Consider the following 62,906-nt stretch of genomic DNA (forward strand, 5'->3'; position numbering starts at 1 on the left):
AGACATCGTCTTTTGAAACAAAAGCATTAAGAGTTATCCTAAACTTCCTTTTGATCAGTCGATCACTGCTTCAAAAGGCGAAACGTACCTGTTGTAAAAAAGTCTGATTGAATTACTAACCATAAGACTCGTACCACGTTTGATTGTTCCTTATTGTGTCGATTCCCCGACCAGAACTGCTGCATCGTTTGTCTATTCACAATTAATGTGTTGAAAAACACTTTTCACTTATTTAATTATCTTTGGGATGTTTATAATGGCGGAAAAGTAGTCATTATATTCCTCACTCCAATTCAATGTTTAGGTTAGAGATGAACAGATGATTCGTTACAAAATTATTAGAAGGATGGAATGTAGCTGTAAATTCTCAAAATCATTTTTATTTTAACTCATACCTATAGTTAACTAAAATTATTCTATAACTAAATACATTGTTCAAAAAATTCTACTATACCAAGCGTATTTGCATGGCTATGGCAAATTCAACTTAAACAAAGCCGAATCCATCTTAAACACCTTATCCCGACTCTTTAATGCCAACTTATAGAGACCTATTTGGCCCACAAAACACCCCACCTGATACTCCATTATAAATAGAAAAAACTGTATAATATCGTGACATCCATTCCTTAACACACATAATGTATCCAAAATCTCGCAACTGCTACGACATCGGGGCATACTTATTGGCAAGTTTCTATCAAATGATGAGAGTTTTGGGTGAAAAATTTCAAAAGAACATTATTCTAAATTTAATTAATTAGATAGAAAAACTATAATAAAACAGTTTTATATATTATCAAACACCAGGATCCATAAAATTATTAGCGTGGTGGTAACAACAAATGCATATGTCTATAATAATAAATAGAGATTATTGATGGTATGGCCCATTTGCAAAAATTCTGCCCACTCCCCGATAGTTATGGGTCTTTACCGTTACAGAAAGTCTTTAAATCGAGAGGATAGTTTATACTAGGGCAGGTATAGGTAGGTGTCTCTACGTAGGGTAAGTAACAAATGCACAATACAAAGCAAACATGTCATGAAAACATTATGGTTGAGGAGCCGAGAAACTTTATCAATAAACAATGTGATTTAGTCGGCTTATGATTCCAACTATAAATCTCTCCGCCTCTGATTGAAGATGAGGACCTAAGCAGGAAACTAACTCATCATGATGAATTAGCCGGATACTACGTAGTCAGTAGGGCCAGATGTCACATCCAATATCAAGCCAATTAGCATCAAACGTAATAATTGGAGACTCACACGAGCTGCTCCAACTACAAGGCACTTTCTAAGTCCCTTAAACATAAACCATTTAATGTAAGAATTAGCTTTGGAGTGGGTGCAAACATACATAGCTAACTCGATAGCCCGGAGAGCCATATAATTTCTCCGCCCTTAATAAAAAGAAATGAGGGACTGTAAAGCGAAAGCTCTACCCATCTGATGATTTATAGCGTGGGTCATGCAGTCAGTAGGGGCTATAGTCCATCTGCAAGCATCAACCATGTACATAAACGTAACAGTATTAGACTGGAAGCATAATCTTACACTAATTAAATATTGATTTTAACGTTAATCGTGTAACAAACATTGAATCATGGGGTCCTTGTATTTGAGAACGTGTTCTAAATTCAATGTAGCAAATAACTTAACGATAATCATGCATGACATAATAAAGTTACACAAGAACATATAAGAGGAGTGTAATATTAGTGATCATGAAGTATATTATTCTTATTATTTTACTTTTATGATTTGAAATGAGTAGACAATTTGTTTATGAGTTATGGGAGAATTTAGTGGGCCATCACTTCAAAGCACCTTACCACGAAGCATTTTCTACTTTTAACCTCTACAGAGACATTTCCCTCACTCATACTTATTTTTCTCAACTACGATTACTTTCTGTTACCTCAGAGAGCATTCTGTTTTGAGCCAATGTGGATCATAAATCTTCAACAAAGGTCCTATTTGATAGTGTTTATCAAGCTCTTCTCAGTGTGACAAAATCATCCTACAGGTGGCTTCTTTTAAAATTACTATAGGGTGTTTTAAGGGAGATCCTGCTACAATAAGACAGCCTAATTTGGCTTAACATTGTACCCTTACGTCATGCATTCTTTGTTTGGTAAGTTCAATTTAGGAGGCTTTTCTCTCATGTATAATCTATAGAGCATCCCCGTTGGCCCAAATGTCAACGCGATGAGAGTTCCATGCTTCTGTCCAAATCTCGCCTCTATTCTTATTCTTTAATCTAGCGTCTACGTCGCATTACTTTCATCGCTGGTTTTGCTGCTCGCGTGACTCTCCTCCCGTTTCGCTGTTTGCCATGGTAGGGCCCTCCTGCTCTCGCGCTCTCTAGTGCTGGTTGGTCAAAATCTCGTTTGAGATTCTCATACTCGCTCCACTTGTCCTCCGCGCCTCTCCCTCCTTCACTTCTCTCTTTACTGTCTCGCTCTCTCCAATTTTTTCTCCGTCCTCACCATCCTTCCGCTAAGTCTTTCCCACCGACTTGGTTACCTCACTCGGTTTGTGGATTCCAACTTCTCTCTTTTTAAACTCTTTTCTCAAAAATTTTTAAGAAGTATATGGGCATTAATTTTCACTCTCAATTTCTCCAATTGAGCAGTGCCACCATAAGAGAACATCCTTATCCCTCCACTCCGCACCGTCCTGTCCTCCAAGAATTACGTACGCCATGCCACAACTTCTAAAAATCATAATTCCCCCTCATTCTGCTCACATTCCTTCATACTCTCACTATTTTTGAATGATATTAATTTCCGATATTTTTCCCCTTCAATCATCAATTATACACACGATTTTTTTAATTAAATTTATATATTTATTCATTCTAATTATATATTTATTGTGTTTTTCCTGCAATTCTAATTCTAGGGTTTCACGGCTCACTATACATTTTACCACTCCTTCTAAATAAAATTTCGCTCCCTACCATTCAACATCTCTGAGACATTCTAAATTCCTATCCGCTACCTGTCAGCGTAATCAACATTCTGGGTTCCGTTACCACGCTAGCATTCACTCATTATACACATGAAATATTATACCAATGCATAAATCAGCAATTTGTCCCATAATGCTAGCTTGTAAACCATTCTCAGACATCAATCTAAACATTCATTGGAGTGGTCCGCCGTACGTTGTGGGAGAGACGAGGCCTGAAATGCTGGTAGCGGCCGTCCCAAACGGCGTGTTATACTCAACACACAAGAAACCATAACTCGAGATTTTCTACACATATCATAACTGACAGGCTGAGCAGCACGTGGGCCAACCTAAGTACCATCATAATTAGTTAGAGAGTACATATTTCGCATCTCTAGATACCAATTCTCAATTATGGTACGTGCAGTAATTAGAGCCTAATCTATGATAACCTTCTTCATTATGTTCCTTCGGTATCACCATTGCGCCAGAATACCTTCTCAAAATTCCATTCAGTATCAAATTCGGCCCCAGGGTCTTCTCAACTGATCCTTCCGCCGGCCTAATTGGTTCAGATTAACCTTTTCAACGTCCTTCAGTATCAAAATGTGTATTTTGTAATACCCACAATTAGGTTCCATTGCCTAGTTATCTTACACAAAATAAGTGTTCATCCTCGCCACTCATTTACAACAAAACTCCTTCTCTCATAGTCTTCCTCTCAGGACACCATATTAATCCAAAAAAATCAAAAAAACAGCTTTTGTACATTGGTTACAATCACACAACCTCACTCACTCACTCACACACACTACGCTGTTACACACATACAAGTCGGCGACACAATGCCATTAAGCTTATTCCTCACCATTTGTTGCTTGAGAAATTTAAAGTACATCATTAATGCTCAATCTCCCGTGCTCTTAACATTGATACATATATTGCAATTGAGTATTAGATAATCTTTAAGTTTACTACAGTTCGACTCACTGCTTCGTACAGCTCTTATCCTGGCTTTATACGCTTCCTCCTAGCGCTCTTCTTGGCCGTGAAAAGAGTATTAGTTCCGGTCGATTAAACTACCTTAAGAATTACCTAGTTAAAATCATCTCAGAATACATCTCATTTATTAAAAGCACTTCCATCAATACAAACGACAACTACTGGCGAGATCCCCCTGAGTGAGGCTTAGTGCGTACCCCCTGAAGTGAGTCTAGGCGAGATCCCCTTGAAGGATGCTAGCGGATGATTACCCCCCGACACGTGATGCACGGATGCATGGACACTACGTATCCTAAAAAGGAGATCAAGCTTTTCCTGTCGAAATTCCTTAGCGATACTCACTCAATATTCTAAGCGAGATTTTCCCCTAGAGCGAGATCCTCCCTTACAAAATCAGCGAGCAATCTCTCCTTTATAAACGAGATTCTCTATGCCAATTCTCGCTATACAGTTCCTCCCTCGGCATGAACTGCTTTGCTCGTTCAATATACAGCTTGTCGTGCTTAAACGCACCAATTCCCTGTTATTACACTTCAAAAATCATAAAGTCTCTAAAATCCAGAGCCTCCTTTCAAGAAAACTTCCTTCTACAAGCTTGTTTAGATTTAAGTTCCCTTACCTTAAAACTCCAGCCTAGAATTTCTTATAGTTTGACCTGGAACTTCCAAACTTCACCTCGGCCCCTGATTAATCTGTGGGTCTGCCTCTTCTGCAAATTCTCACACTTTTGTTTCTCTTCTCTTGCAATCTTTCTCCAGCAGAACAACCTTGAAAACTAGATTCTCCAGCTTTTAAAATGGCACCGAATTCGCTAAATTTACTTTTGTCAATTGCCAAAACATGTTGTTGAAGTTTCACTCCCTTTTTAATCTTCCTGCCGCTTCCTAAGTTCAAGGAATTAATTGCCACGTCACTCCACACTTAGTGCTCCAGCAGACTAATGATTGGGTTTCTTCATTTGATATATTTTTTTTCCTTCCTTCATTAATTCCTATAAATAACATGAATTTTATTTAATAAATTATAATATAACATTCCTTTGGCTAAACATGCTTATCTAGGGAACCTTAGTTCGAGGGCTTACAATCTATGTCCTCTAGTGCCACCTACTAGTGGAACAATAAGAAATTGCTCTAGTCCTCATGGGACACATACATACATGCAAAACTGGTTTCTATCCTACTGTAGTTAAGTATGCCCACTACCTCTGGTGAATCCCAAAGGAAATACAATATCTGCTGAATCCCGAAGGAAATACAATATTTGGTGAATCCCGAAGAAAACACAATTTGGTGAATCCCGAAGGAAACACGATATCTGGTGAATCCCGAAGGAAACACAATACCTAGTGGGCATCTAACTAATCAGTAAAGACACTATCACAGTCTCAACATCACAATTATCACATTATGGTTTTATAACATACATATATACCTCAAAATCATGGCTATACAACATGCATATATGCCTCTATATCCTCATATCAAATACACCCTCAGTGAATCAAGTATCATTTCTTACTAACATGCAAGTCTCTACGTGCACAAATAAATCTTTCATATTCTCATACAAGAATATATATCGGTCATACTATACTATCCATCTATCATGTTATCGTTCTGTCATAATATTCATCTATCATGCTGACATATATCTAGTGTCTGGCCCGTGGACAGTTCCAGTAGTAAGGTTACTTATTTTGATATTAGGTTGAACCAAAAAGCAATTGAATCTTTGGGAAATTCTTGAATCCTTAATCAAGCCAAATATTTGACCAACTAACCCCTTCTAATCTCCACAATCTTTGAATTAAATCCTAGTACATAAACCAAAATAAAATTTAACCTTTAGGTTCATGCCTAAGCATTTAAGCACACCAAAATCAACAACAAAACTTAATAACTTAATTCGCATAAATTACATTCGAACTGAACAAGTCACAAAGCTCCAAATCTTACCAAAATTCTTGCCGAAATCACCTTGACAGCACGCTAACGAACTTTTAAACTCCTTCAAACTTTCAAATTCAACCTCCAAAATCATGATTGAAATGATAATTAAACAGTTTTTTATTGGGTATTCAAGATCCTCAACAAAACCATGAAAATCATTTAGATCTTATCCCAAAACTACGAACCTCACAACGGTGTTCGACAAAGGACAATGACTGAAAAAGAGGAGGACCAACGACGAGCAGATCCGGCGACATGAAGGTCGGAGCGCCGCGGTTGCAACTTGACGGAGAAAAGGAAGTGGGCGTCGGCGGAGCGGCAGCCGAAGTTCATCTAAACCAGAGAGAAAATGAGAAAGTGGGGGTTTGAAAATTCCATATTTCTTTTCTTTTTAATTCTCCACCACACAAATACATAGATAATATATATATATATATATATATATATATATATATATATATATATATATATTTCCTTTCCTTAATAAATATGTCATATCAAACTCAAATCTTTCACCTCTTCTCCAATTAATTAAATAAACCTAAAAATAAATTCACCAATTTTAAATCACTTCTTTCCAAATTAACTTGAATCCAAATTTACAAATCTTTTTAAGTACTTGATTTAATTACTTCCAAATAAACCAATTATCTTTTTCCTAATTCATTACTTAAATTTTAGATCCAAGTTCCAAAACTAAAGAGGGTAAAATCTTTAAAACCACAATTTCCTCTTTTCCCTTTCAAATTTCACAAAAACTCAAAATTTCTTATACAAATAATTCAATTATCCCTTCCAATTAATTTAAAGCTCATACCCAAAGAATCCACATTAACCAATATAACTTCTTCAACTGTAACAATTTGTTTCCAAATTCCAAAGATTAAGAAACTAAAACTCAGCAACTTGAGATAATTAACTTTAATTTTCCTAAAAAAAATCGGGATGTTACAATAAGATTATTCCTATCTCTAGGAACACTGCTTACTTTACTTAGTGAGTTCCACTCCTTACGCTTTCAGGCAGTGGTTATAGCTACTCAACTCATAGATAAGCATTGCGATAGCCTCGCACTAAGCAAAGAGGATTGACTTGTTATACTCATAAAACGTACACCTCTCGATGGGTTACTACATGCATCATATCTTTATGCCGAATGATTGAGTATGCGATAACTCTTGCAATCTACACTTAATTCTCTGCAAAGGAAGTAAAATATGATCAAGAAGAAGATGGTGATGAAGACAATGTTGAAGGAACTAAAGAAATGCATTGGTTACAAAATGTATTAATGTCTTAAGCCAAAATGTAATACAATACAAAGATAAGAAGGAAGATGGAGGGCTAGATGTAGGCAATCTCTTATTTCCATCAAATGTTCGTCAAGGATGCTGGTGGTGCCATGGAAGGGTGGTGGAGTAGTCTCCCGCGAGCTCTATCTCTGGCGAAACTCCGGTCGTCACTCGGAATAGGCTGTTGAGGTGAAGAATCCTCAAAGAAAATCTTTCTCATGCTCTCATCTGTGATCACAAGGATCTTCCTTAGGGCAGAAGTTCGGATGCCTTGAATTTAGGCTCTAAAACTTTATTTATAGAGCTTAAACGTTGATAGCATTGGTGGTCCCGCTCTGAATCACTGCCATTTTTTATGCGGTAGGTGAAATGTCAACATCATCTTATCCTTTTGATACTCCCAAGGTATATGTTCATGCTTGTTTTTCCGAAGTACCAACGCATTCTACCCACCTTGCGATCATTCTTCTATCATGATTATTACCCTATAGCTGCAACATCCATGCGATGAACGCATGCGATCAACCTTGCGATGGTCTGGGATTCAAACCAACATGCGATCGATTCCTGCGATAGCTACGAAAATATACATTTTGACGCAGAATAACGCATAATATTAGGTTAGCAGAGATTTTCAGTGCTGATCGACGCAAGCACACTTTTCACATGAATTCTTAGTATTATCAACGCATATTCTACTCGTTAGCCCTCATAATTCTAAATAAAAGGCTACAATAGCTTGTATTTCTGCCAGCTATCAGGCCCCACCCTCTCATTGACCCGAGAGGGATTTGGTTGGTTGATCAGATCACAAATCAATTGTTCATTAGAGGAAACTTAAGAAACAAGAGGTAATCTCGAGGGTAAAACAACCATTTGACCCAGTCGTTATTATGAACAACCTGTGAAGGGTTAACTTACTAATCATGATTATAACGAGTGGACATAATATATCTACAGTGAGGGGGTGCAACTCTAGGTTTTAGTGGAGTGACCCAACAATTCACGAATGGGGGTTAATTTGGTGTAAAGAGTTTAGCCAATTAATCCAAAATCATTGGAGCCCATGATCTGTAGGTCCACGAGGTCCCCCTACTAACTCATAAATGGATTAACCTTAGAGTAGCGTGATAAGTTCATTTGAAATGTTCAAATTAGAATTAAGGGAATTAGTAATATGTGATATAATTACACGTTTAATTTTGGAATTAAACAGAATTGGAGAATCAATTAATATTTAAATATGATTTAAATATTAAATTCATGAATAGGGATTCATGATGGTGAAATTTGTGTTAAATTAATTTAATATTTGATATTGAATTAATTAGAATTAATTAAATTGTTTAATTAATTATTTATTATTAATTTTATTAGAAAATTAACTATTGAATTAATTCTGTAAAATTAATAAAGATTTCATTTTTTAAAATAAAATTGATTTTGGAAAACAATTTAGACATGTCAAAAATTGAAAAAATGGAAAATGGAAAAAGTGGGATTTCTCCACTTTTCCATTTCCAAGTAGCTCACTCATTATCCACCATTTCCTTGAGTCAAATTTCCAAGCATGAGGTGCAACTCATGCAACTATCTTCTTTGCATGATAGTCTTGCAATAAATAGAGAAAATTGAAGTGGAAACTGGGCATGCAACTAATGCACTTGATAAGTTTTTGCTGAAGAACGTCTTCTTCCATGGTGCAGCAGTGATTTTGTTCTCCAAATTCCCTTTATTCAAGCTTATTTTGAGTCTCACAACTCAATCTAAGGCACCAAGAGAATAGTAAAGAAGGCCTTAAGGTGATTCACAAGTTGATTTGGAGAAGATTTACAGTTGGAATCAAGATTCAAGTGGTTCTACAAAGATATGTCATGAAACCCTCTTATTAGTTGATGAGCATGCTTAATTTAAAGCCAAAATTAATGAAATATAATGCTTATTGATCCATTTCACTTCTTCTACGTGTTCTCTAGCTCTAACATATAGGTGCTCGTGAGCTAATATGAACTCAACGTTGTCGTCATCATCCCTTATGTACACTAGAAATGATGGCTGAGTAAAGTTTTCCTTCAATGCAATCTCAACATTATATCCATCAGGATCTATGCTGGATGCAAGATATATTCAGTCTACGATTTCGTTGTATGTTCTTGTGATCGAGACAAGGATCCCTTTCACTATTTCCTCAATATAGAGTGTCTATCGTCGTTCCACTTACCCCCGAACTAAATATACAAAACTTTCCTGCGATGTAGTATTGAACATAGTTACACCATAGAATGATTGACCCGCACGTGTTTTGCTTCTAGTGACAAGTTTTGTAAGTTTTGATTCTTAGTTTGAACTTATGGCATTTGGACCTGTTAGGGCAATACTTACTGAGATTGGGCATGTTGAACTATTTGTACCGCCACTATATCCTTTAACGTTTGCATCACAGTTGTTGTAACAACATCCCCTATCTATACTTCCATTGTAGCATAATCATCTAGGAAAGCAGTTAGGATCTATGTCTGTAACGACCCAGATTTGTACGCATACAGAAAATTAAATATCAAATAATAAGCAGGACGAAATTTTATTTAAAGGGGTGAAAATTTAGAAGGAAAAAATAAATAAATTGGAAATTGGAAATTTATTCATTATTCATTATCCAAAAGATAATGAATAAGGGAGCGAGCAGGAGCGAGAAAGTGGGAAAGAGCGAGAGTCACACCAGCGAGAAAACTGGAGAAAACGAGATTCTGATAAGAGAGCTGCGCGATCGAAGGAAGAATTGGAGAGCGAGAAACCCAGCGAGCGATGCTAGCGAGATTGAGGCTGGCGAGAGTAGAGAGAGCGAGATTGAAGGAAAATTGGAGAAAGCGAGAATTGTAGCAAGGAAGTTGGAGAGAGCAAGAGTAAAGAGGAAATTCTTAGCGAGACAGTAGGAAAGAGCGGAGGCGGGAGCGGGAGCGAGAGCGAGAAAGTTGGAGAGAGCGAGACAGAAGAGAAAATTTGAGAGCGAGAGTGGAGAGAGCGGGATTTCCAGCAAGAAAGCTGGACAGAGTAAATTCCTAGCGAGAAAACGGGAAAGAGCGAGATTTTAAGAGCAGAGTGAGCGAGATTTGAACAGAAGCGCGAATTATGCGTTGAATTTGGCCACGATCTTATAGATTATACATGGAAAAACCCTAAAATTGAATACAAACAAAGAATGATGACGTAAGGGCAAACGTTAGCCAAAATTAGGAGTCTTATTGAGAGGAATCCATAAACCATAAGTAAATTTTAAAGAAGCCACCTGTACGATAATTTATCACGCTGAGAAGAGCTGAAACTACTATAAATAGGACCCTTTGCCGAAGATTTAACCCATTCTCAAACAAATCTCAGTAACAAAGAATCGTGTGAAAAAGTAAGTGTGAGTGAGGAAGTTCTGTGAGATTAAAAGAGAAAAGCTCGGGTAAAGTGCTGCCCAAATTTCTTCTTTTGATTTAAAAAGGGAAAACTCTGCTGATAAAATCATAAAGAATAATAAGGAATAATTAGATCACAGTCAAGGTAAGTAGTTTATCTCACCCTTTCTTTAAGTGTTCTATGGTAGTGTACCTTTATTATGTTGCATGGTTATGTTAATTGTTATATTGCATTACATGTTTAGAACACGTTTCTCTACAAGGGACCCCATGCATTATGTTTGTTCACGATTACGTTAAAACCAAGTTTTAATTAGGTGTAAGTTATGCTTCCAGTCTAATCTTATGGTTATGCTAATGGTTGATGTTGGATGCGACTCTGGCCCTACTGACTGCATGACCCGCTAATCATCAGATGGGTTAGTTTCCGCTTAAGTCCTCATCTTCCTATCAGGGCGGAAAGATTTATGTTGGAAGCATAACGTTTATGCTAATGGTTGATGTTGGATGCGACTCTGGCCCTACTGACTGCATGACCCGCTAATCATCAGATGGGTTAGTTTCGCTTAGGTCCTCATCTTCCTATCAGGGCGGAGAGATTTATGTTGGAAGCATAACCGACCACCACATGTTATTATACGTTTTCGGTCCCAATCATATGTTTCATGACATGTTGTTTATGATTGTGCATTTGGTCACTACCCTTACGTGAGAAACTACTTACTGGGTATATTATCTTCACCTATATTTTTACAGACTTTGTAGGTAAGGACACAACGTAGATGGCAGAGTTGGACGTCGCTCAAATGGCCAACCATCAAACTCACTATTATAGGCACATGCATTTTGTACCACCACGCTAATGTTTTATGGATCCTGGTGTTTTGATAAATAAATTTTTATATAGTTTTTCTATCTAATTAATAAAATTAGATATGTTCTTTGAAATTTCAACCAAAACTCATCTCATGATAGACAAATCTAAGTATGCATGTCGTAGCGGTCGGATCATAAGGTGTAAGGATCCGGGCGTTACAATGTCTATGGATGCACAAGCACATTCTAGGGCTGACTTCTCGATGCAATTCCTTGTCTCCCTGACCCCGAAAGGTCACGTGGTTGAGAGAGATCTTGTGGTGCAAAAGGGTTTAGGACCTAAGGGTCCTGGATTTCTGGGTCCTGAACTTGTGGATTTCATCCTCCCTGTCTAGCATTCTTACCTCACCTGCTTCTTTCTCTAACTCGTGTGTCATCTCCTAACAACCATACATAACCCAACTGTTGGGATTGATGTCCTAAATCTCATAGGGTCCTATAGTTTGTAAATGTTTTGAACAAACTTATTGTTTATTTAATAAAATATTTGATATTTTATTCAAACTCATTGTCTATTTAATAAAAATATATGATATTTTATTCATATTTTAGTTGTATTAACCATAACCAATAAACAACATCCAAGGTTATCTTGTAACTTAAACATGTATGTAGAGACATACGGGTGGATCATGTTTAAATGATAACCTAAATGGTCTGTAATAGATGGATAAGGTTGGGTACCTTATACTGGTGACACTACGAGTATGACCCGTTTTGTAGGTATTACAATTGTTGTAAAGTGCTACAAATGATCTGATCCTGATCATTCATGTATAGACATGTGAGCGGGGATATTCTATACAAAGATGTGTGTACAAGACCGGACCACGAAATGTTTAGTCTCATTATATAACACTATTCATAATAGAGACTTAAATTTCACTAGGATGACCATAGGTAACATGACCTGAATCCTGAGTGAGTTGTAAACTTCTGCCTGTGAGGGCAATCCTTTGATTTGTATGGGTGAGAGTGGCCAAATCATTGACTCAACAAGACTACAATTTTAGGGTTTCGGCTAATTGGGGAGTTAGAAACACTGCTAACAAGAAAAGAATTTACTCTTTTCCCCAGACAGGGTAAGTAGATAAATTGCTCCCTTAATGTTGATTATGGGGCTTGAACAATGTGGCGTCACACCTCTCCTGGCCCGAGAGAAGTTTAGTCATAGTTAGACTATGATCTATTATTCATTAGAAGGATAAGTGGTACTTAAGGAGTTAGATGTAACTATAGGGACAAAACGGTAATTTTGGTCTAGCTGTACTTATGAGCAATTTGTGAAGAGTCATCGTATTATTGATTGGTTATATCAAATGGACACAAAATACTATCTGTAGTGCAAAGAGTGCAGCTATCAATCTTTAGTGGAGTGCTCGACAGTTAACAGACGGTGAATAATTTAATTAAAGAGTTTGATTAATTATTCATATACGGTTTGAGCTTCAAGTTATGGGTCTATGAGGTCCTCTTAGTAGCTTAATAAGATTAAATGAGAATAAGTTTTTGGATTAATTTGAATTGTTCAAATTAATAGAGGGAATTAATTATATATGATATAATTAAGTTATTTTTAATTATATATGATATAATTATTATAATGCATATAATACATTATAGTTTTAGTGAGAGAAAATAAATATTTGAATATGATTCAAATATTATTAATATGAATTAGATTCATAATTATTAAATTTAATATAAATGTGATTTATATTAAATGTCATATAAGAGAGAAAAGAAACTATAAGTTATATTGTATATGATACAATATTAAAATTATAGATTATATGTTATATTTGATATAATATATAATTTATTATATATCATATGATAAGTTAGTTATCATATATATATTAAATGTTATTTTTTTAAATCAGTGAGGGAGTTATAACTCCTCCCATTTTTCTCTCCATTTGGGTGGTTGGTGTGTATTTGGCTTTTGAAAGACAGGAGAGAGTCTCCTTCATCATCATCTTGTTGATCGAAATATAAAAAAAGAGTTCTGCAAGTTTTTGGGTTGTTGGTGAATGATCAACAAACTTCCTCCTTTATACTCATCTAATTTTTCTCATTCCAAAATAGCCAGAGCCCACCACTCCTGAGTTCTTTGCCTTAGAATCCCAAGGAAACCTTTATATTAGTGTTCGCATTCTATTCGAGAGATTCTTGAAGAAGGTCTTCAAAGGTATGGTTTTCTAAAACCCTAAGTTTTTTTTTTTTTTTTTTTTTGTTAAATCATGTTGTAATTTTGTAAATGCATATCTTGTTCTTTATTTACTGTAAAAATTTATATTCAATAAAAAATGGGATTTGGGACGATCTTGCTTCCGCTCAAGGTTCCCTTCGATATGGGATCCTTCACAACCTTTATCAAATTCTTAGTCAAGAAAAACATGTCGGTTATGAATCTAAATCAAGCAAAGTTGTGTGCATATAATTCTAGAAACATTTTCTTAAGAGACATATCTGCCAATGACGAAGAATTCATTATTGTGCCATAGAGATATTCTAGACTAACACTGTAAGTTATTCTACAGAACTTAAGAACTTGGTCACTGATACCAACTGTAACGACCCAACTTTCTAAGACTAAAAGATCGTTGCCTCATGCATGCATAGATCTCAAAGTACCTCCTAAGTAAATTTTGGCTAAAATCAAAACTAAAGGAAAATAAAACCCAATCATTTAAGATAATAAATTTCAATTTACTTTAAGCTTGGGATGTTACATAACTAGTCACGCTGACAAATATATACAAGTTGGGCCCAGACTTGCACCCTACAACCTCGAGCGCCAAAATATTCTTAACATCACTGTCGTCACACGTAACTATAAATGTATGTCAAAGGATTGACTTATAAATAGCCCTATTCGACCATCCAAAAAATGGAGTAAGTAATCTCCAAAGGAGAGATCTGACCTTACTTATTTTTTGTAATGACCCGAGTTCAAGAGGGGTACATGAATAAACCGATATCACATCCGAATGAGAGGGATCCTAAGGACATAAAAGTATGGTTAAGAAAGGCTTAAAAGAATTGAAAGTTACTACCTATACCAACAAGATGTACCTTCCTTTTCGGTGGCTCAATCATAAGAACTCTAAAGTTAAGTTAAACGTGCTTAGCTTAGAGCATGAGGACAAAGCATACTGAAAGGGGACGCAGGGGAATGTCGGGTACATTATAGTTTTTAATTTTGAATTAGTTGATCTGTAAATTTTAGAAAATACCATATGGATAAAAAAAAGTTAGAAAAAATATCCATTTATATCTCTAAACTTTAAAATTATATCAATTTAAATCATATCATACACTAATAAATGTATAAATTTTAACCGGGTCCATTTCCATCTCAATTCACGTCAGGAGGAAAACACGTGGAATTTCGAAATGGTTGGTTATGGTTACAAAGAAATCCACAATTCCAATCAATTTTGAACTTCAAATCTACTTCAACTCAGAGTTGAAAGAAGAAATCATGCAGAAGCAGGGAACGAAACAATATAGTTCAAAATCAGTTCAGGATTTTCATTCTCCGGAGCATTAGAACTTGAACTCCACTGGAGCCGTTAATTCCGATACAGTGAATCACCAAGTTTCTTCAGAACCGAATCCGCGACGATCTTGTAGGCTGCTTCAGTCGGATGAATGCTATCCTTGGAAGCATTGCATTTCACAGAGGCCCTGCTTCTTTAAATCCACTTCCACATCAACCTTTGTCGGTATGCTCAAAACCTGTTCGACCAAATTCCTGTAGTTCAAAATGGCTCTCAAAATTGCATTTCCTCTTACATATTTACTGCTTTTGATTCAATTTTTAGTACCATTGACTGGGACTTACCATATTTCTCAGGATTATTGAGCATGTCGTTCATGGGGGTGTAGATGTCGGCATACAAAATTTTGCTTCCAGGAAGCTTTGGCGAAAGCTTCTGATTAGGCTTTTGAATCTGAGTTTTGTTCTTTCGAATATTCCGAATTGATAAGGTCTGTTGAATGGGAAGACAACCAATTGGAGGGAGGCCAGCGACCACCATATTGCGACCTCCAAGTTGGTAAATTTTCTGTCCATTTTCAATTAAAAACAGAGTTATAAGTGTTTATTTTCTGTAGTTCAAGTGTTTGTTTTGGTGGTACAAGTAAAAACTAAGAATGTTTTTCAAGTAACTTTTAGAAATAGGACTAAAGCTTAGATGCCTAGGTTTTTTTTTTTTTTTTTAATTAAAGTACAAGAATTGATTCAATACAAAACTAGATATAAAAGGTTACAATTTAGACTCTAATTGATAACTATTTGGTTCGTGGTTTTTCATAAACACTACTTTTACTCATGTTATGATATCTACTTTTCTTTTTTTTAGATGTTTTCAAAACCCAAGTTGAGTTTATGAAAATTAAAATAAAATAAAATAAAATAAAAGATAGTCTTTTCATATAAACTATGGTCTGCCTATTGTATAATGTACCTTGATCAAGCTTTGTAGCCTATTCTGTATAAAATCTTGGTAACCACTAATACTATAGTGTAGCCGCCTTGTGGGAATGTCATAAAAGTTGAAATTGAAGTCATTGGTTCCTGCACTAATCACAACAAAAGCATTCTTAATAATCCTTCTACTTTGAGTTGCACCCACAATCTTTTGAAGCCTTTCAGTGTAGTTCTTGAAAAGATCGATTTGTTTCATCACAGGAATGACTCTAGATATAGTGGCTGTCAGATCGTCGAAGCCAGTGCCAGCCGATGCAAAACTAACCCCTGTTTTCACATCATCATTCGAAAGTTTAGGATCCAAAAATGGAGGAACAAACTCCTTTATCCCTAACCTAGAGGCCACCATATCAGGAATGAGTTTTCCATCACTGAACCTTCCAGTAGTAACATGGCCAGGAAAATCTTTGCCATATGGAAAGTAATTGGCCTTGAAAGGGGTTGAATGAAGTTGTTATTTCCAGTATCGACGGTAGAATCACCAAATATGAGAATGGCGGAGAATGACCGAGGGCTTTTAGGCTTTAAAGCACTGCCTGGTTTGCTAAGAAATAGCAGCCAAATTATGTCGAATGATAGAGCTGCAATGAGGTAATTCTTAGCTCGTGCCAAAGCTATTGTTCTTCAAGTTCTTGTCTTTGATATTCATCTTTGCTAATTGGTCCATATATTTATAGGTTTTGAAGGATATAACAGTTAGCTCGTTATGGTTTTTACATGGTGTTATTTAGGTGTTATAGGCATAAAGAGTAAACCGTTTTATGCCTTCGTCGCCTTTAAAGATGGTAGCAATTTAAAGCCATTGAATGTATTTTGAAGTAGCTGACTTACGTAGTTATGATTGATTTGGCTTAATTTGTTTCAATTTTACTAATTTAGTTTATTCAGTGAATGTGCCAAAATTGCTCTGAGTTGTAAATACTTCATCTTGTGTATACTAGATCAATTTTATTGTTAGTGTTAATTAGGAAAAAAATACTTATTTGGTCTAGAAACTTTGAACGCAATTTTGATTTTGTCTTCATGAATGCATAAAATTTTGTCAACCTATATCTCGAAAAAACTTTTTGAAGTGCAACCATATATGTCATATTGAGCACAACTCAATTGGTCAAGTTATTACATCGTCGATCAAAATGTCTGAAGTTCAAATCTTCACACTCTACATGTCGTGTTGAACTTAAACAAAAAAAAAGTGCGATCATATATGGTTCACACTAGTATTAGGGTCGGAGCACATACGATTATCTTATTATTTTTTTTTTCCTTTTTTTGAGTTATGTGGAATGTATGTCTTTTTAACCGTTGACAATTAACCTTTCAAATTAAACATCTATCATCCTCATTTGTTATTTATTGCTTCTTTCTTTCTTTCTCATCTCTTTGAAGTTGAAACATGCAAGAATGGAAGGAGCAATGTCACCACCTACAAGGATAAAGATCCCAAGCTAACGAATGACTAAACAATATCAAGTTTGACATGTTATTAATAACGACATACATCAAGTATTGAGTGTCGTTATATCTTAAATAGTATTGAGTGATTTGATGTGTTTAATTATATAAATATAAGATATATTACCGTTGTTCTTGTTAACTGATTTACATATATATAATATTCATCATTTATGTTTAGGGTCTCTGAAATTTATGATTAGGTATGAAAATCTTCATCCAAACAGCAATGTTTATTCAAAATTGATATCATAGAGTCAATTTGTCATCATTTATAAAGTAACTGATATCTAAAATCAAAATTGTTATAATGTATATTTCGTTATTATAGGTGAATAAATTCTCTAATTAGGAATCATATTTTGCCAAATTAACGGAATTGAAATTTTTCTTTCCTTGGAAAGAAAATTCTAGACTCTCTTCATGATGTAAATAATCTCGCTTATTATAAGTCTTTTTGAAGAAAAAATATGTTCTTTGACACTTCTGCTGGATTTTCAAACAAAATGTAACATCACTATTGTTGTACGGTTGTCGATGTTTGAGACCATAGATATTATTAATTAAACATGATAGGGTAATATATTCAAATAGGGGGTTGAATCGTGCCTTAGATGCCCAGAGGCAAACATGAAATTATTATAGACAATAAAATATTTAGATGAATGTCTTTTCAAAAAGAATTTATTGTTTAAAAACGAAATAAGATTTAGACATAGAATACTTAGAATATTGTTTTTTAAAAAAAGAAATCTAATTTCAATGTTTTCGTGGATGGGATGTGCATTAGTCATGATTAATGACTATGCTTTGAATATATATAAGTGGCTTTTTTTTTTTTTGCCAAAATAATACATAGTAGGAATGAGCATGATAGGTCGAAAAATTGAACTGATCGATCAAGTCGGTCAGTCAAAAAAAGAGAAGAATCGGTCAGTATCGGTTTGAAAAAACAATAAATTGATCGATGATTGACTTTTATTGCTCGACGGTTGAAGTCGGTTTGAATATTTACTAAATCGATCAATACATCATTCGATGGCGATTTGGTTGGAAAACCGACTCCAACTGATCCGATGCTCACCCCTAATTTTGTAGTTGTATTTCGTTTGTATTTGTTACTTCAAGTTGTAGAGATTTTTTTCTATTTTTTACGGTTCAATAGTTTGTAAACCAAACAAAGAATAAAAATAATAGGCTTTTTAAATCAGCAAAAATTATACAAAATAGTTTTTTCCATAAATTAATTTGGCGTTCAATAATTATTTAACCAAAGCACAAGTGGTTTAGTTAAAAACTACTTTTATTAATGCTATTTTGAGGGGAAAAAATACTTTTTGAAATAAGTGTTCAAACTGGAAAGGTGTATCATTCTCTGAATCAAGTCACAACCAGTTACTTGAACTTTGTAAAATTGATAATTAATATAACACAAATCACTGGATTTTCAAATTTTTTAATTTTGAATGATGTATACAATGGTTTGTTGTGTTAATTTAATATTATAACTATTTAATTAGGTATATATCATAAAAGCTTACAAATTTGAAAAGTATCTAAGCTTACATAAATACTATATTCTTTTTCTATTAAATATAAAGTCTACATCATATCATATCAATCTTTTATCATATATACATTTTTTTGGTTTTATTGGACCAAAACCATCTATGTGAATTCATTACCCAATAATTTAAATTCCAGTTTATGTCTTTATAATGTGACTAAGCCTATGTTATTAAATAATTTTACTCAATTGTATATTTATTTAAGTTAAATAAATTAAGTATCAATCTAGCTTAGCCTGAGTGTAGATACTTTTGATTGAGTAGTTGGAAGTTATTTGAATAGTTTATTTTATGTTAAAGTGAAAATAGTTTTAGTGGTAATTGATATGTAGAAAATCGGAGGTTCATATCTTCCTACTCCACTTATTGTATTAAATAGTCTCGAGAATTTTTTACGGATAGTCCTTTTTCAAGGGTCAAATGAAAATTAGCATGAGGTTTAAAAATTAAGAAATGTTGGCATTCGGCTTATATCAGCGCCATGTGAAGTTACCATTTTGGCCTTTTTCCAATTTTTTTCCTTCTTCTATTTATAACCTTTTTTAAAAATCTAATCTGCAGCTTGGGAGAATTTTCTTTTTTTAATTTTCAGTGGACTTCTTCTTCCTTCTTCTTCAATCTACCATTTAAAAAAAAAAATCTACCCGATCCTCCTTCAATTTGCAGCTTCTTCTTCAATCGATTCATCTTCTTCTTCAATATGTAATTTTCTTTAGAAATAAGGAGAGCGGGAGCAAGAAGCAAGAAGCGGGAAGTGAATGACAATTGACATAGTGTTGTCAACGAGATCGAGAAGTGAGAAGCTAGAGCGAGAGCAAAAATCTTGACGCGTGCATTCTTTGGGTCAAAATAGTAATTTCACGAGGCATTGACGCAAGCAAAAGACAAAAATCCATTGATTTTTAAATTTTGGGTTAATTTTCATTTCAAAAATCCCAATAGCCTCATTTATAGGTTTATTAAAACAAAAGAATAATAATAGTACTGAAACATGCATGTTGAATTAAAAATAATATGGACTGTTTGGGCAAGGAGTTGGTTATTATAATCCTAGATTATTATAATTAGGTTATAATAGTTTGTATTTTTGGTGTAAATTATAATAATATGTGTTGAGGTGTAAACTATTTTAGTTTGAGAATAAAATAATAAATACTATAGCAAAGAATAAAAAGATTGATGAATGTATAATAGTAAAAATTGTAGCAAATAGTAAATACGATAGAAAATAGGGGTTCTGAAATAGTGTTTAGGACTACAAAATAGTATTTACTGTAGCAAGAAGTGGTTATTATAATCTTAATATAGTCTTTGCTCCAAACGTCCACCCGATCTTTTAAATAGAACTAAAAATAATAGTTTGATATATGTCTTGTATTTTAAAAATACTTTGAAATTTATAGTTTACTATCGTGTTTATTATTTTCTTTCCTGCAAAAGTTTAGTATGAATATTGAATAAATTCATTTTTTTAAGAGAAATTATTTTTAATGACAAAATTATTGAAAATATTTACAGATATAACAAAATATCATAGTCCATCTGCGACAGACTACGATAGACTACAATCTATGTCTATCATACCACAGATAGACACAGATAGTAGTATCGCGATCTATCGCAAATAGACAGTAAATTTTTTTTATATCAAATAAATATTTTGATTCATTTTATTATATTTGAAAATAACCATTCTTTAAAAGTACATTGGATAAGACATTAAAGACTACAAAATCATCTTTTTACACGTGGACTACATTCATTATGAATACTTGAATAGATATAACAATTTAATGTATAACTACTTGCACCTAGAAGTCGTGTCAAGTTAGTGAAAAAATCTATATCTCTATTATCCTATTATTTCTCTATAGCATCTAAATTTGAAGAGTCGTGTCTCAAACAATTGAAAAGAAAGATAAAAATTTTCTATATAATGTTGTCTATACATATTATAAAATTATAGAGTAATATGTAATTATGGAATAAAGTCAAATTGGAAAGATTTTTTTATAACAAATTATAAATTATAAATTTATATATTTATAAATTTGAAAAAAAAAACTAAAATGTATATGAAAAGTAATTTTTATAGAAAATTTAATTTATTAGTCAACTTTGAAGCACTTTTTTTTTTTTTTTTGGTTCTACTATCATTAATTTAATCAAATGGTCTTTTATTAATTTTGATATAATGCACTTAATAATGAATATTGGACAAAAGTCTTACTTCATAAGATAATGATGGATTTCGCATCATGAAATCACCTAAACAATCGTAGCAGCCTCTTTGAAGTTGAAAATCATCACTACAACGATATTTTTTTTTTTTTTTTTTTTTTTTCTATGGTGACATTTTTCTTTCCCAACATTAAAATTCGTCAAGATAGATACCAATTAGTAATGATAGTTGACATGTATTAATAATATCAATATAAAGATAATAGACAATTCGAATGATAAGTACAATCTCGATGATAAGTACGCATATTTATCGTCGGCTTTTGTAAATGATAAATCCATGCTTACCATTTACATATAATATTGTCAAACGACGATAAACGATATCAACAGTAAACATGCATTTATCTCAACACACTCCTGCCAATAAATAAGAAAATTATTTATTTCCTTTATATATAATCTTTGGAGTTGTATCAGTTAAAATCTTGAACTTAATGATTATATCAATTTTTAACTCTTAAATTTTATGAGTTTGTCAATTTGCCACTTTTCTTTAGATTTCGTTCGAAAATAATCATTTGATTTCTTATAATTGTTTGAATTAGACTCTTACTAGTCGTTTAAAGACTGTTTAATAAGATTATATTGAAAATCGTCAATACATTTAATTTATACACGTGTAGACTTCTACACAATGTTGAACTATATTAAAGTTGTGATAGAATTGATGAGATGATGGATTTTTTTTTAAAAAAAAATATTAATTGAGAATGCAAATTTAATTCCACTTAGGGCTTTAATAAATAAAATGGTAAGTCTTATCAAAACAATCTATATTAATTTAAAGATTTTTTGTTAAAACATATTAATTTAATTGTTGCATTAAATTGTTTTGTTTCCATTGTATAACTACTTGCGGGATAATTTTGTTGAAAAAATAAGAAAAACAAAAGAAAAATTATCTTTTTTTAATCTCCGAATTTAGAAGAATATGTGCATTTGGTCTCATAAAAATTATTTTTAAACTATTAATCTAAAACTATTTTTATAGATAATTTTCAAGTAATTCAAGTAGTTATACATTAAATTAATGTACAACAAACTTACCATTTTCAATAAAATGGTAAGTCTTATCAAAACAATCTACATATTCTTCTTAATTTAAGTTTTTCACAACAAACTATTTTAATCTAAAACTATTTTTAGAATTTATAAACATATTTTTAATTCAAAATTTATAATTATATAAAGCCAAAAAAAAAAAAAAAAATAGTTCAAGGACTAAAAATGTATGTTTTGGAAAAAAACACACGTTGATGAGAAACAACAATGAAATGCTTAAACACAGAACCTCTCTAGACCCTTGCTCTGATACCATATTAAATATCAATTGATCTAAAAGCTTAAGTTAATAGATGAAAGCAAATTAAATTTAATATCTAACATCTTGGATTACCACAAAACAAATGGTCTCTAACGATAAAAACACATTTTCTTGTTCCTAGCTAGGACTTTGTGAATTTATGGCACGTATACTTGCTACTTGCTAGGAATGAGAATAGATTTGGTTGAACCTAGTTAATTCTCATCGATGGTGTTTACCAAAATCAAGATTGAAAATAATATGTGGACTCACCCCAACTTAAAGAATCAATCTCATTCTCATTCATTATTCCAAGGACTCCCATTACTATTTTTTTTTTTTTGGTTACTTTATACCGTTCGCCCAAGATTTTTTTAAAAAATAATAATAACAAAAATAACGCCATTAAGATAATGAAAAAAAAAAGACTCTCAACGCAGTTGTTCTCATTGTCAAGTCTATGATCTCGGATCTTGAATCTCTTTCTTAATTCTCAGGTATTACGTGATAATTTTTCTGATATTTTGATAAAATTTAGAAGTTGAGTAGTTTTATTTTAAGGTGGTTATAATAGACATCTATCAGTATCTATTTAGTATCTATCATTGACATGATAGATGTCTGTCAATAATAGACAGTATATTTTGTTATATTTGAAAATAGTACTAATATAAATCGAATAAAGTGAAAATAATTGTAAAGGGCTAATAGATGTTTAAATTATTTATTTTATGAAAAATTGCGGTTTAAATAAATACCATCATCGGATTAGTCAAGAATTCAACTGTATAAAATTTCAAAGGATGTGTATAAATTGATTTTCCTTTTTCTTGTACCAATTAAGGTCCAATTAGAAAAACTAGTTGTGAATTTTATGTATCAATTTTTAAAACCAATTCAAACATGGAACTAAATCTATCATTTTTTGAAATCTCAAAAGTCCAAATAGAATTTTCAACATGACATATATTGTTTAATAAAGGATGAAAATTGTTTTAAACATGTATTAGTTTTTATGTGATTAAATATATGTTTTAGAGTAATTTTAAATATCACAAAAGTGATTTTAGCGATTTCAAAATCACTTCCAAATATGCTCATAAGTTAAGTATTCAATGACTTTTAAAATTTGGAACCTTATTTAACATGTTTAAGGTTCAACTTAATTATGATTTAATTTAAATTTATTAAATTGTATTTTTTTCTAAAAAATTAATTTTAAAATTTTGTCCAAGTTATTATCTACTCAGTACTTGAACTTTAAATATATTCAATAAGTATTGATACTAATTTTTTGTCGACATGTCGACATTTTCACACTTTTAAGGGTTCGACATCAATATAAAAGGTGAATGTGTTGGGTTTTTATGTCCAAAAACTTGTGTTTGTAAATAATAAAACTTATTCTGAAAATTCAATAAGTTGTTATTGAAAAATAATGTATTTGCTTATTTGTCGACATGTCGACATTTCACACTTTTAAGGGTTCGACATCAATATAAAAGGTGAATGTGTTGGGTTTTATGTCCAAAAACTTGTGGTTGTAAATATAAAACTTATTCTGAAAATTCAATAAGTTGTTATTGAAAATATGTATTGCTTTTTGTCGACATGTCGACATTTTCACACTTTTAAGGGTTCGACATCAATATAAAAGGTGAGGGATGTGTTGGGTTTTATGTCCAAAAACTTGTGGTTTGTAAATAATAAAACTTATTCTGAAAATTCAATAAGTTGTTATTGAAAATATGTATTGCTTATCTGAAACCCGAAATTCCATTTTCCCTTTTAAGCAGGAAATAAAATAGATTAGCTAAGTATGAGTTAGATCCTAAGATAAAGAGTAGGAAAATTCTAAGTGTTTAAATAGGATTTGTTAAATGGCTTTGGAAATAAGCCATAACTAGTAAAAATTTGGCTAAGTATAACCATGCGTTGGAAGCCAAGGAAAAAAATGACTAAGGGTTGTCCATGCATTGGCCTTGCTCATTTAGAGGTTATTTAGGGCGTTGAAGGAAACTAAAGTGTGGCCAAGAGAACAACGCATGTGGCTCGAAGAATGCGATGGATGCGACAGTGCTATGCGAGGCATGCGGTGATGCTACGCGAGGGCATGCGGTGCAAGGGCATGTGGTGATGCTACGCATGCGGCGATGCGAAGGGGTACGGCCGAAGGTATGCATCGATGGTATACGGCAGCACTCTTGAGAGGTTAGAACAATGCATGCGGTAGCCTCAAGTTGCGCGGACAAGGGTGCTGGGGCGTTGGAGTTGCGCGCGCTGGTTGTTCATGAAGGTATGCGACGATGAAGGCATGCAGCGATAGAGGCATGCGGCGATGGAGGCATGCGGCGATGGAGGCATGCGGCGATGGAGGCATGCGGCGATAGAGGCATGCGACGATAGGGGCATGCGGCGATGAAGGCATGCGGCGATGGAGGCATGCGGCGATGGAGGCATGCGGCAACGCTATGCGTTGATGTCATGCAGCGATGGATACGTTGGTGTCATACAGCAGTGCTATGCGTCGGTGCTATGCGGCAACACTATGCGTCAATGCTATGCGGCAACGTTATGCATTGGTAGTATGTGGCAACAACATTAGGTGATAAACTATGCGGCGGTAAAACGAGCCAGGATGGACGCATGCACCAATTGGTGGTGTCCGGACATAGGAATGTTGCAGCAATTGGATGGGCGCATTTGTGGTTAGATGAACGCATATGAAGGATGAACGCATATGAAGGATGAACGCATATGGAGGATGGACGCATTCAAAGTCGTCATCCGGACATGTGGCTTGTTAAAAAGAAATCTTAAGCCTTAAGCAATTGAGGTGGATGCACAAGAAGACATGCAAATGTGGGCGTTATGCGTTGGTAAAAGGGGAAGAGGACACCTTGGGTTGCGATGACGTAAGATTACATTAATAATTTAAGGAAAGGATACTTGGACATACGGCCAAGTAGGAGGTGTCGGCCTTAGAGAGATCTTGGATGCTTATAAATAGGGCCAAGGACTTCAAACCATAACTCAAATTCTCCTCAAAAGACATTCAGAAGAGTGTATGAAGGCTGATTGAGAGAAGACTATGTGTTGGATAGCAAGACCATGCGTCGGTCATGAAGTTCCAAGAGAAGGAGATGTTGTCGGACAGGAAGGTCTGGAAGTAGCATCAACTTGGGAAGAGGCGTTCTCCCAGAATACTCATGCGTTTGGAGTGATTTCAAAGCCATATGAAAGCTAAAAGAGTCTAGTTTTCAGGGTTAGGCTTTCAGAGAAGAAGCTCTAAGGAATCCGGCTGTAGAATGAGGAAAAGATAGAAGGGTTGAGCTGTCGGGTAAGCTTGAGCCAGTCATGATATTTTGAAGATTCTGGCCAAACCACGAGAAGTTCTAAACTAATATTTTGAGGTAAGCGTCCTGAAATATTTTAGAGCATATTTGTAGAAGAAAGTAGCTTGAGATAAAGCTTAGAACTATGAGTAATCTGAGCTTCAAATTAAATCTAGAATTTAGGGTGCAAGAGGAGCCCGAGAAGACCAAGGAACTTCTAGAGAGAAAGGTTCCTAAACGACCAAGGTGAGTGGTAATTTCCTTTAAGTCTTAAATCATATCTTTTAGAGTAAATTATATATCCTTATGTTATGAATGAGTACCTAACATATGAATGAGATTATGTGATCGGGATGGTCAGGGGGACAATAGACCTGGTTTCTGAGCCCGAAAGTAATATCTCACGGGATGGTCAGGGGGCCGAGAGGTCTATTTCCTGAGCCTATAGGATGAACCTCGTATGAGATGGTCAGAGGGCCGACGGGCCTAGCTTCTGAGCCCATGCGCTGGGAGCTATGTGCATATAGGAGACATTGTTAACAAAAGGGAACTCAGCTGAGTAAGCGTTCATGATTAGTATTAGTTAACTATCTACTGTGTGTGTAGGTAGACAACGTACTCATTCTAAGTAGTTATCAGTTTAGCTATCTACCGTGTATGGTTAGATAGAGTTGAGAACAGACTCATTCAAGGCTGAGGTTTGAATGTAATCTTGTATCTTGATATGCTTTTTTTATGAGTTGAAATAGACTCTAGAAGTCGCTTACCACTCACGGCTAAGGTCAAGGTTTGCCACAAGTCACAGTTACACTTCCAGAGGGTTTTAAAGAATTGTTGTTGTAAACTTTGTTGTTAAGTCTTGAAGTTGTATAAACATTACATTGTTGTAATAAAAATGGGCCTACTTAACCAGTTGCTGCTATCTCCTTGACTTAAAGTTTATTGAGTGTATGTTAAAGAAGTTCGGCTGGACAGTAAGTATCACAAAAGGGTGGTATCTGTGGTTCCTCACGCCTCTCCTCGGGCTCAGGAGTGCGGGCTCGGGGAGGGGTGTGACAGCTTATTTCATTTTAGAAATCTAATAACTAAAAGATCATGACTATTTCATGAGTATTTGAACTTTATGTGGAGACATAAAAGTGGATCAGGTTCAAGTAAATAGTCAAAATGATCAATGAGGTTAGGTGTCTTATTCTGATAACACTATTGGCTACGACCCACTCTGTAGTTGTTATCAAGAATTATAAAGTGCTACAAACGATGTGATCTTAATTCATACATGTTATGACATGAGGAGTGGGGATGTCCTATGTAATGGGTTTGTACAAGATCGGACAACGAAATCAGTCACTCTTACTTTATAACATTGTTTGCTATTTAAGACTAGTTATTTCAAAGCGATTACTTAGGTAACTTGACCTTAATCCTGAGCTTACTATGAACTCCTGTTTATTCGGGATTATCCTTAGATTTTTATAGGTGAGGGTTAGCTCAACAACATCGACTCAATAAACATCCATTTCAAGGGTAAGACCGTGTAGATAGTTGGGGACATAGGGTGCAAGATGGAATTAACTCCTACCCGCTTTCAAGTATAGTAGAGAGGTTGTTCCTTTAAGTGCTAACTTCGGGTCTTGAACAAGGGGCCCCACACTTTCACTGGCCCGAGAGAGACTCAGTTTGTTGATTGGATCACAAACCAATTGTTCATTAAAGGATCAGTGGGACTTAAGGAACAAGAGGTAATCTCGAGGGTAAAACAGACATTTAACCTAGTCGTTATTACGAACAACCTATGAAGGATTAACTTACTAATCATGGTTATATCGAGTGGACACAGTATATCTACAGTGAGGGGAGTGCAACTATGGGTTTTAGTGGAGTGGTCCATTAGTTAATGAATGGGGGTTAATCGGTGTAAAGAGTTTAGCCAATTAATCTTGGATCATTGGAGCCCATGATCTGTAGGTCCGCGAAGTCCCCCTACTAGCTCGTAAATTGGTTAGCTTTAGAGTAGCTTGATAAGTTAATTTAAAACGTTCAAATTAGAATTAAGGGAATTAGTAATTATGTGAGATGTAATTACGCGTTTAATTTTAGAATTATACGAAATTGGAGAATTAATTAATATTTAAATATGATTTAAATATTAAATTCATGAAGGTGGAATTTGTTTAAAATTAAGGGTTGTTTTTAAATATAGAGAAATAAATTAAAATATCTACAAAATATAGCAAAATTTTAGAACTACCAATAATAGAAGTTGATAGACACTGATAAACTTTTATCAGTAATATTGATAAAAGTCTATCGGTGTCTATCAGTGTCTATCATTGATAATTCTAAAATTTTACTATATCTTGTAAATATTTTCAATAGTTTTACCATTTGAAATAATTTTCCTAAAATTAATTTAATATTTGATATTAAATTAATTAGAATTAATTAAATTATTTAATTAATTACTTATTGATTTTATTTAGAAAATTAATTTTTATAAAATTAATAAAGTTTTCATTTTTCAAATTTAAATGAATTTTGGAAATCAATTTAATATTTGAAAATTTTGGAAAACACAAATTTGAAAGTTGGTTTTCTCCACTATCATGAAGTAGCTCTCACAACATTCACTTCATTTAAGCTTCAAATCTCTAAACATGAGCTGCATCTCATGCAACCATTTTCTTTGCATGAATGTCATGCAATAAATAGAGAAGATGGAAGTGGAATTGTAGCAAGCATCAATTGAGTTTTTGCTGAAAAATTCAGTTTGAAGAAGATGTTCTTCAAGTGGGTTGTTGCAATGAGTTCTTCTCTAAGTTTCCTACATTCAAGCTTATTTTGAGTCACACAACTCAATCTAAAACTCCAAGAGAATAGTAGGAAAGATCTTGAGACGGTTCAAATTAAAAAAGTTCTACAAAGGTATTGCTTGAAACCCTCTTATTATTGTATGAGCATGCTTTATTTATAGTCAAAATTAATGAATTAGAATGTTTATTGATCCTTGTTGCTTCTGCTGCATGTTGATATACTCCTACACAATGAACATTTCAATTATATAGTAAAAAAATTACGAAACATAAAAATTTAAATTGCAAATTTGATCTCTACGGTCAGGATAAAGTAGAATTTAGTCTCCATGGTTTATAATAGAATTTAGTCTTTATGGTTTAATAATTAGATTTTATTCTTAAGGTTGATTTTATCAAACTATAGGGATTTTTTTATGAGGTTTTATCGAACCATAAGGACAAAGGGGTCTTAGGTTGTTTGGTTTAAAGTTTTATAGATGTTTAAGAATAAATTATGACAGTCAATAGGATGTTTGGGTAAAAGATGTTTGGGAATAAAAAATGATTGTATTTGATTATGCATGAGAAATGCTATCAGAATTTTATGAACAAAAATTATGTTTGTGTTTTATTTTTTAAATTAAGGGTTTCTTTGGAATACATTTTCAAATGTAAATGTTTAAATAAAAATGAATTTTTTGAAAAACATTTTTCTTTCAAGTCAATCCAGACGGGCTGACAACCTTATATGAGTTTAATAGATTAAGTAATTAAAAAATAAATATTATTCAATAAATTGATAAAAATTAATTAGTTAAAAATCAATAATAAGTTTAATTATAAATATTTGAATTTTGAGTAATTTATATTAAAAATAACAAATTAATATATTTAATGAATGTCATATTAATGATAATCTAATACTTAATTATTTTTTTTTATAATTAATTAAGTTTAACATTAGTAATTTTAATTTTAAGTAAATAATATAAGAAAATATATTTTAATGAACAACATATTGACAAGTGAAAAATAAAATAAAATATGATATATTAATAAAGAATACTAAAAAAAAGTTTTATAATCATATTAATAACGAATGAAGTAATAAAAATTAATCACAATAAATAATTAATTGATTGTAAATAATTAATAATGATTAAATGTTGTTAATAAAGGATGAAATTAAAATTAATCTCATTAAATAATTGATTATAAAGATAAAAATAAGTAATCAATTATTGTTGTTGAAAAATAATTTTTTGTACTAATTAAATTTAACTAATCATAACTTAATAGTTAAATATATTTAAGATATTGTTAACTAATTAATTAATAACTTAAATAAGTTAAGTAAATATTTTAATAGATTATTATTACTTTCTTTAAAATATATTTATTTTAATTTTATTAAATTAATATTAATTAATTAAGTAACTATATTCAAAATAAAATTATATATAAAGTGAGAAACATAGGAAAAAAACAAACGATAAAACTCATAATTTTGAAAGGAAAAAAACTATATATATATATAAAAAAAAAAGAATGTATGAAAATTGTTTATTCTCAGGCAAAGTGTTAAATTGTGGAAACAAACGTTGGTTTTGCATCCATGTGTCAATTCTCATCTAGAAAAATCTCAAACCAAACGATCTATAAATTCTAATTTTTTCCAAATTACGGGAACCAAATTTATAACTAAACCAACCTAAAAAAACAAATATGAATATAATACAATAATAAATATTTTAACTCGTTTAGAAACATAAAGGTTTTTGTTAATTTAAATAGTTTTTTTGAATTTTTTTTATAATTAAATATCCATCAACATTTCGATAAAATTTAGAGTAGGATAGTGGTCGGTTAATAAATGACTAAATTTTAACTTTTTTTTAATTACCACCCAACCTCTGTTGTAATTAAATGTCTTCACATGGAGGGTAATATAGTCCTTTACCCTCTGGCAAAAATGGCCCCACTTCCCAAAGTCCACGTGTCACTTATTTCCTCAAGAACGCCCAGTTATGGGGTCCACTTGTTAAAACGTTCTTATCCTCAACATCACCACTTATCAGCCGTCCAATCCATCGTCTCCAAGATTGATCCAACGGTGTATATTTCATCTCTACCCTGGACGACTTGTTCGATGTTTAACTCCTCAAATTTTCTCTTTAAATATCATTCCCACTGCCGCGTCAAAGCTCTTTCATACTCAGACCCGCCACTTCCTCGGCCGTGTCGGAACTTCATCCTTCGGCCATCTCTTCTCTTTACCTTTGATTCGCCATTCCTTATGGGCTTACTCGACCAGCTCTGGGACGATACCGTCGCTGGACCGCGGCCGGAGAGTGGCCTCGGCAAGCTTCGGAAACACTCAACGTTTTCTAGTCGACCTAGCTCCGGCAACAAGGGTACGCTACGGCCTTTTTATTCCAGTGCTTGCCATGGCGGACTCTTAATCGAACTCGATAAACTTCAACTCGAAACCCTAATTATAAGACAATCATGGAATATTGATTAATCGATATGATTTTTTCTTGATTAAAAGTGTTTAAACTGTAGGCCGCTTATTCAATTGAGATTCTAATTTGTTGTTATAAATCGCTTAATGAGAAACGTACTGTTGATTTTGCTTAAGAAATAGCCGGCAGCTCGGATTTGTCTAGCAATTTGACGGATCTATACTTTTGAACTAAAAATATGCTCAATCGATACCTCAAACTCCATAGTTTCCATGTTGACTTTTCTAATTTTCTTGTTATTTCTTAATGAACTCTTTTTGATTCAGAGCTCGATGGCGGCAGCGCTAGATCGTACGGAGAAGATTCTTCAGAGTCGCCGGTGAGGATCACAAGGAGTATTATGATAGTAAGGCCTCCAGGATACCAGAACGGTTCGCCTCCTATTTCACCGGCCGGATCCAGTTCTCCGGCGTCGCCCTTTTCTGGTAAGAAGCAGAGTCGTACCTTTTACCTTTTCGCTTTATCTGAAATGACCGATATGACCTTCCTATAGAATCCCAAAAAAATACCTAGGCTAAGATTTATCTTTCCAATACAAGCTGGAAATAAATTTTTTGTGTACTTCATGATTGGACAAGCACAAGGATGGTGGTTCTAATTAAGCTGGAATTTCAGATTATGGCTCCATTGAAAAGCACTTCTGTTTGTTTAAATCAGATCTCCATACTCCATAGAATAGTCAATACAATGGCCTTGCCATTTTTATGGGGAATCATTAGCATCTTTCAGTTCAATCGTTTTCAATTCATTATATGCTTCTTTTCTTGTGGACATCATAATAGATCTCTAATGTGGAAAATTGGGCCATTTTGCACCACCATTTTTCTGTTCTCTGGAGTGGAAAGTAGGTTGCTCTTGTTCATTAGGTGGGAGGTCTTGTCAAACTTAATTAAAGAGATTTCGTGTGGATCTGCCTCTTTGTTATAAAAAGTTTGATGAAGTAGGTGGAGAGTAGTGGTCGAAAACGTAGAGCTTACTTCATAAACATGCATGTTAGTCAAACAAAAACTCTGTATCTTGTGAAAACATTATTGCAGACTAATGATCATTATAACCCTGTTGACTGATATCCTTACATATAAGTTTTTCCTCTGATGGGTCGCATTTTCTGTGAATAATATCATCTGGAGATTCATCAAATGTTGAAAACTTTTAACTTCTTCTGTAATTTTGTTTGATTTCTCATAGTTTGTTGTAGATTTCTAGTGATCCTAATCTCTCTTTTTTCAAGAAAAAATTTGTCTGGTTGCCATACTTTGTGAAGTCGTTTATTCATTAGAAATTGATGCAAGTACTGATTGAATTCATGTCTAGCTTCTTTTCAGTTTGTGTTTGTTTATAAGTAATTTCTTCCTTTTGGAGGTAGAGAATCCTTCCGGTTTAGAAGAAGGTCGATCTCCGAGGTATACGCAAAGGCAACCGATGGTGGATCCGGGAGCCCTTCTTCTCCTCACAACATGTGAGATTTAAGCTTTTGAGCTCTCTTATATTCCCCTTTCATGAATGTTTCTTCAAAACCTTCATAAATTTGTGTAATTTTTGTGTATTGTTGTAATATGCGGCTGCTGTAGTATGCATGTGAATTCAGAATGAAGGTGTTAGAAAAATGTTTTGTAGGAAGGAGGATCTTGGAATGTGTAGATGAGGGGTATTATAGTCAATTTGGTATCAATATGTAAATATTAGAAGAAGAAGAACAAGAAGAAGGGCATCTTGGCTGTTTCATCTTTCATCTGTCAACTTTGGCTTGTCACTCACTGTTGTTGGTTTTGTTAGTGGAATGAAAAAAGGTAGTTCTTTCCATGTGGGCCTTCTTTGTGGATTGTCATTCATTTTCAATTGGACAGTGCTTTGTAAATGCAAAACAGCACTCTTGTCTTTTGGGTGGTGGCCACAAATCCCCAAATCAATTCCTTGGACAGATAGATGCTTTTTAATCAGTAGTGCTCTTTCAGGTTTTTAATTTCCATTCCATTGAGTGTTTTGTGTTGATTTTGCTTTTTTAATTCTTTTCTTTTTAAGAAAACGATTAAAAATAGTTTTCATCTTTCACAAATAGCATCATTTGTAATCTGCGTCGAGTGCGATATTGAGATCAAAACAAAAATTTAAAACCTTTTTTTTAATTAAGCCTCCATACCAATGAATTTTTTGGCCTTTTTTTGTGGAATTCTGGTCAAGATCAAGATGGGGAGTTATAAATGGGACAAAGGGAACTAGAGATTAGATTGAGGATTTGGATTAGGAATAGGGGATTTGAAGAATTACCTATAAAATAAAAGAAACAAAAGAACTCTTGGTACTTTACTTTCACCCCGAAAGTAAAAAAATGGATGTGCGGGAAAAAAGAAGTTAATTTTTTATTTGAATCTTGGGTTGTTTTGGTTGGAAAATCAAATTTTTGGAGGATGTTTTTGATAATTTTCTTGAATTTTAACTTCAGCATATGTAAGAACTAGGGTAAGGTATACTTTACTAGTAAATATTTTGTTAAGATGTTATTTTTGGTCCTATATTTGAAACTTGTTTACTCATCTTAAATCATAAATCAGGCTTCTAGTGTTAGTTTGAAGTTACTATTTTTTTTTTTAATCAAAATTGAAAAAATGACAACAATAACTTCTTTTGAAATACCATGTTGGTCTATGCTTTATACTTTTAGATTTACACGTCTGGATTTATTCTATTTGAGTTTTTATACTTTTAAATTTGGGTAAATTTTTTTTGTCTGGTTTGATAATAATTTCATTCTTTGTTTTTTATTTTTAAAAATTAAACATGTTTTTTTTCCTTTTTTTTTTTATAATAATTTATATCTTTTTTTAAAAAAAAAATTAGTTAAATTCTAAAAATAAAAATACATTTTTAAAAACTATTTTTTTTATTTTCAAATTTTGGTTTGGTTTTTTAAATCATTGATAAAAAGGTAGATAACAAAGGAATAAATTTGGAGGTGGAAGCAGGTTAATTTAAAAAAAAAAAAAAAAAAAACTAAGGTTTTGTTTGTTAATCATTATTTTTTTGTTTTTATTTTTGAAAATTAAGCCTTTAGACGCAATTTATACCTCTGAATTTCTTGATTTTTTTTTATCTATTTTTCACCATGGTTAAAAAATTAAGTCAAGTTTTGGAACTAAAAAAAATAGTTTTCAGAAAGTTATTAGTTTGAAATTGGGTTAAGAATTTAACATTGTACTTAAAAAAATATGCAAATCAGTATAAGAAATGTGGATGAAATTGACTTAATTTTCAAGAATAAAAATAAAAATCTAAATAGTTTCCAAAGGGAGCCTATGATTAACAAATGGATTTTTAATCAATGTTAAAACTTAATTTTGTGTCCTAACAAGTTAAATTTTTAATTTAGTGTTCCTTGACCTTTTCAATAGTTTTTAAAAGGTACAAAAATATATTTAGTACAAAATTAAAAGTTCAATAATATATAAGACAAAAAAAAAATAGATTCTTTAACTTCTTTTAAAAAAATTATTGAGTATTCTAAAAACCTATTAAAATAGATTAAATACTTTTTGAAGTGTAGGGTCAATTTGATAAAAACAAAGAAACTTGAGGGGAGAAATTTTGTAATTTAACCTGAAAAGTACTAACATATCGAAATTTTATGAATGTTTTGGCTATTTGATGGGGTAAGTGTAATGCTTAATAGTAATTTATTTTTCTTAACGAAACTTTTTGAAATGATTATATTTCTAGCTTTTAAGATTTACTATATGTGTGTTGGATAATTTAAAAGATTCTCTTTATTTATTATATTTTATTTTATCTTAATTAATTATTTTATTTAAAAAGTTGATTGATGGGTGAGAAAAAGTTTGTTTTCCTCTCCCTTTCTTCAAGGAAATAATTGCCTTACTATAGGCACTTTTAATTGTCTTCTTCGATAAGATGAACATATGATCTTTTGTAAGCTATAAGTCTAAAAGTATCTGTGAGATTGTTTAGCTGCACACAAGCTTTCTTGTAGTGTTGCATCAAGTGGAGTGTCGAAAAATTTACTGGAATTTGGGTAAATCTTCTCTAAGAATAGTATTTAACGGCGTGCCTCAATCCAAAATCATAATATTTTCAATCCTAAACTTCTCATTAACTTTTGATTGTTAACTTGTTTTGACTTTAAAATTACTGTTGAACTTGCTTCATTGTTTTATTGTATTATTTTTCATGTTTGTTAAATAGGTCTATTTATTTGGAATTCTTTTAAATTTGGCAGCAAGTCAACACTGGCGACTAAAGCCAGCCACTGGACAATTAAAATTTAAATATAGATATGTTATCATTTCAAATAATAATAATAAATAAAGATATAATGGGATGAGTTTATCCCAATCTTCTTTTGTATTTTTAATGGATTGATTCAAAACCGTGATATATTGTTTTTTTCTTTCAAGTTGGAGGTCGGATAACTTTTCTTGTAGAAAAGGCAAAAATATCAAAGTTAAGTCAATTATTAAATTTAATCATCATGATTATTTATATTGAATAAAAAAATATAATCTTAAAAAATAGAAGAGTTCTTTTAAAAGTAATTTGAAAGGCAAATCATTTTATAGAATCTATAAATTAGGAAATGCTGTCCCAGTAAAAGAAAAACTTCATGTGTAGGTCGAAATTAAGAAGTTGAATCTATATGGTGGCAGAAGTGAATTTAGTAAGGTCCGAGGTCCAATCTTTTACCTTCGTGATTGTTATACTAAAAAAGACACAATTTATATTAAGTATGTTAGGGCCGGCTTAAATTGACTTGGAAGAAAAACGTTTTTCAAAAAATTTATTTGCATTAAACACTTTGGAGAAAAATGTATTAAAATACACTTATAAAGCTATTTTGAGTGATTGTCAAACACTTCAATTTCTTCTAAAAATGACTTATTTTTTATATTGAACATTTGAAAATGTATTCCAAAATATATCCTTAGTTTATTTACTTCAAATTAAGATTTTAAATTTTTATCAAAATTCTCTTAAATAACTAAATCTGACATCTATATAAGTAGTGAATCAATATTTTAACTTAATCGTAAAATTTGATAAACTAGAGAAAATCATCATCCAAATATCATTAATGTGAACATAAATATTAATTTATTCATGGAGTTTTTCCATAAGTGGGTCAAAATAAGACCCCATACTACACCAATATTAAAAATTTCTAATATTTAGAAATCTATTTGACATGGGAGATTTTAATATAATATGGCAATTATTATAATAACCTTCCAATATTATCCTCTTTATTATTTTAAAAAATAGTACCAAAAATATTTTAAAAAATTAAAAAAAAAAGTCCATAAAATAATATTTATGTATACAATTAATGTTGTCGAAATTTTTTTAAAAATAAAAAACAAAAACGATTTATGGATTCTCGAGAAGAGAGGAGCAGAGGTGAACCACTCGAACTGATTTGAAAAGGGAGGACGGAGAAAAAAACGTCCTTCGTGCAAGTTTTTTTCCATAAGTGGGTCAAGTGAAAAAAACTTGCACGAAAGACGTTTTTTTGATCCAGGACGAGGTGGTACTTGTCAACTTGGGTGGTTTAAAAACAAATTGAAAAGAAATAATGTGTAAAAATAATAATGTGACAAAAAACCATGTATGACTGAAAATTTTATTTTATTATTTTCATTTATTTTAAAAATAATAATAAATTAAAAATGTTAACAAAATTTTGATAATTTTGTAACTTTTCCACCAAAAAAAAAAACAAAATCTTAAAAGGAAATAATTTGCTTGAAAATTTTCAACTGATTTTTCTTTTTTTTTTAAAAAAAAAAAATAAACCTTGTAGGTTTGTTTTGAGACCTGCCAAATTTAAAATAAATTATATAATAAATACATGCCAAACTTCTAAAATAATAAAAAGAACAATAACTAATTGTCATAAGGATTGTCATAAGGATATTTTGATTAGATAAAAATAAGAAAAAAAGGGTGAATACCATGAATAAAAAACAAAGTTATTTGAGATATTTTCTAAAAGAAAGAAAAAAAAAAAAAACTAAAAGTGACACATGTAACTTTTTTTCAAAAATAATAATAATTAACTATCTTTTTTTGTACGGGGAGTATGAGACTTAGATACAACCTAGACTGCACCTAAATATTGCTCTTTTGAAAATATGCGCGAAAGTTAAAGTCTATTTGATACAATTTTTTTTTTATTTCTTTAAAATGAGTAAACATTTATTTTAAGTATTTTTTTTACTTTCATATTAATATAAGGTTTAATATTAATATAAATTCTTAAAAAATATGATAGAAACTATTGACATATTATATATAATTTCATTGACATTTAAAAGCATATTAAGATCTAAAAGATGTGAAAATAATAGAATAATTGCAAAAAAGATGTAAAATTAGAAAGGATAATTAAAGAAAAAGAATAATTTAGTGGACATCGTTGTCAATATAGTTTAGAATATATGTTTTTGATGTTTATGGTGGCACTTCTTGTATTTTTCTTTGGCATTTGAGACACTTTTGGAATATAATATTAAATGGGCACCACATTTTCTTTTCAATTACCATATGTGATTTTCTAAACTGTGAGTGGATTCCAAAGCAATAATTGATTTCAAAATAATTGGCTTCATTCATCTCTCTCATTTTCTAAACTTACATATATCACTATACCATTTTATTTATAATTATTTCTAACTTTCATTGCATTTAAAACTCCTAATATATAATTGGGTAAATAACAATACACCATATTTTTGAGAATTATATCAATAATAAATACATGGTGCAGCCTTGTTGAACTCAATTAAAATTTGATACATGTAAAAAAAAATTAAAACAAAATGATTAAAAATATATATATATATATATATATATATATATAGAATTTAGGTGCAGCCTTAAATTAAGAGAAATACTTTGTTGCAATTAAATATTGCTCTTAATTTAAATCTTGAACTTTCCTGAGTGCATTAATTTAGATTTTCCTCCAAATTTTATTCAACCAATATAATTTGAAACTTATGATTTGTGTAAATTAAACTCTTGAATTTTCATAAGCCAATCAATTTAGACCATTTTTTATAATCACCTTTAAAAATGATCAATGCATTTAATTTGTCAAACGTATGTAGACTTCTTAAAATGTCGGTTTTACAAAATGGACGACTAGAACAGATGTGTGGACCATTTTCAAAGGAAATTTCGCCTAGAACTTTAAATGGATTCATTTATGAAATGTTAGGGGTTCAATTGATATAATTATAAATTTCACATAATATTTTTCCAAATGCAACGTAATGGTGAATGTAAATTGATATACTTACAAAAGTTGAAGATTTAAATTGATATAATTATTAATTCATGGTTTAAATTGATAGAACTCTTAAAATTTATGGGTATAAATTGTTAATTTTTCTAGGCAATTTGAATGGGTGATTGTAATGGGTAGAACTTTTAAGGCTAATAATTAAGTATATAACAACATTTTCTCAAAATGCTAATATAAGGAAATTTATTAGTAATAGACTCCTATTAGCAATGTAATCTAATCAACGATATAGTTTATCCTTACTAACTCTAAGAACTGAATCTAAATTTTTCAATATCTGCAAATTTTTTTGTATTGTACTATATAAGTTAATACTTTAAGCCTAATTGTTATATTTACAACTACTTTAATAAAGAGCATGGGCCCAAATAATTCTACCAAACTTAGGGACCATAAACTTTGAAAACTTAATGTGGGCCCAAATGAAATTGAAAGCAAGATTGGGCCTGCAAATTGAGATCGACCCAAGACGTAGTTGTTGGACCGGTATGACAACCCTAGATAGGGGTGAATAGGGTTTAATTAGATCTTTTTCTTAAATATGCTCAATTTGATCTAATTAGATATTTTTAAATTAAATTGATAAAAACTCTAATTTATGGTAAATAACAAGATTGATAAAAGTTATGTGACAATATACTCCATCAATCTCAACCAACAAAATCAAGCAATTAAAATTAAATGCAAGAATAACTAGGAAAGAGATAGAGAAGAAGATACCATGATTTTTATAGTGGTTCGGTCAAATACAACCTATATCCACTTTCCCAAACGCCTCTTGGGACTTCGATTAAAAAAAAATCTTCTTTTGACTCTTTCCATGGATGAGAGTCGAACTGCTACCTTGCTATTTTTATGGGTTCAAGAGCAACCCAATCCTTTCTACAAAGTTAGAATCCAACCGTTACAATGTTTTGAAACTTTAAATCACATAATGAAATTCTCTAAAAAGAGTGGGTATATAAGATTGAGCTCACACACTTTAATCTCACAATACAGTAGAAATTTCTCTCCAGAATAAGATGAAAAGAAAGAAATTGGAAGCTTGTAGAGAGAGTAACAATAGTGGTTTTTTTTTGGCTAATTTTGAGGATTGTAAAATGTGAAAAGTTGTTGAAATTTGGAGAAGAATATGAGTTTAAATAGAGAGGAAAAATGTTTAGAAACCATAATTAATCTGGACCATTAAATTTTAGAAAAAAATCAATGATTAAGATTTTAAACTAAACTAGCCGTTAAACATAAACAAAATATATATTAAATTCTTTTTCTTTTGAAATTCATTTTCTTTTTAAAATTAATCCAAAAATAAAAAACACACCATGTGTCAAAAACTAGCTGTTAGACACAAACATAAAATAATATTATATTCATTTTTCATTTAAATTCATTTTCTTTTTAAATTCATCTTCTTTTTAAAATCAATACAAAAATTGAAAGCCCACCATATGTCACACCCTTAATATCCATCATTCAACCAATATATTGCCACACGTTTACATGCAAATGGTCTGATTATGCCACGTCATCCACCACGGTATTTTCCAGTTAAATTTGTTTTGGTCATATCTTTTTCGTTTGAACTCCGATTTCAGCAATTCATATTGCGTTGGAACTTTTATTCCGAGCTCTACACAATAGGCACTTCAAAATACTTAAATTGTTAATGAATAAAAGCAGGTTTGTTATCATCAAAATATTAATTAATTAATTAATTAATTAATTTGGGATTAAGGGCCAAAAAGCCAATAATAGTAGGTCGACTCCATAAGGGAACAACCAAAATCTATGTTGGGCTAATCATATAGTGGTATGGTGGACTAAATTCTTTCCGATTAAAAGAATCTCTTTCTAGTTGCTTTGGACTAATAGGATATTCTCTAGAGAAGAAATAGGGTTAATAAGAAAAATGACATATTTTAACTTTTCATTTGTAAAAATAGCAAATCAACATTTTATTTATAAAAATGACAAAACAAATTCAAAATAAATAATAAATGAATTTATAAAAGTCTAAACTACCCCCAACCATACAAATGAGATTGCAATTGACTTATTAAGAAATATTCGTAATTACACTGTATTTAAATCAAACATCTAAAGACTATCAGTTGGCCATGCTCTGAACACCACACCGACCTCTTCTCCAACAAAGTTGCCCCTATTTTCCTCTCAAAAATCGGCTCCTCCACTAATAGTGGCGACATCTCCAACTTGAATTTTGTCTTCATCCCTTGCTCCATCGAACGTGGCTCTCTCTCCTTCCACTAATACTTCACCATCAGCTTTGACTTCGACTCTTTCTCCACATGTTTCATTTATGGCTTCTTTAGAGCCACTAGTGATCACTCCAGTTCCATCTTCTTTTATCCCAACTCCTTTGACACAGGCTCCATTGTCGACCTCAACTCCTAACAATGGTGTAGTCGTGAATAAAATCACGGTATCTGAATCCATCATCGTAACCATAATTTCCTCCATTCTACTATTTTAATTGTGATTGGTTGATCTTTCTTCACTCTAAATATTTCAAACTAATTAAAAAATCAAAATGCAAAAAACATAAAATAAGTTGAAAAAAGACTAAACAAATCAAAACAAATAAATAGAATGAGATTTGAAAAAAAAATAGATTAGTTTTGATATTTAAAAAAATAATAATATGATTCGATGATTTAAAATAGGGGAGATAATTTAAGAGAAAATAAAGATGTATGATTATAGAAACATGCAAAGGAAAAAATTAGTTACACTTTGGACGATGGTTTTGTAGTCATAAAAGGTCTTTTGAAAGTTTTTTGGGATACTTCCGATGAGATATTTACGTGACCAACAAATACATATGCTCAACAAATACACTAAACTTAAAAATAAATACACTACAATTAAAAATCGCTTTTGAACTTACCCAAACTTAATAATATTTTTTTCATGTTCTAGACCTGAAATATCAGTTTATAAAGCAAGGACTGGATTGATAAAAACTTTATCTAAATAATTATATTCATGAAGATGAAAATCCTAATTAAAAGTCATCAATTGAAATTACTAACCAATTATGGTGTGGTGTTGATATCAATTGTAGAGATCTCATGAACAGAAAAGAAACAAACAATATTCGACGATGGTATATCCTTCCTTCATCAAATTTGTCAAGGTGGGTTTAAGACCCCTAAGGCAAACCAGTTAATATCAAACCGTCCATATGCTTGGCTTATCTTTTCATAATGGCTCGATAGGAATCACTTTGGAAAGAAGAGACAATAATGAAAATTGAAAATGATGTGTTCGAAGCAACAAAAATTTCAATAAATCAGAAGTCATAATAGTAGTTATTTTCATCCCACCTACCATTGAATAAAACTCTTAATCGTTGAACAACCATAATAAGAAAATGTTCAATACAGAGGATGAAGAAAGCTAGGGATATGTGTTTTATTCTAATATTCTTTTTTAGAATAGGTGATATTATTATACAACAACAAGGGGGATACCACAGCCCGGGATCAAGGTATCAAAACATCAAAACACAAGCGAAGACAGGGTAACAAAACCCAAAACAAAGCCTACAAAATAAGATCAGAACAAAACTAACAAAAAAAAAACTTGCAGACCACTAGAGAGAAAGCTAGAGAAAAGAAACAAAAAACCCACAAACAAGGGACAACAGCAAAACAAAGAACAACGGGAAGTACAACAAGAAAAACATCCGTAAATCCACTATATAAGACCACGAAGATCAACCCGCTAGGAAGTAGCACGAGCACGAACCGTAGAGACCATAAGGTGAACCAGACCTGACACCGACCTCGGTCTACTTCCATGTCATCGCCGATTATGTTCTTGTCAAATGTAGCATATGGAAGCACACCAGAAAATACGGAATAACTTACTACGCACCCCTTTACCCGACTCCATCCAACACAACTAACTAACTCCACATCCTAACCCGCCACCCAATGTGACGAGCCCAACTGACGCAACACACCAGATCACACCTCTCTCCTAAACCCACACTCAAAAAATAAATGATCTCGCGACTCCAAACTTCCTTCTATGACAACACCCCAACTCCTCAACCAATCTCGTGTATCCAACTTGTCCTCACAGTTAACCACGCCCGCCCACAAAATACCAGCCCAAGGCACCCTAGGACGATAAGGATGCAAACTTTCCCACGCACTAACGATAGAAAATCGATCACTCACATCCGACACCCACACCCAATAATCTTTCCCCTCGGGCCCCACTGCCTAAATAAGACCCCATATCTCAAGAAACTCCCAAGACATTGTAGGCCAACTCCAACCCCTCTCACCATCCATGAATTCCAACAACCGCACCTCCAAACTACTCCTTACATCATAAACCACCGTAGACCCATATGAATCCAAAATCGCACCCCCGGCAGCCAAGGATCCCACCAAACAAAACAAGACCGACCATCGCCAACCATTAAACGAACCAAATGCTTGAATTTCGCAAGATAACCCTCAAGCACTAAGACCTCCTAACCTCACTTCGAACAGCCCACAAAGACTGCCCACGCAAATATTCTAATATTTTTTTTCTTTGAAACAAAAGGATTTCAAAACAATTTAAAGTCCATGAATCTTGATTAAGATTAATAGAAAGTATAATAAAAATAACAAATCTTAGTTAGGATACTTAATATAATATGATATTTTAAATTTTAAAACAAGATTTGAAATTAGTTGATTTACATGATTCAAAAATTCAAAAAAACTATTAAATCGCGATATTTATGAAAAATTATCCGAAATAATGATCCTAGTCGACATTGAAAGTCGGTTGAAAGTCTCCTTAATAAAGATATCAAATTAATTAGACTGCAATTAAAAGAGATGGTGAAGGTATTTTAGAATTTCAGAAAATTGGACTCACATGACATTCATGCATTTTGCTATAATGTAAAAGAATCTCGTCTTTTGCTATTTTTTAAAATGATAGTATAATGACTACTATATACCTTATAATTATGAAGAAATATGGGGTTATGCTTCTAGTGGTAACACGACGATTCTAAAGGGATCAACTAAGGTCCGTTTAGCTGATTGCTTTGGTCGATTCCTTAAGATTCAAGTTGGAGTAATTATAAATCCAAAAGGATGAACCAAAACTTTGGAGTATTGGTGAGGCGACCGTTTCATTTAATCTAACGGTCCAAAGATCTCCTATGGATTGTTGGAGAAAATGTCAGGAAGTCCCTATCTTCCGTTATAAAACTAACCCACGCCTCATAAATACAGGAAGATTGGTTAGCCGTTAGAGTCAGAGTTGGATTCCTATATAAAAATTTAATAATTGATCCGAATTTTGGTATTTTATATATTTCACTTTTATATTTTATTTTTTCAAACTCAGTTGAAAATATGAATTTCAAATTAAATCTCATTTTCGATGCTCTATGCCTCTGACTTTAATAGCCGATTGATTTTCTCAAAATCTGACAGGAAGTTTTTTAAAATATTAAAAAAAAAAAACAATTAAAAAGTTTTTTTAAAATATTAAAAAAAAAAAACAATTAAAAAGTTTTAGTTCAAATAACAAGTTTTCTCCAAACTTTTATTTTGTGTAAAAATTCCTTTAAGTTTTAGAAACATCTAATAAGTTGTTAAATTTTAGATTGTATTTAGTTGATGTATGAAATTTTAGTCTTCTTTCAATACATCTTTGACATGTCAACAAACTTCAAAGTTAATAAATCTAGACATAAACTTAAAAGTACGTGTATAATATCAAATATTTATGTCGATTAGACAATGTATAGATACAATCGAAAGTCTTCGCTCCTTAGAGACGTATTTGACTGGAATATGAAACTCAAAAAACTAAACTTGTAATTTAATAATAAAAAAAAATATTAGGATTTTTTTTAAGTTGATCATTATGTAGGGTAGAAATTTAAATTTTGATCTTTTTATTGAAGATATCATACCTTAATCAGTCGAATTGTATTCAAATTAGGGGCAGTTGCAAATAGAACAATTCGAACCCAAAGTATTAATCGATATAGCGCAATACAATAGAATTTGCAAATATAAAAAAATTTAGATAAGCTCTCGAAGGTTATTGGTCGATATAACACATTTTAAATTATTAGCCTAAAAGTGCTACCAATTCCAATTACCCAATTTATTAAATATGTAAATAGATAATTTGCCAATATAAGCATAGGTCAACAGACATAGTATTTGCACAACTATCCTTAAAATCAGAGGCTCGGTTCCCCTACCCAATAAAAGAATAATAATAATAATAATAATAATAATAATAATTTACTAATAAGATTAAGGCCCATTAACATTAAAAAAAACCATTATCTCAAAGGGAAAAAAAACATTAGAAACCCAAATCTCATGGGCCTGAAACCAATTAAGCCCAAATATTCTTAATTGGGCCTAGGCCCAATGGACAGAAATGGACTCTTGGTGGGGAGTATCCATCAGCACCAAAAAATCCGCCCCTCTACAAATCCAGGCATCGTCTTCTTCTTTCTTCGTTTCTCTGCGAACTGTAATTTGCACCGAAGGACTTCAAAAATGGCGGAAAGGACAAAGAATATAAATATTTGTCACTTATTCATGCTGCTAAATTTCAATCTGTTGCTTTCCTCATCATCTGGTAAACTGATTCTCTTTCTTCCTTGATTTCCTTCTTTGACTGTTCTGCAACATAATTTCTATATGATTCTTGTGTTCATGTTAGATTCATTACTAAATGATTTCTGATTGTGTCAAATTGAAATATATTTGGTGATCGTGCCTGATTTCCAGAGATTGCTGCTGGGTTTTCATCTAGAGATTTTTTGGATACTTCCTTTGTGTAATTTTCGGAAAATTAGATGATGTTCTTTCCAATTTGTTAACTCTTTTGTTTCATATATGGTGAAATGGTTGTTATTCTGAATATCTGGAATCAGCCATCTATCAATGAGTATTACTCGATGAGTAGAGAATTTTCTTTTCTTATATAACACACAAATTTGTGGCAGTTTCTTCTTTCTTGTGATCCTATAGGTTGACTTGGTTAAGTTTGGATGAACTTTGACGTTATATCTGCCTCATTTATAAGTTGAATAAGTAGATTCTTTCATCTTATTGAATTAAGAATCTATTGTTCAATGCTGTATTTCCATGCGTATTTGTAATTTGGTTTATATGTAAGGTAGACATAGCTATGTAGTATTCTTCATTGCTTTTTTCAACTTTATTTAGGGAATGACTTGTATCACGTTTCACATTGCTAATCAAAGTATGGATCGTGAGGAATACTAATCTACCTCTTTATTTATTTATTTTGTTGCAAATAGGACTTGTTTTACAAAATTGTGTTTTTCTTGTAGGTGAATCGAATGATGTCTGTATTTCGCAAGGTGGTCGTTTCCCACCCTTCTCACTGGAAGGAAAACCTCCAAAAAAGGTTAGCAAAGCACAAGATTTGACACTTTGTCGAGTCTTTCGAAAGAGGACTTGCTGTGGTGTAGCCCAAACACACCCGGCTTTGCTTTCTATTAGGAAGCTAGCTTCAACAGGGGAAGCCAACCAAGATTGCTTGCAATTATGGGAACTTCTGGAGTGCTCAATATGTGATCCACAAGTTGGCGTTCAACCCGGACCTCCCCTAATATGTGCCTCTTTCTGCGACAGAGTCTTCAAAGCATGCTCTGGTGCTTACTTTTCTGTTGATGCTAAAACGCAGGTGAGCAGATGGTAGTGACCTGATGATTCTTTTAATTTTTTTGGCTGATTATGCATCCTAAACAGGATTGGAGTTTGACCTACTGCGAAAATTTTAACCATATGAGGTTTCTAAAGCCGATTGTCTTCATAGCACATAGATCTTGACACCCATTTTAGAAGGAAAAAGAAAAATAGCGTCTAATTACTAGTAAAACTTTGGTTTAGTTATAAATTTTGGATTATGCTTCTATTTAGTATTTGCTATGAAGGCCATCAACAAAGCATTAACATGACATACCATCAGCCTATTTAGTTATATAGCACATCCTAAGAAGCATGGATAAAGATTTGATCCATGGATACAACATGAAACAGGCACGGTGACACATCATTTCTTCCAAGTCTAAAACACTGACATGACTAGGAGACACTTATCAAAATATACTTTTTTAAAAATATATATCATTTGTATACAGTATGAAAATTCAAAGTTAACAAGTCTGTGAATTTATATGCTTAAAGAATGAGTTTGCTCAAAATTTATTATTTTGTTCAATATTATTATGTGCCTATTTAGTATATGCTTAACAAGTGTACTATATGTGTTTAACAAATGTTGGATTAATATTAACTTTGTACAACTAGTATCCAACACATATCTATTGATGCTACAAAGTGTCCAATACATGTTCAACAAGTATCGAATTGTCCAAGTATCCAACATGTGTCAGACACAGACACATTAGCCAAACTAAAGTATCCATGCTTCTTAGAGCCCATCATTCCAAGTCAGGGCAAAGTTTATATGATGGGCATGCCATATTAGTATTTCAATAACAGTATTAACTTCAAGAATTAAATAAACACAATGTTCAAAATTGAGGCATAAAATAATCCTTTAGCCCAGATCTTAAATTTTTATGTGGGCTTTCTAGGTTATTTTTGTTGTTATTTTCACATTATAATATGATTGGAACTTCATTAAATTTTTATCAGTTTATTTCTTCCATTTTCCTACTTGCACGATTTTCTTTTTACCAGCATAATGAGAAGTAAAATCATAGACTTGAACCTTAGCCGCAATGCAAGATTAAATATATTTCCTGATTAGATTTTATGGTTCAGGTTCTAGCACCATGTGGAGTGAATGACTTTGTGTGTGGCAGGGCTTCTGAATGGGTCTCAAATGGCACGGAGCTCTGCAGCGCTGCAGGTTTTTCAGTTAAGATCTCTAATGAAGAAACCTCTTGCTATGGTAGTAAAGCCAGACTAGACTCCATTGCTAATTCGTGGAAGACTTCACCATCGGTAGTGTCCTCCCAAAGAACGGGTTACATGGGTTTGTTGGAGGATTTCCAGCAATGGGTGAAAGAAATGAGTTTTCATGAACGGGTTTCGTGGCTGATCGGGTCCATGGTACTTTCAGCAGGGCTTCTGTTTGCAAGGTTGGGGAAGCTAAACATTTACATTACATGGTCTTTTATCTTCAAAGACTTGAACAAAATTTTAGTCCTTCATTCTTATAAGTTTGTCGATGGCTATGCTTTAGGTTTTACCTTCTATAAGATGAGAACCGGTAATGCAATGAGTAAAACTCAAAATGTAGTTAGAAATATAAAAATAACGTCTTATGTCCTTAGTTCAAATAATTCATATAATTACTCAATCGAATTAAATGTTAAGACCATGTTAGTGCTTGATGTTGAAGATTCAAAATGTTTTTTTTTTTTAATTGTTACATCTGTTCTATTCGTATACTGTCTATAATGCAGCAAAAGGCAAAGTCATAGCCAGCGCCAGAAATATGCCGCTATTCAACGAGCAACGAAGAAAATTGAAGCAACTATGAGTCAAAATTCAATTGGTACTCAAGGAATCAGGAAAGGAAGCAGAAGATGACTGACACCTTTACATCTAAAGACGTTTTGTTAGGCCAATTTGTGAGGTAAAACTACCTATTTTCTATTAACTATCTGACCGCTTAATGCTTTTTTCACTCCGCCTCTTCGTCGTACTCTTCTCTCACTTGCATTAGTTGAAGTTCACTATTTTGCAGAAGCAAAAAAAAAAAAAAAAAAAAAAAAAACTCTGTTCTTCAACAAGTTCTGATGCTTGAAAAGTAGCAGCCATGGTTGCTTTTCCATTTCAATGAAAGAGAGAAGATAAAAAGTGAGTTATGTAGCTGTACAATTGTAGGAAGGAAGGACTGGAAATTGTGATAATATTTCTGTTGAATTGTGTAATTAAGATAAATCTCTTGTCAAAATCAGCCATATTCAGTTTTTATCTTTTTGTAGAGAAGGATTTTTACCCATAGAAGGATTTTTGGTGAGAATAACAGTTTGCTGATGTGTACTGAACTGATGAAGCAGCAGCTTCATTAACTTGGTAAATTCTGTAACTTAGTTTTCATATTTATTTGATTGTTTTCTTCCCCTTCCTGTTCATTGGAGATTGGGTTGAGCTTTCTACGGTGAGATATAGCTTCACTGATGTAGTGAAAATGATCCTCCACCCAATCACAAAGTTTGTGTTAAGAGTTTTGATGAAAATTCTTAAATATTTTTTCGGTTTGTTCAATAAATTATTGTTGTTTTATTCATTTTAGGTTAAATACAAGTTTAGTCAAAGAACTTCAAGTTTATCTATTTGGTAGGTCTTTGAAAAAAAATTAAAAGAAAATGTTTACTTGATCTATCAATTTCAGTTTTGGGTTCAGTAGTAATAGGATTGTCATATTCAAACTTTTTAAAATTTAATTGATCTGATGGATGTAAAATTGAATCTTTTGAATTTTAAAATTTTTAATTTTGTGTTTAGTATGTTTATACATTTCTTTTTTAAAAAATATTAAATAGGTCGAGAACTTAATAGTTTCAAAATTTGAAATTAAAAAATCTATTAGATATAAAATTAAAGGTTAATTTACACTTCTTAAAATTTACAGATCTAATACATTTTTCAGACCTATTACACTGAAAATTGTATGTACAAAATCAAGCTTAAAGTTCGACTTTTTTTTACTCTAAATTTAAAAGGGAGATTAACCTTTGTTTATTAAACAAAGAAAATCACCCCAAGTAAAGTCTTTTTTATATCCATAATATTCAGAGAGCAAAACTGTTGTGTAAATAATTCTCAAGCAAACTAAGAACATTTTATCAATGACACAAGAACTAAATTACACATCAAAAGTGTTTTTTGTTTTAACCTTATTCTTTATATTATCTTATATACCATATAAATATTTTTCAATTCTTTAAAATTATGGTTTTGGTCCTAAACTTTCAACCAAAAACAATGTCACAGGTGGAAGTTGATCAAATTGAAAGAAGAAAAGGAGAGATTTCAAGAGGGTATTATAACATTAGAAATTCACTCAATCACTTATAATCACCATGGAAGAAGCAATCTCTTTCAAATCATTTCAAAAGAACTCTGAATCATTGCCTTCCATCTTTACACAACTTCTGCACTCCAATTAGCCAAGCCATTGGAGACCACTGGAATCTACCACCTGTTCGGCTACCGGGACAAGGACATACTCGAATTTTTACAGCTTCAATCGACAGACATCCGGCATGGTCATTACAAGCTTGAAAACTATGAAGTACAGGGCACGAAAAACTCCGTCGTCTCCAAAACAACTCGAGCTTGATTTTCATCTTCCAAGTATCTAAAAGGAACACTCCTCAAAGTAATCAAGATCTTCCTATTTTGGGAGGCTGCTCAAGAAAAGATGGAGAAAATTTTCAACACAACAGTCTTAATACGCCTGATTTGGCAATGCTTGACCGAAATTGAAACTAAAATGTCAGATGAAGACGTTCGCCGGTTCGGTATCATACCTTCTTAAGTATTACTCCCGAACTGCTGCCTGATGCTTTTTGTTCGGGTTTCAATATCTCAAAAGAACAAACAAGAGATTCATCGACACTCAATAGAGCACCTGCATTATCAAACTCTCCACCGTAGTTTGGAGCAGAAAATATGGTGACCAACCTTCTTTTGGCAAAGAATTCATATCCATCTTCCACCACCTGTGTAATAAAATGAAAATAACTCAAAAATCTAAACAGCTGGATAAGAACAAAGAACTACCTACAAAGCAAACATTTGAGAACAGAAATGTTTGAAACCATTTGATTATTCCCATCGATGCAACAAAATCCAAGAGTATTATACAAGACTATCAAATTGACTTCTGTATTTGAATCATAGACAATTTCGAGGTATGCCAAAGAAATAAATAGTGAAAATCCAAATATATACACCCTAGTTGTTCGATCGCAATAGCAATTTTCATAGTGGTGCGGTGATTACAAAATTAAAGATGGAAATATTCCTCGACATGTGCAGATTGACAATCTCTATAAACGTCAACAAAAAGCATACATAAAACAACTCGAAAAGACAAGGCAACATTTCATATAGAATTAGTATTAAACTTCATGAAAAAACATGTTTACCTGATGACCACGACAAATGAGATCAAGGTCATTCTTATCTAAGAAGTCAGCTACTCGATCTGGTCCAAATGTACAAGAAACGCCTCGATCACTGTCTGCCCATCCCTGAATACTAGGATCAGGATCAGACCAAAGCAGATCACAGAGAAGACCATTGTCAGGAATCTCGATCGGCCTTGGAAGTTGTGTAATCTGATCCAAACTTTTCAAATCTGGAGATAGTCCTCCATGCATACAAAGGATCTTATCATCAATAAGTGCAGCCACAGGCATGCAGTTGAAACAATCGGTAAATATTTTCCAAAGCCTAACATTAAACCTCCTTTTACATTCATCATAGAAACCATAGATTCGGTTGATCTTCGCATCTTCGTGGTTCCCCCTCAAGAGAAATACTTTATTTGGGTGTCTTATTTTATACGCCAAAAGTAAACATATTGTTTCCAAACTTTGCTTCCCTCGGTCTACATAATCGCCAAGAAAGAGATAATTTGCAGAAGGAGGGTACCCACCATATTCAAATAGTCTAAGAAGATCTTTGTATTGACCATGTATATCACCTGGAAGAAGCCAGCAGATCCCAGATTTAACAAGAGTCAGCATATGAAATAAGGTTATAATTCAACATAATTGGATGTCTTTTATTTATCATTTCAAGCTCATAACCTGATTTATGAAAGAAAGCTTATCAAACCAAAAGAAGAAAGTTGTATCAAAAGTCCAGCATTCAGGGCCGCACAAGAGCTCGATTCATTTAGATTCACACTGGCAAATACCCTAAGGGAATGTTTCATGTTTATCTTGCAGGTCGGGTTTATATAGCTTTGGTAACAAAATTGTGCCTACATACGATATGTGAATTTACTCATCCAAACTACATCTTTGCTAATTCTACTAACTCCATAGCCGAAGCATTGCAAGCCACACTGAACCGTACATTAACTCTAAAGCTCAAACCAAACATAGATCAAGCCTACCAACTCCTTTGACTCTAATAAAACCAAGCCCACAAAGCACATAGGTTTCTTCATCTAAATTACAAGTTTGTCGATTCTACCAACTCCTACACCAAACGTTTAAAACCCACCAAACTACACACTATCCTTTACAAATAGCATACCATGAACTTAAGTCTAATATACTATCTTCAAGCTACACATTTCCAGATTTCCCAACTCTCAGCTTCACAAGCTCGAGCTTATCAAAACTCCAAACCAAACATTTAAACAACAATTAACCATAGAATTTGCTAAGATTATCCAAAAACAGCAGTAGAAAACATTACGATCCACAGATGAAAAAGAAGCAAAAGAAGAGAGAGAGAATCAATACTGACCACAGATGCGAATAGGAGCACTAAGGCGTAAGAGATTTGGTTGAGAGAGGAAAATTTGCCTGGCGTTGACACAGAGATGGCGAATTTCAGCCTCTGAAAGCTGGACTTGTTTGCCCCCTCTCCCTTCCAACAACCTTCTAATTATATCATCCAAAACCCCCTTTTCAATTCCTTCCATTGTCATCATCCTCCTCTAATTCTTCTTCTTCTTCTACAACACAGTTTCCTCCAAGATTCACACCAAAATATCAACTTCTCTGCCCTAGAACTTTCCCTAATGGCTCAACTAACCTGTTTTGAAAAGGAACTTAGCTCTTCAAAATAGGGAAAATCAGTCTTGACTGTTTCAAGTTGAAGAGAGATCAAAAGGGTATGTTCCAAACTGGAGAAAAGTAAACACCCAACTCTTGAAAAGAGGTAGAGAATCAAATCAAAGTCGATATACAATGAATTCACACAACAAAACGAAGAAAAACCAAAACCCTACAACAAGTTTTCAGATAGAAGAACAGGAAAGAGTTTAAAAAATAGGTCAACACAAAGAAGCCAAGCAACAAATTACACGTAATGATTCTGATTCACAAAATCTCGGGAGGGAAAAGGAAGAAAACCCCCATGAGAGAGAGATATTTACAGACAAATTTGAGAGAATCAAGCTCTGAAGATGGATCGGTATTCGGTATTGAGAGATGAGGAATATCTTGCTATCTTACATTTGTTTTTCAGGTTGAAGTCTTCAAATGAGAGCTGACCCGCGTAGGATAGCAAAATGGCGCATGTAAGAAGATTTGGGAATTTGATGGACAATCATGAATGGATGTGCTCTGTTCTGAATTGGTTTCCATTATTATTATTATTATTATTTCAAAACTACATGAATTTCCTCTAAGGAATAGATGTTCAATTGTTCATAGTTCATACCAATCCAATGATTTTGTATAAATAAATTAAATTTCTTTTTTTGGAAAGATTCAAACTGATGATGAATCTTAATTGAAAATGAAAAAGGAGAACTTGACAGGGAGATTGGTCATAATTTGGCCTCTTCCTCTTGTATAAATCTTGACATAAAAGTTAAGTTGATTGAAAATTTATAATTTGAAGTTATTAAAAAATGTTTATTTTTATAATCATAGTAACTAAGATGATTATTTCTTTTTACCAACCTCAATATTAGGCAACGGTTATAAAATAGACTACTTGAATAGAAAATGAAAGATTCAAATATAAAAATAAATATATGTTTCAAAAATATTCCTAAACTTTTAAAAGTTGCAATATTACTAGAATTTTCATGAAAGTTTCAAAAATGCCCATGAAGTACAAATTCTTTATAATTTCGAACGGCAATTTAAATGGTTGATGGTGAATGTCGCATTATTTGAGTTCTCAATTTCTATTCAAAATTATAAAGTTTAGAATTTCATTGTTTTAAAATATTTATGAAAAAATTGGGTAATATTGACCTTAGATATTCTTGAAATGAAGGCCGAATTTCACGAACATTTTGTATAATTTAACCCAAAAAATATTTTATTTGTGCTTTTTTAAAATATAACTGAGATTTGATATGGAAGGAAATTTTGCGATTAGACGTTTATCTTTATCCTTTGGGAAGTAATTAACTTCAAACTCATATTTCTTAATCTGTAATATATTGTTCTTTATGAAAATTATTAAATTTTGGTTACATTTGTTTTGGTCTATAATTAGCCATATGTGTAGTCTAACTTAGTCACAATTTTTCGATGAAATATCAATTGGTTACAATTCGTATGACGAATTGCATTTTCGTCGCTTAAATCTTGTGATTGTTTTTTTTATTTTTGTTACAATTTGGGACGAATTATCTTTTCAATCGTCGCAAACTTAAAAACTCAAAAAATGTGTGGCAAAAGAGTTTTCATTCCACCCTTCCACCGTTCATCATCTTTAAACTCTATTTTAGGTTTTCTTTTTTAACAAAAGGCATATAGAGACTGAGTTTGATAGTTTAAGGGTGCAAGTTCTTCCGTTTTAACATGGAGATGGGAGATTCTTCCATTTTCACAAGTGAGGGAGGGAGGTGGTTCTTTCAATTTTCAGAAAGGTGCGTACATTTTAATTTTAATCTTCTTTTAGGTTTTGTATTTTAAGGTATTTCTTCAATTTCAACTTGTTTGTTTTATTTTGTTTGGAGTTTTCTCTCATTTTTAAGTTTTTTTGTTTCCTTTTTGTTTAGAGAACATCGTTGGAGTTTGAATTATTTTTTTATTAATCCTATGTAAAATTTTTCATTACATTTTCTTAGCTTAAACTTTGTTATTGAGAAATATTTGTGTTATCTAGAGTTTATTTGTGTGATTTAAGTTTGATTTAGAGCTTTTTGTTGGATGAAAGTGTGATTTTTAGTTTAGTGTGTGTTCAAAGTATGATTGTGATGGTTATTTATGTGATTAAAGTTTGATTTTGTAGCTTATTATTGTAGAACTAGAACTTTATTAGTGAGCCTTTTGAAGTTTAAGATTTGATTTTGAGTGTATTATATGTTTAAAGTGTAATTTGGAAAATATTTATGTGATTAAACTGTGATTTAAAATATATTTATGTAGGTAAAGTTTGATTTAAAATTTATTGTATATAATTAGAACTTTGTGGATGATTATTATGATCTACCTTAAGATTATATGTATATCATGTTTAAAAAAAATAATAAAGAATTGTATTATTCTTCTTTACAAAAGAAGTTTGTTTCCTATATTTTGACATTCTTCTTTCTTTACACATTAATCCAAAACCCTTATTCAATATCCAATAAACCACCAATTAACTTCAATCATTTTTTTTATTTAAAAAAAAAAACTTCAATCATTTTTACATTATAACACAAAGAATGGAATCAAGAGCAATGGCATTCAATACTCATATTTTAATATAAATAGATAAAGGGAACATTCTATTTTCCTTTGATTCTATCTCAAATGAAAAATAGCCATATCTCCACTAAAATGGGAATAGGACAAGGAATATAAATAAATAAAATTATCCATTCTAATTTATTTATTAGAGGGAACAACAAAAAAGGTATTCTTTATCTCAACTTTGAATTTAATCATGTCCTTGTTCTCATCCTAAACATTATATTTCACTAACTTTTTATCCATAAAAATATTTTAATTATGGAGAAAAATATCTTGTTGATTTGTTAGTTTGATCTAACTTTTCTTTAGTCTTTAAGCTTTAAAATGTTATCCATTTTTAATTTTTAAATTTGAGTTTAATTATAATTTAGTCTCATAAATTTTAAAATGTTGTAATTTTATCAAATTTAAAATAATTATAAAGTAAAAATTTAAAATTTAATTTAATAGGGATGAAAAAATAGTAAAACTTAATTAATTATAATTTTCTTTAAATTAATTAATAGAGATTAACAATAAAAACGAAAAGTGAGTATTTAGTGAAAATTTGAGATTAAAAGTATAAATCTTGAAATTTAAGGACTAAATTGAAACAAAACTCAACCCTCAAGGATAAAATTGTTACATTTTGAAACCTATGGACTAATAATCAAATTCAAAAGTTGAAGACTTGTAACATTTTGAAATTTAAGGACCAAATAAAAACTAGATCCGAAACTTAGGGACGGATCAAAGAGGTAGTTTTACCCTAATAATGATGTGTTATGTGAAAATTTACGTCAATGTTGATGTGTTGATTTATTTATTGCATAAAAAATCTAGAGTATTTGTAAGGTTAAAGGACCACTATCATAATGAAAAGTTAATGAGAACTTAATGCAAGAAGGCAATGGTTTGAGACTTTTGATAGTGTGTTGACCATTATCAAATTAGAACTTCCCTAAGTTCCTAACTATGATTTAGAATAGGGGAATTAAATATGACAACCAACCATATTATATATCGCAGTATCTTAGTTGTATGTAAGTTCGAATAATATCAATAAGAGTATAGCTTAACTGGTATAAAATTTATACCTAACTTTGAGATTAAAGGTTCGATTCTCCCATCCCATATATTGTAAAAAAAGAAAGAAAGAAATAAAGAAAGAAGAAGAAACGAAAGTGGGATACTTTATTTGCAAAGTACTTTGGCTAGACAACATACAACAATAAATATATCTTAGATTTTATTTTTATCGACTAAGGAACATGTCACTTTGTGGTCACATAGGCCCGTTCGATAACATTCTCATTTTCGATTTCCTGTTTCTTATTTCTTGTTTCCTCTTTTGAGAACAAGAAACAGGAATACGTTTGATAACTATTTTTGTTTCATGTTTCTTGGAAAAAAGAAACAAGAATAGAAACTCGTTTGATAACTATTTCTGTTTTCTCGTTTCTTGTATTTTTTTCTTACATTTTTTTTTCATATTTTATAGTTTAAATATAATCTAATTATATAAAATAAAAAGATATATAGCATGAATTAAAGTACAAAAAATAGTTATAAAATATTTAAAATACGGAATACACATAAGTCCCAATGTAAAATTAATATTGATAATACAATTGTTTCTATCATTCATATGTTGCTAAATTTTAATTTACAATATTATTTCTTATTCAAGTCATTTGTTTTACATTTTTAATGATGTAACAATTATATTATTATGTAAATGTCGTGGTTGTAAAAATATTAAAAGGAACCTAAAGAAAGATCTTAGTGAACAAAATTTATATTATTATAAAATTATAAGTGGTTTCGTGTGTCAAAAAAATTTCAAAAATATATAAAATGCATTTTGCAAAATTTAAAATTTAAAATTTAAATAATATTTATATATATATATTGAAAAGGAAAATTATTTTAAATGACAAAACTATTGAAAATATTTATAAATAATTGCAAAATATCACAGTCTATTTACGATAGATTGTGATAGACGGTGAAATTTTGCTATATTTGTAAATATTTTGGTTTATTTTCCTATATCTGTAAACAATCCTATTGAAAATTTGAAATTTGAAAATTAAAATAATATATATCTAAATATTTAAAAATTCAAAATTCAAAATTAAATTTGATATATTTGTAAATATCTTGGTTCATTTTCTTATATTTAAAAACAACCTTATTGAAAATTTGAAATTTAAAAATAAAAATAATATATAAATCTAAATATTAAAAATTCAAAAATTCAAAATTTAATTTGCTATGTTTGTATATATTTTGATTTATTTTCCTATATTTGAAAATAACGCTAGTGAAATTTTGAAATTTGAAAATCAAAATAATATATAAACCTAAATATTTGAAAATTCAAAATTCAAAATTAGATTAAAATATAGATATTAAAAAATAATAAATAAAATAAATAAATAATTATAAAAGAAATATAAAAATTAGAGAAAAAGAAAATATAAAAAAATATAAAAAAAAATAAATATAAAAAAAAGGAAATATAAAAGAAATAAAGAAGAAAATAAACAATTATAAAAGAAATATAAAAAAGTATAGAGAAAAGGGAAACATAAAAGAAATAAAGAAGAGAGTAAATATAAATAAAAGAAATATAAAAAAATATAGATAAAACGGAATTATAAAAAGAGAAAAATAATTTTAAAAAAAAAGGCTTCATATAAGATTTGATCCCAAGACTATGTAGTTGAGAAGTGAATTGAATATGCTTCCACACCAATGAGCCTATTATAGGAACAACTTTAAATAAAATAGAAACGGAACCGACGAAACTATTTTTATAGTTCCTCAATTTTGGTCCTACTTTTAGGAACGTTTATCAAATTTTGGGAACAAGAAACATGAATGATTATCAAATACATTAGTTTCTTAAAAAATGAGAAATAGAAACAGAAAACAGGAAACAGAAACGTTATCAAACAAATTCAAAATAATAATAAGAAGTATTATAGTGATTGTGTGGACTATAAAAGGTCATGTAAATTTTTTTATTCATTTTTAAGCATAGCAACCTTTGATAGTTAGTGTTCAACCTCTATTTTTTTAAAAAAAATGTTATGATATCTTAGCTATTTGGGATTTAGGCTGTCAATAAAAATAAAATAAAATAAAGATCATAAACAATAGCTTAGCCATGTACTCTTTTAATTAATTAATTGAAAGGTTTTAAAAAGTAAATCTTTATTGATACTTGATTCTTATTGGAAGATTCTTCCAATTAAAAATGAAAAATGAAAAGGAAAGATATGAGTGAGATTTATAATCTTCTAAGGTCAAAAGAAAAAAAAAGTGGATTTGTGTCTATTTCAAGATTTACAATGTCGATCCGAATAAAAATATCAAGATCTTTTGCAAAAATATATAAAATGTAGATGTTGATGTATATTTTTTAAATCAAAATTTAAAAAATTAAAAACTAAAAAATAGTAAATAAATATACTACCATTTTTTAAAAATAATAAAATGTTACTTATTTATATAATATTCAAATTAGTAACCTTTGGTTGCTTACTTTTTCGAGTTCCATGAATTTTTTGTAATATAATTAAAATGTTGATTCGTTAGTTGTTTCTAATTGGGCATATCATCTTCATTAAAGGAAGGAACTATTCAAAATAGGCGGTTTTCCAATTTGCCAAAAAGAGAAAAAAAGTAATGGACTTTTTAAAAATATATATTTATTATTTATTATTTATTATTCCATACAGTTAAATTTCTATCAACATTTCCATTGACATTTTTTTGTAAGGAATGTCTGCTTCTTTTAAATAATATAATAATTATTATTTTCCTATAATTTTTTAAAGATGTCAACTAAATTGTTGCACAATACCAAATACAAGTGATTAACTGAATTTTTCTTCTCAATTTCCTTTTCCTAAAAATAATATTGAAGTATAAGTTTGGTAAATGTTGTGTCTAATAAACTTTTTAATGTAATTTCTTATGTCGTACGTAAAAGATTTATTGCATTAATAACTTATTTTATACGTTAAAACTTCAATTCCTAACCTATACATTTGTTAGGTTATATTTTAAAATATACATTTTAGAAAATCCTCATAATTGAGATCAAGTGCATGAAAAATATAGGGAAAAAAAATACATTTTTAGTCCATGAGTTTTGAAGTATAGGTGCATTTGGTCCCTCATATTTCAAATTGATCAATTTAGTCATTGATTTTTCATGAATAGTTTGAAAAAAGTCTCTACACTTTTAAATATATTAAATTTAATAAAAATTTTGACTACACAAGCTAGGGCAATATTAGTTATTAGATAATATTAATATTTTTTCTTTAAATAACCAAATGTAGTAGATGGTTATGATCATGGTAACCGTGAGGTTTTAAAAAGGAAATCGGTTTCCTATTTTGAAAAAAAAAAAGTTTTTTGCAAATTTGAAAAGTTTTGAGTTTTCTCTCCGGCGAAAAAAACTCAACGGAAGTCGTCAAGTAAAATACAGATTTATAAATGACGGTTGGGCTAGGTAAAACGATCGTCCAATGTTTACTAAACGATCGCACAACTTTGTTAGACGATCACTGGCCCAAGGTAAACGATCATGTAGAATTGACCGAGCTTAATGATAGAGCTAAACAATCGCATAGCTTTTGCTAGATGATCGCACAGCTTTATCTAAACGATTGGGCATCAACCTATGCGATAGGTCTCCGACTTCTCCTACTTGCCCAGTCGTGTACACATTGTCTTTCCTGTAAGACCCTAATTTTAAATCCAGGGTAGTGGGTTTATAAGAGAAGGGGAAAAAAAATCTAAGTAGTAAATATTAAAGAAATATTACTAAAAGAAATATGTATTGGATCAAGACAAAATGGTAAGTATTGTTTATGTGTTAGTGCTATGTTTCTAGAGGTTGTGTAGAAATAGAGAGGATCAAAAGGTGGCCAAGTGAAAACAAATGTTTTAACTATGGACAACACATGTGGGTGGCTTAGAGTTGCGTTGATTGTTGAACGAAGGGGTACGTGGGAAGCGGCCGTAGGTTGCACGCGTGAGGTGGCATGCCGTCGATGCCCAGCATGGGCGTGCACTGACGCAAAGGCACGCGGGCATGCGAAGGTGCACGGGGTAGCTAGGACTCGGGGCAAAGGTAGGCGCTGAAGGGTGGCATGCGTCGATGCCGCACCCCATGCTAAAGCGGACATGCGTCGATGCAGCGGCCCATGCCAACGCCTATGATCGAATGACCGAACGAGCCATGGTAAGTTGATGCGGCCAATCACTTATGCGTCAATACGGACCAAGGCGTGTGGCGAAGGGCTTGCCGGCAATGGAAGTATGCGTCGATGTCGAAGGCATGCGTCTATGATGCACGGAAAGAAGCTATAGCATATGACAAGGCTAGGCGTTGATGGCATGGACCTATTGCTTGATAGAGGACGACCAAGAATATGCGATGGTTAGAGCCACACTATGTGATGTAGTAGATGGATGGACGCATGGACAAGAAAAAGTTGTGTGACGGAGGCGAAGGATGCGATGATCAAAGAGTTGCGAGAGAGGCACCATTCAAGTGATGCGTCCATGGGCATATTAATTATTATAGATAAACATTCTTAGGGCACTGAGTAAATGAGTGGAGGAAGAATATTCATGTAAAAGTGACTCTTATCAATTTAAGCAGGAAGTGGAAGATGGAGATTTCATGCAAAGTAATAATTTTGCTAGCAAATTAAGGTTATTACAACTCAAAGCATTGCTGGAAGGGATTTGTGTGGCAGCTAAAAGAGAGAACACTTGTAGGTTGAGTGTGTCACAAGGGGAGAGCTCAGGAAGCTATAAATAGAAGGGCGGACGTGAAACAATCTATTCATGCCATTTCCAAAATCTCAGTTTTAAGAGTTTATTTAGAGTTTTAGCTTAGATAACTCAGGCTGCCAAAATAATTAGAGTTCGAAGGAGTCACAGTTGCATCGATAAACTGGAGACTCGCACGGACTCATAAGCTTGCCCAGCCCAACGCATCCATCGTAACACTGTGGCCAACCGTGCAACACAGCATCAGTCCAACGCGTCGACCATGACGCTGCGTCCATCCGTGCAACACAGCGCGCGCCAACCAATGCTACGGCAACCGTGTAACGCAGCACGCACGCCTTTCTGCACAAGGCCGGACGCCTCAGCTGCTTGCTAGCATCCTTGCCACACCACGGTTAAAAATAAACTCTTAAGGGCTTTTTGAAGTTTTGACTAAATCTTGAGTAAGTAAGCTGTGCTATATGGGTGCTATACTTTATTGAAGGATTTTGATATCTATAATCTTGAGTTCATAGTTTGTATAAAGCATGGATGTTATGAAGTACATATTTATGTATAGATAGGAATTTTGTGTTACTTATTGACTAAGTGAGTGTAAATCATACAGGAGATTATTTAGTACAATATAACGACTCAATATTTAGTATATGGGTTTTCTTGAAATGAGAATCTCAGGGAAATACTCTCAAAGTAAGTTCCAGTTAGAAAATCTTGCAAACGGTGAGTGGTTATTAAGATTTATGCATTGTTGTATGTATAAATGCATAAGTATGTACAAGATGCATGATTGTAATTTTACTATGCTTGCCATGATATTGTCTGTATAATTACTATGGAAACTAAGATCTATGCCCGAAATATATAGTTAGCATGCTTAAAAGGTATTGTGTGGGAAAATATAGTCGGCTTCGATCGTACGGAAAATGATAGTCGGTGATGACCGCGGAAATATAGTTAAGTTACCTAAGCATAGCTAGCGGAAAATATTGTCGATGTGCAATAGGCGGGAAAACGGGATATTGAAAATTTTCCATGAAAAGTTATTATTATTGTTATCATATGCCAAGTTATAGCATGTGGTTAGAGGTAAATGCTTGATCAAGATTACATGTGAGCATGCATAGTAATGAAATTTGTTTGATTAATGATTGATTTCCCAAAAATATGTTTTTTTTATAATTAAAAGCTATTGTTATTTTAAAAGGCACCACTCACTGGCTGTTAGCTCATACTTTCCAAATGTTTTTCTTCTATCTCCCCCACCCCCCCCCCAACGGTTGCGAAGCAGGGCGATCAGGAAAAGTCTTTCAACCACCAAACACAGGACTTGGTAATCTTTCAAGGCATGGCGACGGATTTATGTAATAGAAGAGTATAGAAAATTTGACTACATTATAAAATTGGTGTGGTTATTGTAGACATGTAAGTTCTAATAGATAAAGGGTAAATGTTAAATTAAAATATTGTTTTAAAGTTTATTGTATGTCTTCATGCTCTCTTCTAAATCTTGGATTAAGTTAGGGAGGAGTGTGACAATTTGGTATCAGAGCTAAAGTTTACGTAAAACCTGGGAAGTTGAGTCTAGCATAAGTATAAATTGAAACTAGTGAAAGAAAAAAAGGAAAACGGGGTAAGTTAAAGCCAAGGGTGTCGGGAAAAAGGCTTACCTAGGGTGGAAGCCGGGTAGTACCAGAAACTGGTCTAGGTCAGAACCTAAAAAAGATAGATATAATGATGTACATTAGGAAATATGAAATGAATAACAAAAGTTGGTAGGTTAGGAAAGAAGTAAAGGACAATAAGTGGACCATAGGAAAATTTCGAGGAAAGGAAAAAGGGAATAAAAAAAAAAAAATTGGATAATAGTTCTAAATAATGTCCACTGTAGAAATGGATCCAAGCAGCAGACTTGGTGGTGGAACGACTCCTGGACGCGAGGAAGAAACCGCGGCGCTAACTCAAGGGAATCCTTGAGATGTCTGAACATAGCGTGAATAATAATATCGAACACCCTACTACCTTGACTAATACAAACTTAGTGAATCCATGAAATAATAAGGGTTCCAATATGTGTAGAAATAAGCGGTCCATGTTTGATGGGACCAGAACCTGTTACGGATGTGGTAGTACGACCATATTTGTAAAAATTGTTATGTTTTTCAGAAGAGAACAAG

The 62,906-nt window shown here is 32.0% G+C and overlaps 3 protein-coding genes and 1 pseudogene across 5 annotated transcripts; 2 read left to right on the plus strand and 2 right to left on the minus strand.

The window, feature by feature from the left end:
• Positions 1-15,594: 15,594 nt before the first annotated feature.
• Positions 15,595-22,877, minus strand: LOC120069949 (annotated as a pseudogene).
• Positions 22,878-30,871: 7,994 nt separating this feature from the next.
• On the plus strand, positions 30,872-33,010 carry LOC120069950 (dormancy-associated protein homolog 3-like). Of its 3 annotated transcripts, none has more exons than XM_039021792.1 (4): positions 30,872-31,096; positions 31,474-31,632; positions 32,570-32,666; positions 32,825-33,010. In XM_039021792.1, the coding sequence occupies exons 1-4, from the start codon at positions 30,979-30,981 to the stop codon at positions 32,850-32,852; spliced, it is 402 nt and encodes a 133-aa protein (XP_038877720.1). In that variant the 5' UTR covers positions 30,872-30,978; the 3' UTR covers positions 32,853-33,010. The 3 variants fall into 3 exon arrangements, with proteins under 3 accessions (XP_038877720.1, XP_038877722.1, XP_038877721.1); XM_039021794.1 differs by having other exon boundaries at positions 32,574-32,666; XM_039021793.1 differs by having other exon boundaries at positions 32,574-33,010.
• A 12,001-nt stretch (positions 33,011-45,011) lies between these two features.
• LOC120069948 lies at positions 45,012-48,171 on the plus strand. Its single transcript, XM_039021790.1, has 4 exons — positions 45,012-45,167; positions 45,889-46,244; positions 47,351-47,670; positions 47,998-48,171. Exons 1-4 carry the CDS (start codon positions 45,086-45,088, stop codon positions 48,122-48,124), a joined length of 885 nt encoding a protein of 294 aa, XP_038877718.1. The 5' UTR covers positions 45,012-45,085; the 3' UTR covers positions 48,125-48,171.
• A 1,290-nt stretch (positions 48,172-49,461) lies between these two features.
• LOC120069947 (serine/threonine-protein phosphatase PP1) lies at positions 49,462-52,825 on the minus strand. Its single transcript, XM_039021789.1, has 4 exons — positions 52,031-52,825; positions 50,695-51,254; positions 50,074-50,265; positions 49,462-49,950 (listed from the first exon to the last, which is right to left on the minus strand). The coding sequence occupies exons 1-4, from the start codon at positions 52,215-52,217 to the stop codon at positions 49,927-49,929; spliced, it is 963 nt and encodes a 320-aa protein (XP_038877717.1). The 5' UTR covers positions 52,218-52,825; the 3' UTR covers positions 49,462-49,926.
• Between the last annotated feature and the right edge of the window lie 10,081 nt (positions 52,826-62,906).

The sequence above is a fragment of the Benincasa hispida genome, unplaced genomic scaffold (assembly GCF_009727055.1).
Source record: "Benincasa hispida cultivar B227 unplaced genomic scaffold, ASM972705v1 Contig701, whole genome shotgun sequence".
NCBI lineage: Eukaryota > Viridiplantae > Streptophyta > Magnoliopsida > Cucurbitales > Cucurbitaceae > Benincasa > Benincasa hispida.

What these genes read in the sequence shown, in the direction of transcription:
- LOC120069950 (XM_039021792.1), top strand. Translation starts at nt 30,979, where the DNA reads ATGGGCTTACTCGACCAGCTCTGGGACGATACCGTCGCTGGACCGCGG. An exon ending in ACCTAGCTCCGGCAACAAGG is followed by an intron (nt 31,097 to 31,473) that starts GTACGCTACGGC and finishes TTTTTGATTCAG; the next exon opens with AGCTCGATGGCGGCAGCGCT. An exon ending in CCTTCTTCTCCTCACAACAT is followed by an intron (nt 32,667 to 32,824) that starts GTGAGATTTAAG and finishes AATGTTTTGTAG; the next exon opens with GAAGGAGGATCTTGGAATGT.
- LOC120069948 (XM_039021790.1), top strand. Translation starts at nt 45,086, where the DNA reads ATGGCGGAAAGGACAAAGAATATAAATATTTGTCACTTATTCATGCTG. An exon ending in CTGTTGATGCTAAAACGCAG is followed by an intron (nt 46,245 to 47,350) that starts GTGAGCAGATGG and finishes TTTATGGTTCAG; the next exon opens with GTTCTAGCACCATGTGGAGT. An exon ending in GCAGGGCTTCTGTTTGCAAG is followed by an intron (nt 47,671 to 47,997) that starts GTTGGGGAAGCT and finishes TCTATAATGCAG; the next exon opens with CAAAAGGCAAAGTCATAGCC.
- LOC120069947 (XM_039021789.1), bottom strand. Translation starts at nt 52,217, where the DNA reads ATGATGACAATGGAAGGAATTGAAAAGGGGGTTTTGGATGATATAATT. An exon ending in TGCTCCTATTCGCATCTGTG is followed by an intron (nt 51,255 to 52,030) that starts GTCAGTATTGAT and finishes GGCTTCTTCCAG; the next exon opens with GTGATATACATGGTCAATAC. An exon ending in TCATTTGTCGTGGTCATCAG is followed by an intron (nt 50,266 to 50,694) that starts GTAAACATGTTT and finishes TTTATTACACAG; the next exon opens with GTGGTGGAAGATGGATATGA.